The 72089-nt window shown below is 42.4% G+C and overlaps 2 protein-coding genes across 2 annotated transcripts in view; both read right to left on the bottom strand.

The window, feature by feature from the left end:
- Positions 1–19886: 19886 nt before the first annotated feature.
- On the bottom strand, positions 19887–47231 carry CCL28 (C-C motif chemokine ligand 28). The gene is made up of 3 exons (XM_049648112.1): positions 47122–47231; positions 26876–27002; positions 19887–20095 (listed from the first exon to the last, which is right to left on the bottom strand). Exons 1-3 carry the CDS (start codon positions 47183–47185, stop codon positions 19903–19905), a joined length of 384 nt encoding a protein of 127 aa, XP_049504069.1. The 5' UTR covers positions 47186–47231; the 3' UTR covers positions 19887–19902.
- Positions 47232–64789: 17558 nt separating this feature from the next.
- Positions 64790–72089, bottom strand: part of TMEM267 (transmembrane protein 267) — a 17450-nt gene continuing 10150 nt past the window's right edge. Inside the window, exons 2-3 of the mRNA XM_049648110.1 lie at positions 69784–70172; positions 64790–65275 (exon numbers count right to left, since the gene is read on the bottom strand). Of these exons, the coding sequence (XP_049504067.1) occupies positions 64940–65275; positions 69784–70095 (648 nt within the window). The 5' untranslated portion in view covers positions 70096–70172 and the 3' untranslated portion in view covers positions 64790–64939. The remainder of the gene's footprint in view (positions 65276–69783; positions 70173–72089) is intronic.

Genomic DNA, 72089 nt, shown 5'->3' with positions numbered 1-72089 from the left:
CCTTCCCTGAAGCTCTCCATGAGGCCCAACATCACTGCAATGAATCCCTTTTCTACTGAAACCAGCCAGAAATGGTGGCCAATACAATGGCCAGCTATCTATGGTTGTACTTTGCTGAATTTATTATACTTAATTTTATGCTAAAGAAAAATCCTCTGACGCTATTTCATTCTCTATTTTGTTACTGGGAGATTCTGAATGTGGGGTTTTAACTGATATGTGTTATAATCCAACTGTGCCTGTGCCTTTTTAAAATCAGTCCTTGTGAAACCCAGAAAAAACATAAAAGTGGCATAGACCTTAGGGCACCTAGTGGCTCAGTCGGTTAAGCATCCAACTCTTGACTTTGGCTCAGGTCATGATCTCATGGTTCGTGAGTTTGAGCCCTGCGTGGGGCTCTCTGCTGCCAGTGCAGAGTCTGCTTTGGATTCTCTCTCTCTCTCTCTCTCTCTCTCTCTCTCTCAAAAATAAACACTTTTAAAAAATGGCATAGACCTTATTGGGGGGAAGGGGGTGGCATGTGGAGGACATGACTGTATAATTCTACTGGCCTCTCCATACCTACTTTCTCTCCCTTCCCCTGGCAGGAAGGAGAAATTTACTTAACTAGAGGCTTTGGAAGAAGACACGAGGGATAAATTCTCCGTTCCTGTAGGCAGTCAGCCTGCAGAAACAGCATGCCCCCCGTTCTCCACCATGCAGTAACTTGCAATATCAGCCTGGCCCTTCAGAGAAAGACCTTCCCTGGTCCACCACAGGATCTGCTGGGATTTTTACCACAGCTTTATCCCCTTGCTGCCAAGATGTTGTTCCTGTTGTTGTCCCTTTTTCTTTTTTTTTTCTTTTTTTTTTAACGTTTATTTATTTTTGAGACACAGAGAGACAGAGCATGAACGGGGGAGGGTCAGAGAGAGAGAGAGAGGGAGACACAGAATCCGAAACAGGCTCCAGGCTCCGAACTGTCAGCACAAAGCCCGATGCGGGGCTTGAACTCACGAACCGCGAGATCATGACCTGAGCCGAAGTCGGACGCCCAACCGACTGAGCCACCCAGGCGCCCCCTGTTGTCCCTTTTTCTACGCTTCCTGTCTTTATGGATTTATGGCTTTTTGTTTTTCATTTATTTATTTTTTTTTACGTTTATTTCTTTTTGAGAGAGACAGAGACAGCATGAGTGGGGGAGGGGCTGAGAGAGAGAGAGAGAGAGAGAGACAGAGAGACAGAGAGAAACAATCCCAAGCAGTCTCCATGCTGTCAGCACAGAGCTCGACTCAGGGCTCAAACTCATGAAACTGAGATCATGACCTGAGCTGAAACCAAGAGTCAGAAGCTTAACCGACTGAGCCACCCAGGCGCCGCTGGATTTATGGCTTTCTGGAAAATCCATGTATGATCATTTTAGTAAGCTTTCACTAGGAAGCACATGTCAGTATATCTTTCATTCATACCTTTACCTGGAAGCTTCTGTCCTGGGTTCAGGGGCTCCTCTGCTAAAGGAGAAAGCCCACCACTCAGCCTCTGAGGTTGCCATCAGTCCAGGCTGCCCCCACTTCAGGGAACGCAGGTCAAAATCTCTGTCCAAAGATGTTATCCTCAGTAAATTGTCTCTCGAGCATCCCTCTTTCAACTCATTCGGTCAGTCAGGGTTCAGCCAGAGAAACAACCAATAGGAGATATATATATTAAGAAATGTATTGCGGGGCGCCTGGGTGGCACAGTCGGTTAAGCGTCCGACTTCAGCCAGGTCACGATCTCGCGGTCCGTGAGTTCGAGCCCCGCGTCAGGCTCTGGGCTGATGGCTCGGAGCCTGGAGCCTGTTTCCGATTCTGTGTCTCCCTCTCTCTCTCTGCCCCTCCCCCATTCATGCTCTCTCTCTCTCTCTCTGTCCCAAAAATAAATAAAAAACGTTGACAAAAAAAAAAAATTAAAAGAAATGTATTGCAAAGCATTGACTTACATGATTGTGGAGGCAAATCCATAGGGCAGGCCATCAGGAAGGGCAGCCTAGAACTCTCTGGCAGTAGTCAAAGCTGCGTCCCACAGGTGACGCTTCTTTTCTTCAGGGAAACCTCAGCTCTGCTCTTAATGCTTCTCAACTTCAGTTGAACCAGGCCCACCTAGATTATCTAGAGAATCACACGAAAAATAACTGACTTTGGATTTTGATTACACCCGCCAAATACTCTCACAGCAACACCTAGGTTTGTGTTTGATTGAGTGGCTGGGGACTGTCGTCTGGCTAAACTGATATATGCGACCGTCCATGACACCCTTATTTCGGGGTGAGTATTTTTAGGATTATGAAACCAGTGGTTGAGCATTTCCTTTGAAAATCTGCAACTTATTCCAGCACTCACTTTGGAATTTTGTTTCTATTGTGTCCATTTCATTTCCTTAAGTACCCTCTTGATGCTCAGCTTGAGAGAATATTCCAGAAAAATGAGCCCCTTATTTGTAGTGTCCTGAGCCTCCCAGCCTCACCCTCATCGTGTTGCATAACTCACTGCTCACACATTTAACTGGCTATGCTTGTGTTGTTCCACTTAAGCCTCATGTCTTCATAGAACACTCTGGGTTCCCCAGTTGTTCCCACCTCATTCAAAGGACATGCCTTCCTCCAGTTACTCTTACGCTGTGTCTCCGCATTGGAGGTAAAGTGTGGCTCTGACCTTATTACTCTGTAGTGATAAACACCACATCTTCATTACCAGTGGCACAAACTGGGCATCCCTTATTAGTTACAGAATTACCAAAGCCACAGTCACCGACAGCCCTCTAGAATACTATTTTAATCTATTGAAGATTCTTCTTACCAAACCAGGTGGTTTGTTTTTCCTCGAATGCAGTCTACCCTTTCTCACATTTCTGACTTGGCTTGTGATCTGTTTCCAATGTCTTGCCCACTCCCCGCCTCTGCCCCCAACACTACCCATCAAGATCTCACCCATCCTTCAAAGTCCACCACAAATGAAACCTCTTCCATGAATCCTTTTCTGATATCCTCAGTTGGATGTCATGCCTCCCTCCTCACAACCTTATAGAACTTACGGCACATGTATTATTCTTGCTTATATTATGTTTATTCCACATATTGGTGTTCTTTCCCACCCATCCCTACACTGAAAGCTCCCTGGGGCAGAGACAGTTCTGGATCATGGTTCTATTACCTCTAGCATCTAGTACAATGCTTTGCCCAAAGTAGATCTTTCGTTTCTGATATGAATGTAATTGATCTGGGTCATTATTTCTCTTAAAATGTTGTGCAACTAACTGCACATATGATCTCTGAATTAGGAAACCTGGTTTTGAACTTAATCCTGTTCACTTTATTTTTCTCCCGGCCCTCATCTTTAAAATGAGAGTGTAGGCCAAATGATTTTCAGAGTTCCTGCCATGATGTTCTTAACTTCTAAGGTTTTTTTAGCGCCTGAGATGAGAATGCTATGTTGTCAGTTCCTCAAAGAAATAATCTCTGCTCAAAGGAGACAAGATATGCTCTTTCAGGTGACAAAGTTGGAGTTGCTGAGATGATAGTAGGTTGGCCGCCCAGACCTGCTCTGTCTTGCCCTGCCCAGGGCAGCACGCTACCGACACTCACAAATCAAGGAGCAGGAAAACTGGCCAGATGTACTAGGATAAGAACAGGTGACATGGGAGCAAATGAAGGGCAAGAAGAGAAATTGAACACACTCTCAAAGAGAGGTGAGTGAGCTAGAATTTCCAAGCCTTGAGGAAAGAGAAGGAAGAGATGTCAATGAGTGAAATCAAAGCAAAAAAAAGAAGGTCTTTGAGGCAGAAACTGAGAATTTGGTTAAGAAAATCTACTGTTCTAATTGTTTAAAAAATATCCTGTTAATTTAGATGAGTTTTAGATTTCCAGAAAAGTGCAGATATTGTGCAAAGAGTTCTCCTATACCCCACATCCAGATTCCCCTATTGCTAATGTCCTACATATGGTACATTTGTCATGATTAATAAATCCATATTGATACATTATCATGAACTAATTTAGATTTCCTCAGCTTTTACCTAATGCTCTTTTTTCTCTTCAGCATCCCGTCCACGATACCACATTACATCATCATGTTGCCTTAACTATGGCAGTTTCTCAGAATTTCCCTGTATCATTTTGCTTTGCTTTTAAATATTTTTTCCAGTTTAATTGAGATATAATTGACATACAGCACTGTATAAGTTTAAGGTATTCAACATGATGTTCGCATGACTTCCATATGTTATGAAATGATCACAATAAGTTCAGTTAATATCATTATATCATATAGATCCAGAAAGAAAGAAAGAAAGAAAGAAAGAAAGAAAGAAAATGTTTTTTTCCTTTTGATGAGATTACTCTCTCAGCAACTTTATAAAATTTTTTTATGTGTATTTATTTATTTTGAGACAGAGACCGCAGGGGGAAGGGCAGAGAGAGAAGGAGAGAGAGAATCCTAAGCAGCTCCGTGCCGCCAGTGCAGGACTCGATCCCACGAATGGTGAGATCATGACCTGAGCTGAAATCCAGAGTCAGCGGCTCAACCAGATGAGCCACCCAGGTGCCCCTTTAATGTTTTATTTTATTTTTGAGAGAAAGAGAGAGAGCACGCGTGTGCACGCAAACAGGGGAGGGGCAGAGAGAGAGGGAGACAGAGGATCCGAAGCAGGCTCTGTGCTGACAGCAGAGAGCCTGACGTGGGGCTCGAATTCATGAACCGCGAGATCATGACAAGAGCCGAAGTTGGACGCTTGACCTACTGAGCCACCCGGGTGCCCCTCTCTCTGTAACTTTCAAACCACAGAGCCGTGTTAACTAGAGTCACCATGTTGTGTACTCCAGCCCCAGGACTTCTTTATCCTATGACTGGAAGTTTGCATCTTTGGACCATCGTCATCCAATTCTCCTCCTCTCAGACTTTCTCTGTTTTTGATGACCTTGGCAGTTTTGAGAAGTGCTGGTCAGCTGTTTTACAGAATGTCCCTCAATTGGAGTTTGGTGTTTTTGCCATGGTTAGACGGGGTTGTGGGTTTTTGGAAGAAGACCAGAGGCTAAGACATCATTGTCATCCCATCATGCCCAGGTTGTACACGATCAGCCTGACTTACCAGTGGTAACGTTGACCGGTCACCTGGCTGAGGTAGTGTTTGTCAGGTTTCTCCACTTGCAAGTTACTCTTTTCTCCCTCCCTATACTATACTTTTTGAAAGGAAGTCACTTTGCACAACCCAATCTTAGGGGTGACACTTATTTTATTTTCTCTCATCCTCCAGATTTATCTTGTTCTGCCTTAAGAAAAATTTTTTCAATCAAAAAAAATTTTTTTAGCATTTATTTATTTCTCAGAGACAGAGCACAAGCAGGGGAGGGGCAGAGAGAGAGAGAGAGGGAGACCCAGAATCCGAAGCAGGCTCCAGGCTCCGAGCTGGCAGCCCAGAGCCCGACGCGGGGCTCGAACTCACGGACCATGAGATCGTGACCTGAGCTGAAGTTGACGCTTAACCGCCTGAGCCACCCAGGTGCCCCTATCTTGTTTTTCTTATAGTCTCCTTGTCACCCTGGCCCAATTACATATTTTCTTCTCCTCCAGCCTTTGATGGAGCAGCATTTCCCCTGTGAATCCATGAATCCATATGAATCTGTGAAGCCATATGAAAAAGTATTCCTTTCTCTCTACTTCTCTTCCACCAGAAATGTGGTGTGTTAGCTACCACTGTATAACAAATCACTCCAAAACTCAGTGATTTAAAACAGCAATCGTTTATTTGTTCACACGTCCACAGGTTAGCCAACTGATTTGGGCAAGGTTCAGCAAGAGCTTCCGTTCAAGCTGTGGGTCTGGCCAGCTCAGATCTCTTCTCCGTGTGTTTTCATTCTGGGACCCAGACTTGAGGGAGCAGCTGCACAGAGGGGAGGATTCTTCTCCAGTGACAGTGCAGGAGGCTCGGCCTCGCCACATAAGGACTTTTGGAGTTTCTATTTACCTCACATCTGCTAACTTGCCAAAGCAAATCATGGGGTCAAGTGAAAAGTCGAGAGGAGGGGAAATACACTCTGCTTTGGCGGCAGGAACTGCAAAGTGACTTGTAGAGGTAGGGAAAGACAAAGCACGGGGGCCCATAATTGAGTATACCACGGATGATCATCCTACACTTCAATTTCAGTGATTTGACGCGCTCCAAGAACACAGGAGAGCCCGAAACAGTTACTGCTGTCGATCTTCCGCAGTGGCTTTGGTGAAAAGCAAAGGGAAGCAGAGGGAAAATAAACAACAAAAACATTACAAACTCCCTTATCACGAAGAGCTGTTGCTGTACTTTACCCTTTATTGTGTTCTCTTTCTCTCCAGCTCTTCCCATCCAGGTCTCTTGATAAAGAAAGGGCAAGGGGTCGGGTAGGCTGTGACACATTCTCAAACTTCTTCCCTGCCCAGTGCAAATCAACGAAACAGAAGCTGTTTTCCTGCTGGGGAACAAATAGCACGTGTGACTAAAAGATAGGGACACATTATTTTGATGCTCAATTCAGATACCGTGTAACTCCACCGACCTCATGGTCAGTTGTTGCTTTTTTTCAGTGTGGATGCCCCCCTACCCCCCACCCCAGGCCCCAAGGGTATTATCCCAACTGCGCTCAGGAACAGGCGATTTGTCTACTTTTGCTCTGGCCTTATTCCCGCTGCCCTTTGCTGCCTCTGCTACCAATGACCCACATGAAGGTGCTGCTCTGAGGGGCACAGAGGTCCTCCGTTCTATTGGTGATGGCCCCCGGGTCACCACTCAGGCCTTGTGAGGACACGGCTCTCCCTTCAGTTATTCTCTCTGAGGCACAAGGCAGACCCTTCCCAGCTCTCCACAGCAGAAATGAGGCCGGGTTGTAAGGTCTAACGGGTGTTCAAGTGTTAGGAATCAGAGGGAGTCGAGTTGGGGAGAACATCTTCATCTCAGAGGTTTTTCTCACGTTAAACAAACCAGAATACAGTTTTCCTCAAGACAGAACTAATAGTTACTGGCCGCCTCTTAGATATCAAGCACTGTGTTTTACAGTAAACCTTCACAACGATTCTTTTAATGACTTAAAACACAAATTTATTACCTTAAAGTTCTAGAGGACAGGAGGTCTGAAATGAGTCTCACTGGGCTAAAAGCAAGGTATTTGGGGGGCTGCATTCCTTCTGGAGACCCTCGGGAAGGATCCCTCTCCTTGCCTTTTCCGGCTGCTAGAGCCGGCATCCATGGGCTTGCACCCCTCTTCCCTCCAGCCTCTAAGCCAGCAAGAGTCGGTCAGATTTTTCTCACAGCGCATCACCGTTCTTCTCAGAGACAGGCTATTCTTTAGGTGTTGTATCTCCTTCTCTAACTGCACAATCTTTTGAGCTAGGTTTTCTTATTGCCATTTGCAGATCAACAATCCAACATTCTCTACAAGGCTGTAAGTGAGGTCTGATCAAAACAATCCAGTACTCTTTTCCTACCACGTTATGCTGAGCAAACGAAAAATCAAATATCGACATTAGCTCTTAAAAAAAATAATACTCATTTTTACCAAATGATATATTTGGAAACATTTCTTTAAGAGACTCTCTTACCTCATTTAAAATTTAATTCAGCTTACAATAATAAATTCAACACTGACATAGTTTCTAAGTATTTCAGAGTACTTCAGGGCCTTTTAGTTTATAAAAACAGATTCACATACAGTTTTTAAGTTGCATGTGTGGGTTTTAAGTAGCAGTTTTTAACTCCCTAAAAACTCAAGCAAGGCTACTAAAGTTAATATTTTATTGGAATTATTTACATAATGATTACTGAGAGTATAGTAGTTAGTGCCAGATAGTATTTTTGCTGTCGTCTTTACTGCCTCTGATTTTGCATCCTGAAATAAGGGAAAGCTGACCTGATTTGGGGATTTGGTTTGGGGAACTAAAAATGCTGAGTTTTTCCTTTTACCCCTGAAAAGTAACTTGAGCCCACTGAGGAATCTGGAGCTATTTCTAACGTAAAAAAAAATTAATGTGGGTGTGTTAAGGACAAACCCAGTTGAAATAAGCCTTGTTCGGGCACGTCCCCTCCAGGAATCCGTCTTGGAATCATCACTTGTGATCTACAGGGTTCAAATATTTGAAACAATACCTTATGTAACCAGTAAGACTTGCTCCACTGGCTTGGGGGTGTAAACACAGTTAGATTTCTTTATTTTTCCAATCAACTGATTGCAAATTAATTTACCTTTATTCACATTTAGAGTATTTCCTTCTCAAGGCCTCTCTCTCTCTTCCACCTGAATCGTCTAAGAATCCAGTGCAAAGTAGAACACTCCTCCTTTGCAAACACCAGGTAAAGAGAGAGATTGGAGTCTCCCAGCACAGCCGCTGTGCTTGCTACCACAAATGTGCTGCTGCTGTATTCTGAATCCTGTATCCTTCATCATGCTCAACTTTGTGCTCAAATATTCACGGAGCACCATCTGTGTGCCAGACACCGGGCTAAGCACCAAGAATGCAGCTGGGAACACAGGACACATGGCTTCTGTCCTCATGAGTCTTTCCCAGTACTATGGAGCCCAGAGGATCACCGGCCCGGAGGCACAGACCAGCGTATGGAAATGCTCCGCGCTTTGGCTCCCGCAGCATGGCTCTCTGGGGTCACACACAGGCTCAGACACTAACACTTAAGAGGCAGGGTCTTGAGGGCTTTGCCTCTCAACCACACACTGAGGTAGAAAGAATCCACTTCCATACTCGGACACGGAGCCTGTGTTTACCAAGCCTAAGTCACCAGCTGAGAAGAATCCTGCCCTTCAGGTTAGTTTCTCTTAGTAGCGGTTGGTGCCTTGCCTGCCAGTGGGTTTTGGCAGGTTACCCTGAACTCCCATTTCGGCCGTTCCGGTTAGAGTGCTGATCCCCTTTCCCAGACGTATACTTCTTTCCCAGAACATTGCATAGATCTGTGGAAGAAACGGCTGCTAAGCCAGAAAGGGGGAGAGGGAGATCTTGCCGTGACCTTTGCCTTCGCCACTGACCTTTCAGTTTTGTGGTAAATGGAAGCCACTCAAGAAACCTTTCACAGAACAACTGAGACTAGTGAATCACCATTGCAAGGTGACTGCCCCTTTCTGCCTAGAAACAAAGAGGCTGAGATCATTGAAACAATAACAGCACTGCATTCTCCAGAGAATTCTTATGTATAGTCTTTATTTGCTAACAAACATTGAGACTTTTTTTTACTGAGATATAAGTGACATATAGCATTGTATTAGTGTTAGGTGTACAACAGAATAATTAGATGCATATACCGCAAAATGATTACCACAATACATTTCATTAACCACCACATAGTTACAATTTTGTTTCCTGTGATGAGAACGTTTAAGGTCTACTTTCTTAGCAACTTTCAAATGTACAATATAGTGTCCACCACAGTCACCATGCTGTACATTATATCACCATGACTTACTTATCTTATAACTGGAATTTCGTACCTTTTGAACCCCTTCACCCATTTCACTCACCCTCCTGCCCCCTGCCTCTGGCAACCACCAGCCTATTCTCTGGATCTATGAGTTCGGGGATTCTTAAATTCTACATACAAGTTAAGATCATAGGTGATTTTTTTTTCCAAAAGTTTATTTATTTATTTTGAGAGAGAGAGAGAGAGAGAGAGTGAGCAGCAGAGAGGGAGAAAGAATGCCAAGCAAGCTCCATGCTGTCAGCACAGAGCCCAACACAGGGCTCAATTCCAAGAACCATCAGATCGTGACCTGAGCCAAAACCAAGAGTCAGTTGCTTAACTGACTGAAAGACCCAGGCGCCCCATAGGTGATTCATGTTTAATTAGAGCAACACAGAACAAAGTGATGCCTTGGGGGTGGGCTTAGGAGGGGAGAAAGAAAGGACAGTAATTTTTCACAAAAGCAAAATGTGTGTGTGTGTGTGTGTGTGTGTGTGTGTGTCGCATAGGGTGTTATACATAAATACAAAATATTTTATATATGTATGCCATTGCATGTTTTATTTATGAAACTTTATTTGCCTATCTGCTAACCCATGAAGTCTAGAAATGGACATTTTTGATGTCTCCCATACAAATCTTCAAATCCCTAACCAGAGCTGACAATAAAGTGAACTGAACTTAAGCAAAAAGCTAAGCCTGACAGATTGCTCCTTACTGGCGTTTGTGATACTGATTCTTTTGCAGTGAATCTTGTTCCCTCGTCAGTACACCCATATTGTTGCATGAATTATAAATTGCCCTTCCTCGTTGTCAGATAGTATTTCATTTTATGAATGTAACATTCTAAATCTATCCATCCTGCCGTTGATGGGCACTAGGTAGTTTCCCATTTTGGGGCTGCCGTGAACTTGTACATGTGTCTTGGTGAGTATATTCACTTAACTGGATATTACTTAAGAGTAGGATTTGGGGGCCATAGCATAGGTATGTAGCCTTAGTAGATACTTCTAGACAGTTTTCCAAAGTGATTTTATTACTTTACAGTCCCTTCAGTAAACAGATGGGTTCCAGGTGCTCCACATCCTTGTCAACACTTGGTATTTTCATCTTTTTAATTTAATTCATTCTGGTAGGTCCAAGGGCAACTCTAAAAGTGGAGAATCAAACAGGGAATCATCTGTTTTCTTCACTCTTTATAATTCCCTAAGCCTCCATGATCCCATTTTCTTCCCAAACCTAGATTTTCTTGCAGATGGTACAATTTGCCCGCACTGTGATCTAGGTTTAGCAAAATCAACCCAACAGAAACCACCTCTCTTGCTTTACCTCCTCTGCAAAGGAGTTTCTTTAACTCACTGATACAGATTACTATGCCCTTGGAGAAAGATGAACAAAAATGGAGATAAGGTACATTTTATGGACAGGCTTGTATCAGAGCTGTAGGGAAGAGATAAAGAACATAAAAATTCTGAGATTAAGAAAAGCTTGAGAACACTGGAGCCCAGTCCCACTGGTTGATTAAATATACTCTCCCAGCCCAGGTCTTGGCAGAATTTAACCCTTAGTACCTTTCTCACCCTTCAGTAGTGGGTGGTTGTTATTAGGAGGGCATGACTGTTCTGTGGTTTCATTGTAACTGGCCAGATGAGAGGTCTCTTGCCTACATAAGTTTTATCAGTAAATATTTACTGACTGCATACTAAGTGCCAAACCCTGGACGAAGGAAGGAGATATTTACTCTTTCAGTGGTTTATGCAGAGGTAGAACAGGCAACAAGATGGAAAAGCTACAATATGCCATGTAAGCAAATTATTTTTCAGTGATTTTTGAGAGAGTATAATCACAGCATTTGGGGTAGGATGGGATGAACTTGGAGTTCTCTTAAATTTACCAGAGGGAAAACCTTATTTTATAACTGTTGTTTTTTTTTTTTTTTAATGTGCTATAATGGGGCACCTGGCTGGCTCAGTCGGTAGAACATGCAACTCTTGATCTCAGGGTTGTAAGTTCAAGCTCCACGTTGGGTGTAGAGATTACTTAAAATAAAAGAAAATATTTTTAAGAAGTGCTACAATTGTCAAAAGAGCATCAAATTGGTTATATAAATTGTGAAGCACACGCCATAGTTCTATTTGTTCTGTGATCATATAAAAATCCAGATCTTATAAGACAATAAGCCTTAGGTCATCCTTGCCCACCTTCCCACACTTGCTAGTCAAGCTTCCTCGTGATGAGTGGAAGTATTCTAGATTGTCTTCTAGCAAACCCAATTTGGACTGGAATAGTTAGTGGACATTTAATGGTGCTACATAGAGTCCATATTTACAAAATGGAAGATCCTTTTCAACTTAGATTAGACTGAAAGCTTCAGTAGTCTTCCCCCCTCAAAAGGGGCAAATATAAAACTCATCCACTACCTCAGGGTGACCAGAACACAGAGGCAGCTTTTTATCTCACAAAGGGAAAGCTGGGGGCTATGCTGTTAGAAGGCCATTGCCAGATTTTATGTATTTGGAGGCAGACCTATTGCAGACAGTTTGCATTATTGAAGAGCACAGCTCTCTCCAGCAAAAGAGATAAGAACACTATTACTTGAAAATCTTAGAATTTTGAACAGCTTCTAGTGCACAAATGCAGATTTCTCTGTAATTAGTAGGGGGAGCCTTGATACCTCAAATGAGTGACTGACAAAAACAAGAAGCAGATATACAAAATCTGCATGCCTGGCCATACCGGAGAAAGAAGCAAAATGTCTACGCCACATGAATAACCCAGAAAGACTCCATCAGACTCCGGTTGCCTGAATAGTGAATCACATATGGTTCATTGTTAGAGAAGGGTAGTAAATGAACACACTTCTTGGCTCAGCAGGAAACAAAACTTATATAGTCAGGACGGTTCAAGTGCCATTTTTTGACTGTGTTAATTTTCCATTGCTGCATAATAATGTACCACACACTTAGCCCCTTTAAATGACACCCATTTATTAGCTCACAGTCTGTAAGTCTGAAGTCCAGACATGGCATGACAGTTCTCGGCTTAGGGTCTCACAAAGTTGAAATCAAGACATTGGCTGGGCTACATTCCCTCTGGAGGCTCCATGAAAGAATCTGCTCCAAGTTCATTCCTGATCCTGGCTAAATTCAGTTTCTTGTGGTGGTAGGACTGAGGTCCTTGTTTCCTTGCTAACTGCCAGCTAAAGGCTGCTCTCAGCTGACTTGTTTCAGGGAGGAAGAATTCCTGTCCCCTCAAAGATCCTTCTAGCTGGACTGAGAATCAAATTGACATGAAAGAGATTAGCAGGAGAAAATCAAATTTAGTAAGTGTACATAAGGGAAATCCACATAGACATGGAAATTCCAAAGACAATCAAGCAAAAGGAAGTACATATGTCATTCTGAACTAAGGAGAAGCGGGGAGGGGTCTGGGATTTCAGAAGACGGGAATGTATTTCACAGGGTGATAAGAAGAGCAAATGTTTGGGAATTAGATATTCCCCTACTATACAGGTGGGTCTCTCAGATAAAATTTATCTCTGTTAATGACACTTATTCTGGGAAAGACTCCCAATTTAGATTTTTCTCTGTAGGTAAGGGAGGGGCAAAAATTTCTCTGGAGGCCGCAGGGTCTCAAGTGCCTTGAGCTCAAAATAATCCACATGTCAAAGTGTCACTTGGGTGGGGGAAGTGTGGGGAGCTGCCCTGAACCTCTTCATTTGGCCCCCTCCATCTCCAAAGTCAGCAGTAGCATGTTGAGTCCTTATGTTTTGAGTCTGACAACCTTGTCTCTGACCTCCAGATTCAGACTTAAAGAGCTCCTGTGATTAAGTCATGCCCATGCTGATAATCTCCCTGTCTTAAGGTCAACTGATTTGTGACCTTAATTACATCTGCAGAAATACCTTCACTGCAACGCCTACATTAGTGTTTGGGAGAAGGCACGTATGGGAAATTAGTTTCTGGGGGCAGGGGGTACTTTAGAATTTTTCCAGCTATTCTGGTTTTCAATTTTTGAATATACCATAGATTCTACTAGACCAGTGATTCTCAACTGAGGGTAGGGAGTGATTTTGCTCCCCTCCCCTAGGGAACATTTGGTAACATCTGGAGTCATTCTTGGATATGATCTACTGAGTAGAGGCCAGAGATATACTGATAATCAATCTACAATGCATAGGAGAGTCCCCAAAATAATTATCCAGCCCGGTTTGAGAAAGCCCACCTTGAAGAGAGCATGAAAGAAAATTCTTCTTCTTCTTCTTCTTCTTCTTTTTTTTTTTTTGAGCTTTAAAATTTTCTTTTAATGTTTATTTATTTTTGAGAGAGGGAGAGAGACAGAGTGCAAGCAGGGGAGGGGCAGAGAGGGAGACACAGAATCCTTAGCAGGCTCCAGGCTCCGAGCAGTCAGCATAGAGCCCGACGCGGGGCTTGAACTCATGAACTGCGAGATCATGACCTGAGTCGAAGTTAGACACTCAACCGAATGAGCCACCCAAGTGCCCCTCTCCTCCTCCTCCCCTTCCTCCTCCTCCTTCTTCTCCTTCTTCTTCTTCCCCTCCTCCTCCTCCTCCTCTTGCTTCTTCTCCTTAGCCTTAATGTTATTCTACAGAATTATCATTATCACTCTCAGTCATGTAAATATAAAAGTGTAGCTGATGTGACACAGATAGAGGATAAAAAGGAAAGGGGTCTGGAATACTGTCTATATCTTACATACAGAGGAGACTTAAATTCTAGAATGCATAGGCTAATGGATAGGAAAGTGGATATATTATTCAAAATTACAAAGATAGAGGCGCCTGGGTGACTCTGTTGAGCGACCAACTCTTGATTTCAGCTCAGGTGGTGATCTCACAGATTCATGAGTTGGAGCCCCACATTGGGCTCTGTGCTGACAGTGCAGAGCCTGCTTAGGATTCTCTCTCCCTCTCTCTCTGCCCCTCCCCTGCTCTCTCTCCCTCAAAATAAATAGATGAACTTTTTTTTTTTTTTTTAAGTTACAAAGATGGGGCGCCTGGGTGGCTCAGCTGGTTAATCGTCTAACTCTCCGTCTCGGCTCAGGTCATGATCTCAGTTTACGAGCTTGGGCCCGAATCATGCTCTGTGCTGAAAGTGCAGAGCCTGCTCGGGTTGTCTCTCATCTTCTCTCTCTGCCCCTCCCCTGCTCATGCTGTCTCTGTCTCTCTCAAAGTAAAAAAAAAATTTTAAAAATTAAATTAAATTAAATTAAATTAAAAAATAAAAAGTTATTGGGGCGCCTGGGTGGCTCAGTCGGTTAAGCGTCCGACTTCAGCTCAGGTCACAATCTCGCGGTCCGTGAGTTCGAGCCCCGCGTTGGGCTCTGGGCTGATGGCTCAGAGCCTGGAGCCTGCTTCCGATTCTGTGTCTCCCTCTCTCTCTGCCCCTCTCCCGTTCATGCTCTGTCTCTCTCTGTCTCAAAAATAAATAAACGTTAAAAAAAATTAAAAAAAATAAAATAAAAAGTTACAAAGATAAAGAAAAGTAATAGTGATAAAACTCAAGATGGGGAGGGAGAAAGGAAGGGAAATTGAGAGTAGTAAAGAGACAATAGATATTGCCGAAAACTGATAAACAACCAAATCACACTTTCAGCATTCACCTGAAATTGTGGAGGTAACCACCAATGGGTTACCCCAAAATATGGCATGTTAACATGTAGAGTGTTTTAGGCTGAAGGAGTTTGAGAAAATGCCATAAGCGAGATCACTCTGCTCTTCTCCCCATTTTTCTCCTTGTAACGGGTCACAAAACCCTCAGATAGAAGATGAAAACTTTTATTAAATAAATGTGTATGTTTTTCTGTTAATGCCTTTGTCAGCTTATTTTTCAGACCCATCTGGGGACCTTAAAAAGATCGAGGAAATCTTTTCCTCCCCTATAACACCAGAACTAAAACTTTTAAAAAGGTTAAAAGCGGTTGCATCAAAGAAGTAGGTCTGGGGGCACCTGGGTGGCTCAGTTGGTTGAGCCTCCGACTTAGGCTCGGGTCATGATCTTGAGGTTCATGTGTTCAGGCCCCACACTGGGCTTTTTGCTGTCAGTGTCAAAGTTGTTAGCGGGGAGCCTACTTTGGATCCTCTGTCCTCTCCCTCTCTCTCTGCCCCTCCCCTGCTTGTTCCCCCCCTCTCAAAAATAAATAAACTTAAAAAAAAAAGGAAGTCTGGAAATAAGGAAGAGACAGTGAGAGAATGTTTTTAATTATAAATTCTGCTGAACTTTAGATTTTTTTTACTACACACTTGCAGTGCTTTATAAAAAGGTAAACTTAGAAAAAAAACTTAGGGGTTAACCTGGGTGATCTATTCATATAGGAAAGGTAACAGCAATGGTTATATAATAATGTTTTAGTAAAGTGTGATAGCGTATAAAACAGAATTTCTTTAAGAAGCTGCTCTCCAGGCACGCGGTCCTCATACAAAGTTTCGCTTACCCGCATTGCAACAAAATTGCATTTTATTTATTTTTATTTTTTTTAATGTTTATTTATTTTTGAGACAGAGAGAGACAGAGCATGAATGGGAGAGGGTCAGAGAGAGAGAGAGACACAGAATCCAAAACAGGCTCCAGGCTCTGAGCTGTCAGCACAGAGCCCGACAAGGGGCTTGAACTCACAGACCGCGAGATCATGACCCGAGCCGAAGTCCGCCGCTTAACCGACTGAGCCACCCAGGCTCCCCAGCATTTTAAAAATATAGCCTATCTGTGCTGACCCCTTGCTCGGAGCCTGGAGCCTGCTTCGGATTCTGTGTCTCCCTCTCTCTCTGCCCCTCCCCCGCTCATGCTTTGTCTCACTCTGTTTCTCAAAAATAAATAAATGTAAAAAAAAAAAAAATTTTTTTTTAATATAGCCTATAACCTGTCATTATAGCTGCCCTCAAACTGTGTAGAACTCTGGATCTGCACTGGTAAGAGAGATAAAATTTAAAATAATCCAAATTGTTAGCAGAGAGACTTAGAGACCGATTGTTTTTTTTTAAAAAAAAAAATGTATTGACTATATTCCCTATGCTGTAATTTTCATCTCCAAAACTTTTATATTTTATAACTGGAAATTTTACCATTTAACCAATGTTTGTATTTTATCCTGACTTTTCACCAATGTTGATTATTAGGACTAATTTAAAAACTTGTGATTTCTTTTTAAGTTAGCCTCATATTACTTTATCATTTTTTTCTTTAATGTGGCTTTCTTCAGCTTTTAAAACCTGTAATTTGAGGACCCTGGATGATAGTACTACACAGCTAAAAAGGAATATTTAGTGCTGTGGTTTGAATATTTGTGTCCCCGTTAGAGCCCATGTGTTGAAATCTAACCCCCAGAAGAGGATGGGAGTGGAAAGTGGGACCTTTGGGAGGTGCTGAGATCATGAGGCTGGAACTCTCATGAATGGGCTTTGTGCCTGATAAAAGTTCAGAGACACCACCCCCCCCCTTCCCCCGGTCTTTTCCACCTTGTAAGGACACAGGGAGAAGTCAGCCGTATGCAACCAGAAGAGGGCTTTCGCCAGATACCGAATCCAGGACTTGCCAGCCTCTAGAGAGGCCGAGAAATAAATGTTTGTTGTGTATAAGCCGCCTTGTCTCTGGAATTACAGCAGCCTGAACAGGCTAAGACGTTTAAGAACCATTTTCCTCATGATCGTATTAGCATATTAAAAAGCTTGATGGGGGGCGCCTGGGTGGCTCAGTGGGTTAAGCGCCCAACTTCCTTGCACTCAGGTCATGGTCTGGCGCTTCGTTGAGTTCCAACCCTGCATCGGGCTCTGTGCTGACAGCTCAGAGCCTGGAGCCTGGTTCGGGTTCTGTGTCTCCCTCTCTCTCTGCCCCTCCCCTGCTCACTCTAGGTCTCTCAAAAATAAATAAATGTTGAAAAAGAAATTTCAAAGCATGATGGATTTGAGTGGAAGAATGCTGTTTTTTTGTTTGTTTGTTTTTACAAAATCCATCTTTAAGTTGAAAAGAACAAGTTGCTGAGGGAGATTTTGCAACAGAGGCTACAGTGTGCCATCTCCTCCACTCTGCCTAGGAGTGTGAAACCCAGTAAAATCAGGTTGGGGCCTGTTTGAACCCACCAAGGGGGCTGTCGTCGGTATCTGCACCAGCAATGCCAGTAGCAGCATGTTTTAATACCAGGCTTCCAGGTGAAATTGTCAGCTGGCATCTCCGAGCCCTTCGTGAGGCACCAGATACACAGATCTTTATCTAAATTCCTCTCCCTCTGCCCCACCTCCTTGTCCACATCTTCTAGGGTCCACTGCTGGGGGTGATAGAACCGAGGAGGGTCTGGAGGCCCGGGCACAAGGCTTGTCTCTGCCACTTCCTGCATGATCTTGGGCAAATCATTTTATCTCCGTGAGCTCCAGATTTCTCCATCCACAAGGTAGAAATATCAATACAAAGCTCAAAGGATTGTTGGCGAGAATAAAGAAATCACGTGCTAAATTGGTGTCCATGAGGGGAATCAGACCACAGCCACTTGATATTTTAACCTACATCAGGCTCAGCACTTCGTGTGACCCATTATCACCTCCGAGTCAGCCTGGCAACACCACTGCTTGGAACTGGCCAGCAGGGAGGCACAGGACACCGGACACCTGGTAAAATGGACACTGTGTTCCTGCCATCTGATGGCTATTTATGAAAAGTAGGTCTTACTCTGCATCTGGAAGCCTCTGTGGACAAGGAGGCCAAGAGATGAGCGATACAGTGGGATCCACCCACAAGGTGTGGGGAAGATGGGCCAGGAGTTAAAAGATACAGGGCTCCTGGTTGAGGAGAGTGTAAAATCATTCCACATGGGTTCCAACTCTGGATCCCTCCCTAGTGATCCAAGAACTCAGTTTGGGAAGCAGATGGCTTCCTGAGCAAAGCAGGATCAGAATTTATCAATCCAAACAACAGTAGTTAAACTAGATGTGATATTAAAGTGATATTCAGTTAAAACGTTTCTATGTAGAAAATGAACGCCGATGTTCACAAACTCTAAGTAATGCAATAAGAAATATACAAATTCACATAGAAAGCATTCTTTCTTACCAAAAATGTTAAACCTGAATGTGGTCGTGAGGAAACAGGCTAACCCAGAATGTGGAACAGATTCTGCCCGAGACTCTCTTTTAAAAAGTCTGTGCCATGGGAAGAAAGAAAAGAAAAAAAGCAGAGGGACTTTCTTCTAATAAAAGATACTAAAAAAATGTCAACATTAGTTACAATATGTGAATCTTGATTGATTAAAAAACCTATACAGAATTTATGCTCTGAAGGGTGCCTGGATGGCTCAGTTGGTTAAGTGTCTGACTTCACCTCAGGTCATGATCACGTGGTTCATGAGTTGAGGCCCAGCTTTGGGCTCTGTGCTGACAGATTCTGTGTCTCCCTCTCTTCGCTCACGCTCTGTCTCTCAAAAATGAATAAACAGTAAAAAATTTTGGAGACAGAATTGGAAGCACGCTCCAGGGTCCAAGCTGTCAGCACAGAGCCCAAGACAGGGCTCGAACTAGCAGAAGGCAAGATCATGGCCTAAGCTGAAGTCGAATGCTCAACCCACTGAGCTACCCAGGTACCCCCCACCGCCGACCAAATTTTTAAAAAAAATTTATGCTCTGGAGGGGTGCCTGGATGGCTCAGTCAGTTGAGCTTCCGGCTTCAGCTCAGGTCACGATCTCACGGTCCAGGAGTTCAAGCCCCGCGTCAGGCTCTGTGCTGACAGCTCAGAGCCTGGAGCCTACTTCAAAGTCTGTGTCTCCCTCTCTCTCTGACCCTCCCCCATTCATGCTCTGTCTCTCTCTGTCTCAAAAATAAACATTAAAAAAATAAATTTAAAAAAATTATGCTCTGGAAATAGTTGGGGAAATTTAAAGGTGGAATACATCAAATGTTAATATTTTAGACATAAACCTGATAACATGATTATATACATACAAAATGTCTTTATTATTGAGGGATGTTAAGTTGTAACATAAAAAAAAATTAGAAGTGAAGTATCATGATGTTTGCAACTTGTTTTCAAATGGTTTAGCAAAAAAATTACATATTTATATATAAAATGTTTTATACACACAAGCAAAGAGAGAAGAGAGTAAATAAACGTGGCAAAATATTAGCAGTTATTAATCTAGGTGAAAGGTGTACGAGTGTTCATTGTGCTAATCTTTCAACTTCTCCGTATGTTTGCAAACCTTCCTAATACAAAAGTTGGAGAAATTCTATCTGTATGCTGCTCTTAAAACATTGTATGAAGAGAAGTATCTTTTCATTTTATTTTCAGATGAGTATAATATTGGTTACATTTGTATCCTGTATAATTGTTCCTTTAAAAAACATATTTTGTTTTGCCCTGCTGTCTCTCAATAAGGAATATTTGATGTGATACATTTATAAGCAACCAATGGCCAAGTTCACTTTAGGAACTGTCTGTGTGGATTCATTTGTAAACGCTTTAATAAGGAGTTTTATAGCCATGGGTTTCGGGTTTCCCCTGATGTGCCCCTTTGCTGTTCCTCTTGCCGTCCTGTTTCTTCTTGTGGCAAAGGTTGCCTTTAGCTTTTTTCTTGGCCTCTTGTTCTTTCATCCACTGCTTAATAACGTGACTGTGCGGGCTGACGCAGACCCTCCTGCGCCTGATGTGAAGGCTGCCGAGAAGGGAAGAAAAACAAAATCACTGATAGAAAGTGCAAGAAAGTAAAAATTTAGTGACTTCTAGGCAGTTCCCACTTTTAGACACAGTGTACTCTTAGAGACTGAGTACCACCAGGATGAATCTTTACTATACCTCTGCCTGCAGTTCCTCAAACATCAGTATTAAAAAGAGAAGAAGGAATCTGAGGAGGGGAGAGGAGGTGGAGGGGGAGGTGGGGGGAGAGGAGAGGAGAGGAGAGGGGAGGAGAGGAGAGGAGAGGGGAGGAGGAGGAGGAGGAGGAGGAGCGGGAGGAGGAGGAGGGGGAGGAAAGAAGGAACGAGGGAAAGTAGTAAAAATGATTGTCTTTCCTGACCCCGAGCTTCACCCACCAAAACCAATTCATACCTCATGGCCCATCTCAAACATCTCGATAAAGTTTTCTAGATTCTCTCAGCTAAATGCCCTTTTTTCCCTCTGAGTCTCTCAGCATTACCTCTCTTCTGGCACTTAACTTATGCTTTTATTTGACTTTTTGTTTCAAAGCTTCTCCTTGTCCTGTGGTGTTATCTCCTTGAAGGAGGAATAGTCTGGAACTGTCTTGAAAAGGCCTTGTTCAGTAGGAATTCAGTAATTAATTATAGAGATGAAGTGAAATTGTTCCAAATAAGAACAGTCTGGTTTTGTTTCCAACAAAACAATCAACTAAAATATTCTAGGCATTTGTTAACATTTTAATAATAATTTTTTAAATGTGCAGATGCAGGAAGGAGGGAGTGCGTTTAGGGAATAGCACATGGCCTGGATAAAGCATGGCAGGTGATGAGAAAGAAGCCTGGAAAGATACATCACAGCAGGTTGATGGAGGCTTTTAAAGGGCATGTTAGAGAATTTAAACTTTATTTGGTAGGCAGTGAAAAGAGAGAGAAGATTTTCAAGAAAGGAAGGGACAGGACTGAACACAGATTTGTCTCATAACAGTATGTGGTAAAGGTCGAAGTAGGAAAAGAATAGAGAGAAACCATTTAAAAGGCTACTGCAGGGGCGCCTGGGTGGCTGTCAGTTAAGCGGCTAAGCGTCCAACTTCAGCTCAGGTCATATCTCGAAGTTTGTGGGTTCAAGCCCCACATCGGGCTCTGTGCCAACAGCTCAGGGCCTGGAGTCTGCTTCAGATCCTGTGCCTCCCTCTCTCTCTGCCCCTCCTCCACTTGCACTCTGTCTCTGTCTCTCAAAAATAAATAAACATTTTTAAAACATTAAAAAAGAAATAAAGAAAGGGCTACTGCAGAAGACAAATATGGCCTGAACTGGGTGGCGGCGGTAGAAATAGAACAAGAACACCAAACATGAGAAACTGGAAAATCAAATAAAAACGACTTATCAACTCATCAAACACTGGAGGATGAGGAAGAGGAAGGGTTTGAAGGTGAGTTTGAAATTCCATTTCCGGAAGCCTGGATTGATGTTGGGGTCAGAAGTTGAAGCTTCTGGGCAGGAGATGAAAAGTTCCCCTTTGGGATGTACTAGCATAAGGAGCTTGTAAGGTGTCTGATAGGCAAAAAAAAAAAAAAAAAAAAAAAAGTAAGTTTGCATTTAGGAGAGTAATCAGATATAAAGAGATGGTTATGGGGTAGTTGTCTTATAGAGAATATAGTTAAAGCCATGACAGCAGGTATGATAACTAAAGCACAAAGAGAAAACTTTTTGAAGAGAAGAACTTGGGACATATCTATATTTAGGGATGAAAAAGGGCAAGGGGAGGTAAGAACAACTAAGAAAGAGCATTTAGTAAAAGAGAGGAATCAGAAAAGTTTAGGGCAATGGAGGCCAAAGGAGAAGAGTTTCAGAAAGGAGATGAGCAGCGGTGTTAGGAGCTCCGAGAAATCATCCAGGCATCTGTTAACATTTTAATATACTATAGATCTACACCCCATCTGAGATGTTTTCGTTTTCATCTTGACCTTGGGGTGGGAGAACCCTAAAGCAGCATTCACAGTTTCTAATAACTGGAAGAATTTGTGACAAAACATTTTGTGACTTTTAACTTGCCATCAGGTGCCATTTAGTTCTTGTTAAATGTCACGGTTCCTGCCGGCTCTACATACACAACATGTCTGGATCAAGTGAACTCCTGTCGTGTTATTGGGAGAAGAAACAGGGGTTTGAGGGTAGGCTGCCATTTCCCCAGGTGACCCAAGAGGAATCATCCACTAATGTGGGGACTCGAAATGAAGGAGAGTTGGGACAATGTCTGAATGAGCTGAAGTATAATCAAGCCAGCATGTGGGAATATCAATTTGAAAGAAGTGAGGCTTCCCGATAGGAAGACAATACATTCTCTAAGTGTATTACATTGAGCGGTCTTCCAAAGGAAAGCGCCCTCTCCCTGTGGCCAGCTGTTTTCCCTTTGGCTGTGATAGAAGAGAACCTGGCTGTAGCATTCAGTGGAGGAACAAGAGTCGAAGCTCCCCTATCTTTCCCAAAGGACTAAAACTCTCTCCCTTCTGTGTGGTGTCAGCAAGGACCTGAGCAGACATCCAGTGGAGAAAGGCTCCACGGACAACCAGATAAGCCCACAGGTTATGCAGGAGGGAACTAGCACTCAATTCCCTTACTCCATGAGGAATGAGGCACTCCCATGAGGGGCACAGGCATCTGGCACCAGATGGGGGCAACACAGACAGAGGACCAGGGAAGTGGAGATCCCCAGGAAAACAGGCAGCAGCAGCTACCATGCAAGACTGTTTCCTTCCTTTCTTTCTCTTTAAATTTTTGCTAACATTTATTTTTGAGAGAGAGCAAGCAAGAGAGCGAGTGGGGGAGGAGCAGAGAGAGGGAGGCAGGGGATCCAAAGCAGGCTCCACTCTGTGAGCACAGAGCCTGATGCGGGGCTTGAACTCACAAACCGTGAGATCATGACCTGAGTCGAAATCAAGAGTTGGCCGCTTAACTGGTTAAGCCACCCAGGCACCCCAGGACCCTTTTCAAAGGCCTGCCCAGTTGGGCCTCAAACTCTCAATGTAATACAATGGGAAAAGATCAGCTACCGGAACACAGCTCCCAAATTTGAGATTCTACGATGTTTTCAAATCCCAAAGTTTGAAGACTGCTTACACTGCACTCTGTCCCCTGTGTATTCCATCTCAGGATAAAGAGACGAGGCAATCATGCTAGACAAGGAGATGGTCTATTCCACACTCCCTCAGCCACCCCCAACTCCACGGTATTCTGATGGGCACTGCCCCACCCCATTGTGTACTCTCTGGTGGAGAGTTTGGGCTCTAAGAAACCATAAAGCTGATCCCCTGGTTCTTTTGCCCAAAAGAGAGTAGCTAGGGACTGGCCAATGGACCGATGGGGTTGGCCCCGCCATAGAGATTAAACCTGTAATTGTTCCCTAAACCTTTTTTCTTTCCCCTTTCCCCCAAGCAGAATAGCCCCTCAACAATCACTTCTGAAAAAATACTCAAGTCTCCCAGACAACTTTAATAACCCCAAGTTTTCCTCCCAACAGATAGTATCTGTGAGCTTCAAAACCTCAGCCCTCTGCCCAAGATAAACAACTTTGCACTGTGTTTATGTTTAGAAACTGCCAGAAGCTCTTTAATGAAGTCACTGTAGAAGGATTTAAACAAACTCCTCTCTCAGAGAACAAAAATTACAATGATCACTTATAGGGTATGAAATAAAGGACCTATTCTAGGCAGAAAAGGAAAAGGGAAGAAATCTAGTGAGTTCACCATAAGCTAATTTATATTAGTTAGTTGTGGTTAATAATAAATGCTTTTTGGGAGTTGTATTGCCAACACTTGCCATGTTTTCTGCATCTAAAATACTATTCTCGAACCTATATATTCAAAGTTAAGGGACTACATTTTAGATAAGTAAAGACATGCTCTGTAGTAAAACAATTTGAAAACAAGAGAACTTTATTTATGTTGAATGTCAGAAAAAAACAACAAAGAAGATCTGTAATTTATGATTTAAAAATACCACCTAGTCAAATTCATCTTATGTGAGATGAGGTCATAACTAATCTATTTTTCAGTTGTCTTATAGCACAGAGAGACCAATTTACAAACCTGTACTTTAATAAAGTTTTTTTTTTTTTTATGGTTTATTTTTGAGAGACAGAGAGAGCACAAGCGGGGAAGGGGCAGAGAGAGAGAGGGAGAGACAGAATCTGAAGCAGGCTCCAGGCTCTGAGCTGTCAGCACAGAGCCCGACCTGGCCCTTGAACCCACAAACCATGAGATCATGACCTGAGCTGAAGTCTGATGCTTAACTGACTGAGCCACCCAGGCATCCCAACAGTAAGCATTTTTAGATCCAAGACATTGGCTTCATAGTTTCCCTTTAATTAAAATCAAGTGCTTTCTAAAAATTTTTTTTTTTTTTTTTTGAGGGTGGGAGAGGGGCAGAGAGAGAGGCAATCCTAGAATCTGTGCTCACAGTATAGAGCCTGACACAGGACCCTTTCCCACAAACCGTGAGATCATGACCTAGCCAAAAGCAAGAGTGGGATACTTAACCCACTGAGCCACCCAGGCACCCCTCTTCCTTTGACTAAGAATCCTGTCTTGGAGCAGTGTTTTTCAAAGTTGGGTAATGGATGGATTCCTCTGAAAGGGAAATAAAAATGTATCTTAAATCTCAGAGAATGGTCTGTAGGACCCAGCTGAATAGAATCTCTGGGGACTGCAGGAGGGCATAGTCTGTTTTGTGTCACTGGTGCATCCCCAGCGCAAGCTGAGGATAGAATGGTGCTTGGTACATAAATGTTAATCAATAACTATTTGTTGAATTCATTGAATAAATAAAGAAGCTTCTCAGTGACTCAGGAACTCAGGCATAAGCAATGGCCTTATTTGGAGCTAAAAGAAGGGGTTACCAAATGGCTCATTAGCACCCCCTGCAGCCATAAGTGGAATTTAAACTAGAATTTAAACAGAATCCATGAAGTTTGGAGAGAGCATTTTATGGTCGGTTGCATCATCACTTTTGAGAGATCTTTGAGGCATGTGGTGTTCCTAATGGAAAGACCTGATTCACAACCCGTCTCTGCCATTCTCTAGCTGTACGTCACCCAGGTTAACCATGTAATCTCCTCAGCCACAGCTCTATCCTGTGTGACATGGAGATAATGCACGCCTTCCTCACGGCATTGTTGTCAGAATCCAGATTTGGTTTTAAAGTTTCTATGGAGACATGAAGAACACAGAAATCTAAAATTTTTAATAACTGAGCCAGAGGTAAGGGTGAAAGGGTTCGCCATGAGCCAACAGCCCAGAATCAAGAGCAAAGATGAGCATTCATGCTTGATTGCATGTGACAGGTACAGACATCTCTATACTTCTGTTTGTTTTTTCAAGTTAAAAAAACACTTTTAATCTTTATTTATTTTGGAGAGAGAGAGACAGAGACAGAGTTGAGTGGTGGAGGAACAGAGAGAGGGAGACAGAATCTGAAGCAGGCTCTAGGTTCTGAACTCTCAGCACAGAGCCCAATGCGGGGCTCAAACCCACAAACCATGAGTTCGTGACCTGAGCCGAAGCCGGATGCTTTGACTGAGCCACCCAGCCGCCCCCATTTTTTCAAGTTTTGTTTAATTTCTAGTTAGTCAGCATACAGTGTAGTATTGGTTTCAGGAGTAGAATTTAGTGATTTATCACCCAGTGTTACATGTAAGTGCTCATCACAACAGGTGCCCTCCTTAATACCCATCACCCATTTAGCCCATCCCCTACCCAACTCCCTCCACAAACCCTCAGTTTGTTCTCTACAGTTAAGAGTCTCTTATGGTTTGCTTCCCTCTCTCTTTTTTTTTCCTTCCCCTATATTCACCTGTTTTGTTTCTAAAATTCCACCTATGTGTGAAATCATATGGTACTTGTCTTTCTCTGACTGACTTACTTCACTTAGCATACTACATTCTAGCTCCATCCACATTGTTGCAAATGGCAAGATTTCATTCCTTTTGATAGCCAAATATATCCCATTGTATATACGCCACATCTTTATTCATTAGTCGATGGACATAGGGGCTCTTTCCATACTTTGGCAATTGTTCACAGCGCTGCTGTAAACACTGAGGTGCATGTGCCCCTTTGAAGCAGCGCGTGTGCATTCTCTGGATAAATACCTAGTAGTGCAATTGCTGGGTCGTAGGGTACTTCTATTTTTAACTTTCCGAGGAACCTCCACACTGTTTTCCAGAGTGGCTGCACCACTTTGCATTCCCACCAGCAGTGCAAGAGGGTTCCCCTTTCTCCACATCCTCGCCAACACCTGTTGTTTCCTGTGTTGTTAATTTTAGCCATTCTGACAGGTGTGAGGTGCTACCTCTTTGAACCTTGTATATACCCCTGATGAATTCAGAGAGTAAAAAAGACAGCAACCTGTATACTTGCCTGGAAAAAGCTACAGTTAAAGTCACAAAATAAAACAGAGTCACCTTCTGGTTTTCTTTTTGTTTTGTTCTTTTACTCAGAGTGTGCCTAGTTTTGTTTAGAAAAGTCACGCACATTGTCCAGTGACTGAAGATATTTATCCTGAATCACAGCACTGCAGTAGGGGCAGCGGAGGCCAGTGTGGGGCTCCGAACATGCAGGTACTCAGAGACTGTGTGCTCACTCCAGGGAGCCTGGTGCCGGAAAGGTGGAGTATTTACTCTTCCCCCCCTCGTTTGAATGATCGCTTGTATGTTGCACTCAGGCAAAGCCTTCCCAACCTACTGCTTACTGGCTGAGAAATGATCACTGGACAGTTTTAGACCTCCCTGAGGCAGGGCACTCACATGACAGCAGCCAAGTCACAATCCCCATCAGCTCTCTGAATGCGACATATATTCACTCTCTCCAGAAGCCTTCTGGAAATATGACGTGAAACCTCAGTGCAACAGCTGGAGGCAATGGGAAGTATGGCTAAAAGAAGAAAAGAAAGAAAATGTTACATCTTACAATTCATAGAACAACGGCCTGGATGCCAAAAAACAAATAATCCAATTTAAAAATGGGCAGAAGATAGAAACAGACATTTCTCCAAAGAAGATATCCAGATGGCCAACAGACACATGAGAAGAGGCTCAACATCAGTCATCAGGGACACGCACATCAAAAATACAATGAGATATCACCTCACACCGATCAGAATGGCTAATATCAACAACACAAGAAACAACAAGTGTTGGCAAGGATATGGAGAAAAAGGAGCTCTCATGCACTGTGGTGGGAAGACAAACTGGTGCAACCACTATGGAAAACAATATGGAGGTTCCTCAAAAAGTTAAAAATAGAAATATCTTATGATCCAGTAATCAATCACGCTACTGGGTATTCACCTGAAAAATACAAAAACACTAATTCAAAGGGATACATGCACCTCTATGTTTCTAGCAGCCTTATTTACAATAGCAAAATTATAGAAGCAGCCCAGGGGTCCATCAATAGATGAGTGGATAAAGAAGAAGCAGTATATGTATATACAATGGAATATTATTTGGCCATAAAAAGGAACGAAATCTTGCCATTTGCAATGACATGGGTAGAGCTATAGAGTATAATGTGAAGTGAAATGAGTCAGTCAGAGAAAGACAGATACCATATGATTTCACTCATATGTGGAATTTAAGAAACAAAACAAATGAGCAAAGGTAAAGAGAGAGAGACAGAGACAGAGAGAGAGAAAGAGACAAGCCAAGAAACAGACTCTTGACTATAGAGAACAAACTGATGGTTACCAGAGGGAAGGGAGTGGGGAGACGATGAAATAAGTGATGGGGATTAAGGAGTGCACTTGTTGTGAGGAGAAACTGGGTGATGTATGGAATGGCTGGATCACGATATTATACACCTGAAACTAATACAACACTGCATGTTAACTCTGCTGGAATTTAAAAACAAAAAGTAAAAACAACAAACAACAAATAGACAACCACCTGGTCCTGGCTCTCTTTGTAGATTCCAGAGAAACAGAATGCTAATCCACTCAAGCAAGGCGCAAACACTCACTGATGGCTCTGTGAATACAGACCTGGGACAGGACATGTCTCTCCCTTCTAGAACTTACACTGTATTTGGGAAAGATAAAACATTAAGTTCACACAAAGACACAAAACAAGTGAAGAGATGAAAAATAGCTCCAGACAACGATGCTAGCAGGGTTGAAGACTGACCTGATTAGAGTTGAAAGAAGTGAGGTTGACAGAGTATCCCACACAGTTTAGAAGAGAGGGACCACACGGGTCCCTGGATCAGGTTTGAAGTTCCTACCAGGGAAGGACTTGGATGAATCTTTAAGAATTTGGATGGGTGGAGAAAATGAAGACTTGTCAAGACTAAATAAAGTGCATGGTCAAGAATTCCGAGATAGGAAAGACCAAGATGTATTTAGGGAATGGAGAAAAATAGACCACACTGTTTGAAATGAGTAGCTAGGAAGGTAAGCTATTGGGGATATGGTTCAAAAGATAGACTGGTCACACCAGTGAGGCCCTGACTGTCAGTCTAAGGAGGTTTATCTTTTATGAAATGGGGATCATTAAAGATTTGGGAAAGGAGAAGAGTTTTAGGGAAATCCATCTTGCAGTGATAATAAGCAAGATGCATTAAGGTGCAGAGTGAATGGAGAAGGAGGTCAAGGTAGGAGGAGCTTACGTTACCCAGATGTAAGGAAGGCAACACAAATATGAAAGGGAATCCGATCCCCGACTAAAACGTGTATCTGGGGGCGCCTGGGTGGCTCAGTAGGTTAAGCGTCTGACTTCGGCTCAGGTCATGATCTCACGGTTTGTGAGTTCGAGCCCTGCGTCGGGCTCTGTGCTGACAGCTCAGAGCCTGGAGCCTGTTTCAGATTCTGTGTCTCCCTCTCTCTCTGCCCCTCCCCCACTTGCACTCTGTCTCTCTCTGTCCCAAAAATAAATAAACATTAAAAAAAAAAAAGTTAAAATGTGTATCTGCAAACTCCTACATGCCACATGCACGCGGTATTCTCCTATGCTTCCCAGTCCACCAAGTGGGCAGTGAATTTTAAAAATATTTTTTAGAAATTACAGCCCACAGTGGGTGCAGGTGGCAGCCTCATGATAACAGAAATTAGCTCCTGAATTAGGTGCTAAAAGAAATGTTTTGACCTCTTCATAGTGTCAGCTCTAAACAATAGAGGCACCTACCCTTAGGATAGGGGAAAATCTCAATATCCATGCTTTGTCCACATGGAAACATCAGGTCACTCACAACTATGGAGTAGAGGAGCTGAATATGAAGTTAAGAATGTTTATGTGACTCACTTTTTGAGCATCAAAACTTTCCATTATTATTCATTTATTCACCTATTCATTAATTACTCAACAATATTTATTGTGCAGGTAAAATGTTCTAGGCACAATGCCAGTAAGTGGGGGATACAAGAATAAATATAACAGTATGTCCGTGTCCTCAAGAGGCTATAGTAGTGGAGGCACATTTAGAATTAAATGTTTAGGATACAACCCTCTTAGCCCACTATAATTGAACTTATAGAATTCTGTTCTTCCAAAAGGCTCCCACAAGTCATAAAGACAGATGCACAGCTGTTCACTATAGCAAAAAATTAGAGACCATCTGAATGTCTACCAACAAATAAGTAATAGTACATCCAAATGGAATAAAGGATGAGGGGTGTGTGTGTGTGTGTGCACTAAGATATATGAATATCCACAATTTATTGTTTTATTGTTACGGGAGAAAAGCTAGTTTCAGTATAAGAACTATAAATGACCCCATTTTTATAAAAAGAATGTGACACATACACAGAGGAAAAATCACGGAATTACATATGCCCGAATTTATAAGCAAAGACCACTTCCAGAGGGGGGGCAACTTTTTAACTGGCATGCAATATTTGTATTTTTTTAAACCTCCAACGCTATGGAAATCTGAACCAAGTCCTATAGAAACACAGAAAGAGAAATTAACTCTGAATAGGAAAGACAAGGTAGGCATCAGTTTGGACTCAATTCTAAAAGTGGAGTAAAAATTCACCTGATTGAGAAAGGGAGTGGAGCAGTCCAAGTGGAAGGAACTATGTGTCCAGAGCACTGGGGTAGGAGAGAAAAGAATGTTTTTATTGCTTGTATAACTCACAGAGTCCAAGTCCAACACATAGAAGCTGGTGTCTTAGACCAGGGCAAGGATACTCTGGCAAGACTCTTATCAACTATGGTACAAGAACCTCTGTGCTGCCTTCAGATCCTCTCCAGAGCCTTAGGGAAATGTCTTGACCCTAGTCTCATAGCCTTAAGGAGGAGAGCCTCTTTGCTCTGCATCTAGATGCAGTAAAGGGCTTTTCATTTTGTTACGCATATAAGGAGTGTGCATGGAGGCACATCCAAACACCAATAAACCAGACTGACTGGAATAGGAAGATCAAGCATTTATTGAGTGTCCATTCTGTGCCGGGTCCTGAACATTAGAAATGTTGAAATAAACAAGGCAAACTTTCTGCCCTTGCAATGTTTAATAGTCCAGTGGGAGGTAGGGAGGTAAGCAAATAATCACAACATAGCAAAACAAACGTTAGCAGATTAATGTGTAAAGTGGAATGGGGTTACAAGTGAAAGAAACCAGATTCAAAAGGCCACATATTGTGTGATTCCATTTATATGAAATGTCCAGGATAGGCAAATCCATAGAGACGGGATGTTGTTGCCAGGATTTGGGGGTTAGAGGGAGTGGGGAGGGACTGTTAACAGGTACATGGTCTCTTTTGGGGGAGACATGAACATGTTGGAATTGGATAGTAGCGATGGTTGTACAATTCTGTGACGATACTAAAAAACCACTGAATTGTAGGCTTTAAAATGGTAAATTTTATGGTATGTGAATTGTTTCCATTTTTAAGCGCTATAGGAGCACAAGACATTGGTTGTCCTTTCATTTATTAATGTATTTATCTCCTAAAATGAATTGTTTCTTCAGCTACACTATGGTGCCTATTCTCTAAGTCAAACTATTTTAAAATCCCAAAGTTTTGGGTTTATTCGTGTATCCGTCCATTCATTCACCGTCTTACTACGTAAGAATCACTCTGTGAATTCTTATAGAGTAATATCCAAATACATATACTTGTAAATTCTTATAGACTGAGTTGCTAGCTAGACCCTGGGAGTAGACAGATGAAGAGTTACTAGCTTCAGAGAGCTAACACTCAGACCACTGCTATTAGTTGTGATCCAAGCAACTATAATATATGAAATGGACTTTCAGAAGCATTGTGGGAACTAAGAAATACTGGCACATCTGTGTGATTAGGAATTTGAGTTATCTGAGTGCTGACATCAATTCAAGGAATAGTTTTAAGCCAGAAAAGCACGCAGGACCTATATGCACTTAGTAAATTGGATTACATTTCTCATAAATGAAGGTAGGACAGGCTCACCTGGAGATCATTTAACCTAAATCGGATTAACTATCAAAAGGCAAGAGGCAGGCCAGATTTATTTCATGTTGGCAGATGTGACTGGTGCCCTCCTGAGGCAGCTGGAAATATAAAAAGTCAGGAGAGATGGAATCCTCTGAAGAATGCTCAAAAAGTTAGGCAGCGTAGACTGTTAACAGGGTAGTTTGGGCGAGGGCAATGCCAAGATTCTTTTGGAGAACCGCACCCTCTTCAGGTTTTCTCGATCAGCGTCCTGTCAGTATTTCCATTTCAAAGAATGGTCAGCAACTTCCTCTGATTGCAGTGATGATCCAGAATTTCCAGACAGGATTTAGAGGTGGCAATAAGGTTGAAAAGAGGGATTAGGTGGTGTTTCTTCTGCATTTACAGAGTTTTAATTCAATTTATACAGTTACTTGGTTGGGGAAGCAAGCTGATCAGGGATTAGAAGACTACGCCTTCCCCAAAAGACCACCCTAGGGCCACCACTACACAAAGCACGGAATCCCACGGGAAAGAACCTATTTTTGTTTCAGAGCTGGAGTTTACACACAGACCTGTCTGATGGAGTAGTGGTTCCTTGAGGGAAATATGGGAAAATTTTTGCAAGTAAGAAAGAAGGCTTTGCAGAGGGGGCTTAATAAAGCTGCAGGGCCCAGAGGTATGAACGAGCAAAGATCTGAGGTTTATTGTGAGGCTTTTTCCGCTCCACCCTCACCCCCTTTCCTAACTGCCCCAGACATGCCCTTTTGCTTTGGAAAGGACACTCCGGAGTGTGTCATCCCAATTGCTCCACCTGGGAATCTCTTTGAAAAGGTGATTTATGAGAACAGTAGATGCATTTCCCTGCCCGTCTAAGTTCAGCCCTCTGGAGGAAGGAGGCAACCACCAATGAGTAGGCAGTGGGTCAACAGCAGCTGCCCAGTAGAGGCACCATAATACTGCAGGTAGGGGCACTGATCACGTGAGAAGCCAGCATCCCTACCCTATCAGACCACCTCTCCCAGATTCCTAGAGGGAAGAGCCCTTTTTCTACAACCCACAATTTGAGAATTATCAAGAATATTTGGACTGGAGAATCCTGGGAAAAACACGTGGGATGACTGACTAAGCAACAAGGTAGGGACTCAGAACATCATAATGGCTATTCACCAGCCAGTGGAGCCCGGACCATATAGTTTCCATGGGTAGCATCTGATGTGTGTATTCAGTAAATTGAACTCAATACTTGAATCATTCTCCAATTTTTTGTAGACTATACTAATCTTTGCCCCATTAAAAGACAATTTGCTACTGTATAAGAAGTGTGAGACAAAGTAGGGGGGAAACACTTCTAACATAAGGCAGAATGTGGCAAGGGCTATGTGAGAAATAGAATGAGTGTCCTGCATTCACAGGCAGAAAAGAAAATTATAACAGAGATACACGTACATCTTTATCAAGGAGGTAGCATTTGAGCTGGGGACTTGAAAGATGGAGAGTTTGAATAGAGCAGTAGATGTGGAGGAGACAATGAGTATAAAGGCACAAATGTGGGGAAAGACAGAATATATTCAAATTTGGTGAAATTATACATTGTGAGTGCAAATTGTAAGAGGAATATGCCAAAAACACAAGTTCAGTAATCTCGAGGACATTTTTTTTTTTAATGTTTAGTTATTTTTGAGAAAGAGAGAGTGAGAGCAAGCTGGGGAGGAGCAGAGAAAGGGACACAGAGGATCCAAAGCAGGCTATTCGCTGTCAGAGCAGAGCCCAATGTGGGGCTAGAATTCACAAATCGTGAGATCATGACCTCAGCCAGTCAGAGGCTTAACTGACTGAGCCACTCAGGCGCCCCTACGGAAATATTTTTAATGAAGACATCATGATTTACTTTAACAATCTTCTGTGGAAATCTAAGTGTGAAGAGAGAACTGATGACACCCTCTGCTCTCCTCCTTTGCTTCCAAAATACTCAACATATAGAGAGGTGCCTGGATGGCTCAGTCGGTTAAGCACCTGACTTCAGCTCAGGTGACAGTCTCATGGTTCATGAGTTTGAACCCCACAAGGGATTAGTGAGTTTAAGCCCTGTGTTGGGCTCTGCACTGGAGCCTGCTTTGGATTCTCTGTCTCCCTTTCTCTCTGCCCCTACTCTTCTCTCTCTCAAAAATAAATAAAAAACAAAATCAAAATATTCAACACAGAAAAGTACAAAGAATGATACAACTCCTATACACCCCATTCAAAATTTTACCAATTTCAATCCTTTTCCATGTTTGCTTTCAGCTTTATTTTTAAGAAATCTTTTTCCAATACTTTACTGATAACAAGCAAGGCTGCAATAAATATCCTAATGATAATAAGAGCCTACATTTGTTGAGTGCTTACTCTGTGTCAGCCACTGCCATATGTGAATTAATTCATGTACAGCAACTATATGCAGAAGGTACGAGATTTACCTCCATCTCATAGATGTGTTACTAACAGAAAAGCTACATCACTTTCTCCAGATTAAAGGGCCAAGAAATGGTGGGGCTGGAATTGGAATCCAGATAGCCTGACACTTTTTAAAACCACTAAGTTAAGCTTTGCTTGGTCTTCTATGTCTCCCTGGGCCTTCTATGAGAATTCCTCTAAGGCAGTGGTTCTCAAAATTAAATGTGCACCAGAATCATCTGGAAGGTTTTTTAGACCAGATTGCTGTCAATCCTTCCCCCACCTGAGGTTTCTGATTCAGTACAACCTGGATGAGGCCTAAAAATGTGCATGTCTAACAACTTCCCAGGTGATGCCGAGTTGGCTAATTCTGGAACGCACTTGGAGAACCACTGCTCTGAGGAGAATAGACCTACACATGGAATCATCTGAAAAATATTGTTTTCCCATCCATAAATATGGAATTATCACTCTAGTTATTCAGGTTTTCTTCAATGTCCTTCAAGACCTTTATGAAGAAAATAATAAAATATTGTTGTATATCTTATCCTACATCTATTCCTAGGTACTTTATAGGTTTTGTGCTACTGTGAATGGTCTTTTGAAGAACTGTGTTTTCTAATTAGTTATTTTTGATGTGTGGGAATGCTGTTGATTGTTTTATGTTGTTCTTGTATCCAGCAACTTTGCTGAACTTTTTTAGTTGTAAGAGTTTGGAGTGGATAGTCTTTGGTTTGCTAGGTAAAGAGATGTTTTTATCTCTTCTTTCTCAATTCCTGTATAGAAATAAAAGGCTTTTCTCCTTTAATCCATTACTTTGTTAAATGCCTAGACAGTGCTTAACCCATTGTAAACTCAAAACACAAATTAAAAAAAAATTTTTTTTTAATGTTTATTTATTTTTGAGAGAGACACAGAGGGTGAGTGAAGGAGGGACAGAGAGAGAGGGAGACACAGAATCTCAAGCAGGATACAGGCTTCGAGCTGTCAGCACAGAACCGGACACAGGGCTCAAACTCATGAATCGCAAGTCAGACACTTAACCGACTGAGCCACCCAGGCGCCCCTCAATAAACAAATTTTTTAATTAATATAATGGATTAATCTATTTTCTTCCTTGCCCTCCTAGGATAAACCATACTTGGTCATTATGTATTAATTTCTATATGATTCTGAGTTTGATCTGCTACTTATTTAAAATTTTGCATTTATTTTCATAGACAAGATTAGCTCATACTTTTATCCCCTGATATCAACCTTGAATGTTTTGGGTATTAAGGTTGTATTAATCTCAACAATGCATTGGGTAGCTGTCTCTATTATTCTATTATTTGAAGAGTTTGTGGATTGTCTGTGCCTCCAATGTTTGGTAAAACCTCTGAAACCATCTAGGCCTGATGTCTGTTTGAGGGCAACATGTTCAACTCTGATTTAAGTTATTTGCTTTTTTGGGGTTTCCTATATCTTCTCCAATCTTGATATCTTAGTCTTCTAAGAAACTGTCCATTTCATCGACAATTTCTAATTTAATTTCACTAAAGGCATTCGGAAAACTCCACCCCCAAAAGTGCCACTCTATCATATTAAGTTAAAACCACTTAAAATTAGCAATGCAAAAACGGCATTCTAACTTTCCTACAAGCAGGAGATAAAACTCCCAAGTAAAAGGTGCCCTCCCTGAACCAGGAGGAAGAGAGACATTTTTATCACTAGGGGGCGGCACTTTACCCCTCCCTGTGAGTGGGGAAGTTGAGGCCAAGAGAAATCTGTGCAAATCCTGTTAAACTAACTCTTCTCTTTCTGGTGCTAACCGTCCTGGCCCAAATACCTTCGTCTTATCACTTTGCCACAATTTACCACTCTGCCCCACTTAATTATGTCTTGACTCAAACTGCTTCTTTAGGTTTTCATTTCCTTATGAAGGCTCCCATGTCTTATATAGATGTGTATGCTTTCCCCCTTTTAATGCCTTTTGTTACAGGGACCCCAGTCAAGAACCTATTAAGGGTAGAATGAAGGGGTTTTTTTTCTCATCTACATCACAAAGTTGCATAGTATTATCTCCAGTCAGGGCTCCTTTTTCATTCTTAATAGTGTTTGAAGAGGAGGTTTAACCGCTTAAAAGCTTGAACCTAGGGACGCCTGGGTGGCTTAGTCGGTTAAGCTTCCGACTTCAGCTCAGATCACGATCTCGCAGTCTGTGAGTTCGAGCCCCCCCGACGGGCTCTGGGATGATGGCTCAGAGCCTGGAGCCTGCTTCGATTCTGTGTCTCCCTCTCTCTCTGCCCCTCCCCCGTTCATGCTCTGTCTCTCTCTGTCTCAAAAATAAATAAACGTTAAAAAATTAAAAAAAAAAAAGCTTGAACCTAAATAATATACCAAATAGTTATAAACTTACAAATATCATGTGTTTTGAAACTAAAAAAACGTATTCGATTCATAGGTCAAAGAAAAAAAATCACAAAATATTTTGAAAAGTGTAAGTGCTATTCATTATTATAACGGGTGGGTTATAAATTTAGCCTAAGTGCATTTATTTGCACACGCACGAAAAAAAAAAACAAACGTTCAACCAAGAACTTGGAAAAGAAACCTCGTAGGAAACTAAAACAAACAAAAACCAGAGATGGGGAAAAAAAAACAAAAGCACGACGTCGCGGCGCTTTACGGTCGTCACGCTCACGTGTCTGAGGTCGTGGCGGCCATGAAGCAGGAGAGGCCGAGAGCCAGAGCCTTGGTGCTGGAACCGGATCCCGAGCCCAAGGACGAGAAGGAGGAGGGAGAGCGGCTGCAGCAAGAAGCGGATGGTGCCTGTTGTGACATGCCGGAGCCACAACCCGCCGCTCCTCCTGCCTCTGCGCGTGCGCAGCGGACTTGGCGCCACTGGCGAGGCCCGGCGGCTTTTCTGTTAGCCCGTGGGTGGTGCGCGCCGCGCGGAGGAGGACGTTCGCGGAGAAGCGGCCCGAGGAGAATAAAGACCACGCCCAGGGGAGGGGCCACGGGCTCCCGAAAGCGCTAGCCTCTTATGGCGGCCGCCTGAGGGAACTGCAGGCACCTGCTCGGCGTCGCCTGGGACCTCCCCAGGCCGCTGGCGACTCCAGCCTCCGCCCCCAGCGTCCTGAGGCCGCGCTTGGGCGGCGCGGACTGAGGCCCGGAGTACCCAGCTCCGGCTTGGGCTACCGGCCGCTGCCCTTCATAGAGCTGCGGGAAATTTTTAGTTTTTTGATTGATCTGTCCGTTTCCGAGGTGGGTATGTTAAAAATCTCACACTGGTGTCGAGATTATGTCAGATTTTTTTTCTTCCGATTCTGTCCCCATTTGCAATATATCACTTGGAGTTATATGTTTCAGATGCACCCAAGTATCCTTCTGGACCACAACCGGGATCGGAGTGAAGTAGCCTCGGACAAAATTTAAATGGACGCCCAAAAAAGTCAGTAATTGAGATAAATAATATTTTCAGGCAATATTTTTAAAAACAAAAGTTTATACCAAAAAAATGATGAATAAAACACAGTTGACCCTTGGAAAACATAGGCTTGAACCGTGTGGGTCCACCTATACGGAGATTTCTTTTTGATACAGTGCTTTAAATAGACTTTCCTTAGGGTATTCTTAACATTTTCTTTAGCTTACTTTAAGAATACAGTATATAATACATGTCACATACAGAATATGTATCAGCTGTTTATGGTACTGGTAAGGCTTCTGGTCAAGGGTAGGCTATTAGTCAAGTTTGGGGAGAGTCAAAAGTTATGTGGGGATTTTCCTCCAGGGTAGGGTGAAGTAGGGCTCCTTACTCCTAGGGTGTTCAAAGGTCGGCCTTCCTACAATTTAAAAAAAAAAAACAAAATTTGACCCTGCACTTGCATGACAGGTCTAAATGTACCTTCTTGGTGAGCTGATACTTTTTATCCTTCTGTAAAATTCCTTTAGTCCTACTGCAAGTTTTTGCCTAAATTCTACTTTTCTACTATTAATATTGTGACACTAACCTTTTGGCTAAATTTACTTATTCGCCTTATTTTTTTGTTTTCTTTTTATCATCCTTCCCCCCCCCCCTTCCTTCATTGGATTGATAAGTTTTCTTTATTTATTTTGTTTTTTTACTGAAAATTTAGCTTGGGTTAGGTCAAGGAAAAACTCCCTTGGGAAAATATCGACACTATCTCAAACGTTTTTGAGTTTGAATGGTTTGAATAAACTCATCATTTTACTAATGAAAGTGATAGGTCAATAAAATTCCATGAGCATTTGTATAGTACCTACCTTGTGTCTTTTATTGTTCTAAGCACTAAATATACAAAAATTAGTAAGTCATGGTACCCGCCCTCAGGATACCTCCAATAGCAGATGTTTTTCTAACATTATCTTACAGGACCTCCTTTCTGCACGTGACATTGTTACCCATTCCTTCCTGGAAATTTTCCATATCCCAGATTAACAAAATACGCATCTCTCCTAATTCTCCTAATACTGAGAAATTGCATTCTCTGCTCTTGAACCCCTCCTCTCCTCAACAGTTATTCCTCAAAGTTCCATCCTTGACCTTCCACTCTTCTTTCCATTCACATCTCATGCTTTGAATTACTACCCATGTCGGTAACTTTTAAATATCTTTATCTACTTTACCCTGTATGCCAGTAATCCTGACGTATGTTCAACTGCTGTGTTTTGTCTTTTTTTTTTCTTTTTTTTTTTTTTGAGAGAGAGCATGAGTGGGGGAAAAGAGCAGAAGGAGAGAGGAAGAATCTTAACCAGGCTCCATGCTCTGCGCAGAGCCCAACGCAGGGCTTAATCCCGCCACCCTGGGATCATGACCTGAGCCAAAATCAAGTCGGATGCTCAACGGAGACACCCAGGTGTCCGTCCACTGCTGTTGAACATACATCCGAATAGTCCACAGGCTGTAGATAACTCAATAAATCCCGGACTGAAGACATTATTTCCTACCACTGAAACATCCTTTCCTTGTCTCACTGAAAGGTCATTTACTGCTACCCAAGCCAGAAACCCACGTGTCACGCCATCCTCCTTCGGCACTCCACAGCCAGTCACAAACTTCTGTATATTTTACTCTCTGTGACGTTTCTCAGATTTGTCCCCCACCTTCTCATCCCTGTTACCACTGCCCGAATTCAAGACCTCATCAAGTCTCCTTTCCCCCAGTCTTGCTGTTTCCTTATGTGAGTCCGTGGTGCCACAACATCCTGTGCTTTCCTGTCGTTACCGTGTATAAAATGAAGGGTTGATAGGACTGTTTTTTTTTTTAATTTTTTTTTAACGTTTATTTATTTTTGAGACAGAGAGAGACAGAGCATGAACAGGGGAGGGTCAGAGAGAGGGAGACACAGAATCTGAAACAGGCTCCAGGCTCTGAGCTGTCAGCACAGAGCCCGAAGCGGGGCTCGAACTCACAGACCGCGAAATCATGACCTGAGCCCAAGTCGGCTGCTTAACCGACTGAGCCACTCAGGCGCCCCGAGGACTATGTCTTTTGACTGTGAGCTCCCTCAATGTATCTGTGTGCCCACACCACACAGAACAGTGCCTGGTATTCGTGCTCAATAAATGTCTCTTGAGCTGAACTAAGCTCTCATGTCTTCTATTTCATTTTATCTTGTTTTAAGGCTTATAATGCTATTAAAATTATTTTCCTTTTTTTTTTTTTTTTAGGAAATAAGATTATCAGTGTTTGGTCAAGGTCTTATGTCCCAAATGTCCTTAAATTACACAATGCTTTTAGAAACATCATCCCTCCACCCTCAAGTAATTAGGGGTCAACTCATGATGATAAATCATTTGCCCCATTATATTTAATAATTTAAAGATATCAGTGTCTCATTAAAAGTCTTACTATTTGTCTTACTGTTAAAGTGTTATCGCTCTCAATTCTGTTGGTTTGGGGTTTTGTTGTTGTTGTAATGTTTCCAGTATTAAGTGTCAGAGAGTTGGGTGGGTGATTTGCCACGATTGTCTGTCCCTGATTTGGTTCTGCCTATGATCCAATTTTGGACCGAGGCTTTAAAGATTTCCTCCCCAAGATCTGTTCAGATGAACACTAAAACACTTCTCATCAAATCTGTGATGTGAAAGTTAGATTCTGGTTTTTAAGGAAATGATTCTGTTATTACAGAGAGATGAACCAGCCTCCTCTCTTACTTGGATGTATCGTATAGTCTCTTGCCACTCAAAATGTGGTTCCCAGAGCTGCAGGAATGGCATCACCGGGCGGCTTATTAGAAATGCAGTTTGCGGGGTGCCTGCGTGGGTCAGTCGGTTAAGAGTCCGACTTCGGCTCAGGTCGTGATCTCATGGTTTGTGAGTTCGAGCCCCGTGTTGGGTTCTGTGCTGACAGCTCAGAACCTGGAGCCTGCTTCGGATTCTGTGTCTCCCGCTCTCTCTGCCCCTCCCGTACTCACATTCTGTCTTTGTCTCTCTCAAAAATAAACATTAAAAAAAGAAAGAAAGCAGTTTGCAAAACACCAGTATAAAGAACACTTTATAGAACACAGTAAAGTGGAAACAAAGCAAATGTTATGCCACTGTTGGGGAAAGGATTCCTAGGATAAAGATAAAAACAATAAAATTCATTTGCCTGCTGTCAGTTTGTCTCAAGTTTGTGAGTGCAATTTAAGAAGAGCAATATGTAAATAAACATGTATGTGTTTGGTTAAGGATACGTTTCCCTATTCTAGTGGACTTCACGCCTTAATGGAGCCACATCACATTGTGGATATAACCACAAATGGAGGTGTCCACTGCCAACATCGAGGAGGTAGGAAGGACTCACCAAGCAATGAGGCATGAGATTGCTATGCCCAAATAATATCCTCCCAAATAAAATCCTCCCAGATATTTTTGGAACCCTGGGATAATGTAAAGAGTGAATGAGGCTTTTTCTTTACCTTCATATGAAGACATTTGGTCACTAATGCTTCCCACAGCATGGACACTGACCGGTCAGGGAATATTCCTGAAGGGGATCAGGATAATTTTGTGCCATAGGGACATGCCCTATGGCATTACTGCACAGTGGTTAAGCATACAGAGACAAACAACCAGGCTCGACTCCTGGCTTTATCACTTACAAGCTTATGTTGGATGAGTTACTTCATTCTCTCTGTTTCAGTTTCTTTATCTGTAATACGAGGATGGTAATAGCACCTTCTTCACAGGGGTGTTGTGACAACTGCTTGAGTTTATGCATTAAGTGCTTAGAACAAGCTGACAGGGGCACCTGGTGGTTCAGTTGGTTGAGTGTCCGACTTCAGTTCAGGTCGTGATCTCATGGTTCGTGAGTTCAAGCCCCTTGTCAGGCTCTGTGCTGGCAGCACGGAGCCTGCTTGGGATTCTGTCTCCCTCTCTCTTTCTCTCTCTCTGCTCCTCCCCCAATTGCTCTCTCTCTCTCTCTCAAAAATGAATAACCATTTATTAAAAAAAAAAAAACAGGCTGACAAATAGTAAACACTCAATAGTTAGAAACAAAATCACATCACCTGCCTCACAGTAGGCATCCAGGTGTCAATATTAAGTTTGTGGAATGCACCCACTGTCCATTTACTGCCCCTCAGCTTCAAATTCACCCTTAATTGCCAGTTCTAGGGAATTAAGATGGGCCCTTTAAATATTTTTCCTTCACGGGCTGGCACGATGTTAAACCTTTGTCAGTGGGGGACACTGGAAAGGCATTGCAGCAAGAGGGGTTTCCTTCCAGGCTTCAGGGTGCATGCCTATCATTTCTGCAGCACCAGGCTCTGGGAGCACATGACAGCTAACAGCACCCCAACTCGGGCAGTTTGGGGGCAGAGTGTCTCCAGTGAGACACCTCCCTGTGAAGAACTTGCTCCTGAAAACTGGAAGGCAGACCAGTGATTTTCCTGCCACTCGGTGAGCCATGGCTGTGCCCTCTCTAACAAGGTCTGAATCTCAGCTGGGCAGGGAAGGGGTAATGGGATCTCTTCCCTCAAAAACTCCACTTCAGCCCTACCAGTATCAGCCCTACCCAGCCCTGTATTCTTCAGGGTTCTGTGTGCCTCCTAGCCTATCTCTTGTTATAGCTAATAATTTGTTGTATTAAACTTTCCCTATTCAAATTCATGTCTTGTTTTTGTCTCTTAATTGGACTCTGACTGATAATGAATGAATAAATGAGACTTCAATGTCCTAAACTATTCCTGGAAGTTTGTATGTTATCTCTAAGATGAATGATCCAAACTTTTAAGAAATGCCTATGTGTGTGAAACAGCTATACTGTTATCTATGATTAAGTGAAAGAAAAATTAGGTAATGTGTAGATTGTTGTCCTTTTTATGTTTTTAAAAATCTGTGTGAATGTGTGTGAGTTCATATTTGTAAATGCATAGAGAAAGTTCTGGAAGGATACACAGAAGCCAGAGGGGTTATTTATTACCTCTGGGTGGGGGAGAGGGATGAAAGGAATAGAGAAAAGGGACCTTCATATATTTTATTCTGTATTTTAAAAATTTACACTGTTTTTTAAAAAAATTTAATGTTTATTTATTTTTGAGAGAGAAACAGAGACAGAGCATGAGCAGGGGAGGGGCAGAGAGAGGGAGACACAGGACAGGAAGCGGTCTCCAGGCTCCACGCTCAGTACAGAGCCCAATGCGGGGCTCAAACTCACTGTGAGATCATGACCTGAGCCAAAGTCAGAGGCTTAACTGACTGAGCCACCCAGGTACCCCAAGTATTTGTTATTTTATAATTTTTATAATTTTAGGAATTAAATTATTTGATTTTTGTGACTTTCCATAATTTTAATTAATTAATTAATTTTAGAAACTTTTTAATGTTTATTTTTGAGAGAGAGAGAGAGAGAGTGCAAGCAGGCGGGGTTGGGGAGGGGTGGAGAGGGGCTGTGAGACACAGAATCCGAAGCAGGCTTCTGGCTCTGAGCTATCAGCACAGAGCCCAACGTGGGGCTGGAACCCACAAAATGCAAGATCATGACCTGAGCCAAAGTTGGACGCTTAACTGACTAAGCCAACCAGGTGCCCCTCATAATTTTAATTTAAAAAGTTAGTGATAGCGATGCCTGGGTGGCTGGGTCGGTTAAGCATCTGACTTTTGGTTTTGGCTCAGGTCATGATCTCACAGTTAGCGGGTTCAAGCCCCCTCATTGGGCTCTGCGCTGATGGTGCGGAGCTTGCTTGGGATTCTCTCTGCCCCTTCACCACTTGTGCTCTCTCTCTCTCTCGCTCAAAATAAATATATAAACTTAAAAAAACAAGTTAGTGATAGAACCTGGCAAGAGGAAAGGAAAGGAAAGGAAACTAACAATTAATTATTGAGCACCTCTTCTATGCCCAACACTTTCCTTGTTATCTCATATAATCCTGAGAATAACTAGGTAAGAGAGGCATTGTTATTCCTTATTCCTGTTTTACTGTTAAGAAAACTGGGGTTCAGAACATTAGACAATTTCTCAAGTTCATGTAGTTAGAATTCTGACTTGACCTTTTGGAATCCAAAGAGACTCTTCCCAGGCTTGCCAGCATTTCTCAAACAAGGTTTCATAGCAGGGGGCTCATGAGCATGTTCTCAGGGTTTATGAGCTCTCCAGACAATTCCTAAATTTTAATATGTCATCTCGATCATGATATTTAAATAGACATGTTCTGGATCTTCTGGAAGACTATCTTAAAAGAGCACTTTCAGGACATTTGAATTTTGCTTATGTTTATGCCTAGTGCTATTATCGGGTCAGATCCTACCTTAATTGTCCTAGGCCAGTCAGAAAGGAACAGAGCAGAATTTTCTAATGCATTCATGCTAAGGGAGGGCTCAGTTATATCATCCTGGTTCAAACAAAAAAGTGGTGGGGAGAAAACACTTCTCATTCTGAACATGCTAGCAAATGCACATAAAAGTCAAAATCTGCATCTTAAGGATCAGTGCTATATTTGTGTTTGGAACGGTGATGGTAGTTTTGGCCAAATATTAACCATTACTTTAAATTAATATTGTTTGATTGAACTCTTCTTGGCTTTGCAGTTGTGTTTTTATTTAAATTTAAATTTTATTTTGGTTTTAAAATTGCAGAAAAGATATACACACAGGGGGTTTATAACTGGTTTCATGTTTATATACCAAGTAACATAGTAAAATAATTAAAGGTTACCACTGAGAGTAAAAAGAATGTTTTCCTGTAAAGGGGCCCATGTATGACTCAGATTTGAGAAGGCTGCTCTTAAATTATTCTGTTTCTCCAGACATAGAAAAAGGACATTTAAAGAAACCCCTGAACTACAGTATAAATACTATGACTGGGTTCCTTAACCAAAATCTAGACTCTTAGTCTAACAATGGTATTGAATTTAAGGAAAGCAGGATATGTTGTTTTAACAGAAGGGCATACCTGGAGAGAAATCGAAGAACAGGTTGGTGGCCCTCATGTCAGGCCCCTCATGGACCACTCCTGGGGAAGTGGAGGGTCCTGACTGTGCAGAACAACTTTCAAGCCCAAATGCATATTCTTTGTTTTTTTAATGCTTATTTATTTTTGAGAGAGAGAGAGAGAGAGAGAGCGAGAGAGCGAGAGAGTGGGGAGGCACAGAGAGAGAGGAAGACACAGAATCCGAAGCAGCTCCAGGCTCTGAGCTGTCAGCACGGAGCCCGACGTGGGGCTCAAACCCACGAGCCATGAGATCATGACCTGGGCTGAAGTGGGACGCTTAACTGACTGAGCCACCCAGGCGCCCCTCAAGCACAAATGTACATTCTTGGTAATCCTCCCTAGCGAGTGTCCTATAATTAAAACAAACAGAAAATAAAATGTCTTTTTAGGATGCAGACGACAAGTCCCCAGCAAGTGCCTGTGTGAGGAGGAACCATCCTGCTGTGAGAAAACAGATTGTCAGAACCAAGTCGGTTTGGGACTGTGAGGCAAAATGCCTCACCCTGCATCTGCCAGAGACAAGTGGAACCTTAGTCTGAAAATATCTATAGTAACAACAGCCAGCCCACAAAGCCCTAGATTGTGGCTTTAAATAATCTGGCTTAGGGCCACCGGAGTGGATGATAGACACTTTTATGGACTCGGTTTTGAGTTCTGGGAGCCAGCAGCCACGTCAGCAGGTGTATATACCCTCCTACCTTTGGGTAGAACCCAAGGCTTTTAATTACAGGTAAGTCAACTGCTTCCTGATTCATGCAAAATGCTTTGAGAATGCCAATTACTGAGCCATAACATTAAAATGGCCATTTAAGGCACCATTAAGGCAGTGGAACCATTGGTGCCTGGAAGAACAAAATGTATTTCTCAAAGTTACCAACTGGCACAGACCACTTCCCGATCCCCTCCCGGAGCCTGTGACAATTGTCAAAGCCACCTATACCTCCTTCCCTGCACTTCCCAGTATTCCCCACCTTCCTGCCTCCTTCCTCTCCTGCTCCTCCCCCAGGTCCGAGTCCCTTAGAGCCTCCCACAGGGCACGTGGGACACACAGATACTCCATGGAAGGCTTTTATGGAAAGCAGTGGGTTACCCCTCTAGGTTCCACAACTGCTCTCAGGCCTACCCTCTCGTATTTTAACCCAACATCACTTATTTTTAGACGGCAGAGGGTTGGGCGCTTCCCAGATCGTGTGATTTTCCTGTGGCCCGAACTGCCTTAGGAAAAGCCCTGGGAATCACCCAAAAGGCCACTGCGGGGTCTCCTCAGTTCTCTTTCTTTCTTTCATCACCAACTGGACCTTTTTCAAACACCTCTGTGTTTTGCTGTCCCACCTTCTCTGCCAGGACTCGGTCCCATGGGAAGTCTGGCCTTGGGTCTGGCAGGGGCATCCCTCATCACCCCTGCCCCTCTGCCTGCCTGTCTCTCCCTCCTCTCCCATAGGACAGCTGCTGTGATTGCTGAGGAGCAGCTGGAAACACATCAGGAAGCTGAAGGGAGATACATTTCAAAGCTTTATTTCAAAGCTTTATGTGAAAAAAAAAAAAAAAAAGTGCATTGCCAAAACTAGAAATAAAGCCTGAGCAGGTAAGCCTTTGAGAAACAGTGAAAGTGAATCCTAAAATTTCAATGGTGAGTTCTTCTGAAAAATTTTTACAGAAACATAGAAAATGATACACTTGTGTCTTTGTCTTGATAAGATAGATAGATTGATAGAAATGAAGAAGAGATTATCCAGATAGAAATGAAGAAGAAATTATCTAGATCTTTCCATGCTCGGTAATACAAGACCAGTACATTGGTGCACTATATCGGGTCCCCTAAACAAATGCCTACAGGAACCAGGCAGTTAATAGGACGATAGCCAACCTCAGAGAAGGACAGGGGCTACTGCACTCTAGCCAATTCCTGCCAGAGGACATGGGACCGTTGTTGCCAGATGTGATTTTTCAAGAGAAGCTTTAAAATACAATTTGGGTGTATATGTGAGAATGTATATACGAAATCTGTCAGTTTTTAAGGGTTGGCAAATGCTTTCAAAAGCAGATCAGACATGACTTATATTTCACCTCTCTTCTGGATTTAGAGAATCTATTCAAGGTCAAGTTTCAGAAAAGACGACAGTGGGAAAGAGTCAAGTCATTCAAGTATTTAGTACTTCTGTTTAGGTTTTCCTAAGTACTGTAGAAAAGATTGCCTCCGGTTCAAATGCAGTTACAATCTCCATATATATGCTAGCAATTCACAATTTGAGTTCTCTTTGATATAATTTGTATGGTTCAGTCTCCTTTATCCTGCATCCCTTCTTAAAGGTCAGATTGCAGTTTTGCTTTTCAGTATCCACAGGGCTGACTTTGTTGCTTCCCAAACCCCTAACCCAGAAGGTGACGTCTGCCTTTCCTGCAGGAACATGCACATTTGTCTCCAGTGTAGCAGGTTGGGGGAAGGAGGAGACGGATGAATAATAGGGATTTTCCTCCAACCTCTACCTGGGGATTTTCTAAGAGACTGTCATCAGCAAAGGAAACACAGCTCAAAGTTGTTGTGTGGAAAGATCTCATCCTCCATGAGACAAATTACTAATACCTGTTCAAATGAGGTTCCATCCTTCTTGAAGATCAGCAATGTAAATCTATGCCAGTCTCTCGTAGATAACTGGAAATTCCTACCTGAAGAGATCGAACTTCCTGCCCCAAATTGCCGCCAGGACTTCACTCCTTCCTGCTCCATCTTGGGGAGGCAGCACCCCCTCTTTCCACGGGAGGCTTGCATAGCCAACACCCCCACTCACCTTCTGAGGAGGGAAAAGCCACACAGGCAGCCAAGGCCACCAGAGCGAGTCCTGTCTGCTGCATTCCTGCCTGCCCCACCAGCCCCGGGCTGTACCACAGGTGAGGCTGTAGGATCAGGAAATGAGGTTGAAGGTGTCCTTGGGTGCAGAGAGTGTGGAGGAAAAGTAAGCCGGGCAGCCCCGCCCTGGGAGGTGCTGGGGTACCTATCTCTCATATTTCTTTCCTTGAGACCAGGCTCTTTCTTACGACCAGAACTGTGTACAGCCACCTGGGGGTCTAGCAACGTCAGCAGTGATCTGGCAGTTGGCGAGGTCATTGCGAGTTGGGGGTGTGCATCAGAATCACCTGGGAACCATTAAAAAATAGCTGTCTACTCGAATCCGTCCACACACCTAGAATTCAGGATCTGGAGTAGGGGACTAGTGATTTGAATTCTTTTGAAGCTCCATAGGTGATTCTGATGGACCCCTCCATTGAGAACTGTTGCGTAAAGGAATCTGTTTTTAAGTAGCTTGGTGAAACTAAGAGTTTCTGGGGACAAGGGTGACAAGTCATAAAAAAACAGTATTATCTGGTGGAAGGATATGGAAAAATTCGACCCCCCGCTGGCCTTGGTTTGCAGCCAAATTGTTTTCAGTGAAGCTGTTAGTTTATTTAGGAGAAAAGACAGGTAGAAAGGCCGCTTCCCTCTAGGCTATGCCTGGTAGAAAAGAGAGGCCCAGAGCAGACGTAAGCAGGAATGAGGAGGTTCGAGTTCTAGTCTGGCTTTGTTGCTAATCAGCTTTGAAAATAAGAGCATACGGTAGGGTAAGAATAATTGGATTCTAATCCTGCCTCTTTTACTAACTGGTTGTATAACCTCAGAATATGTACTTAACTTTTCTGCAAATACAAGTCAGGCTGGACGCTCTCCAAAATTTTGCCATGCTTTCTTTATAATTGCTCTGTCTCATGCAGTAACTTCTTGTCCTTATGTAGCCCTTGACCATATGAAATGTGCTCACCCAAATTCAGAGGCACTATGAGCATAAAATACACAACAGATTTCAAAGACTTAGTACAAAAAATATAAAATATCTCCTTAATAATTTTCATATTGATTACATGCTGAAATGCTGAAATGAAAAATATTTAGGTATTTGAGTTGAATGACATTATTACCATTAAAATCTCCTGTTTCTTTTTACTTTTTTCATATGACTACTCAGAAAATTTTAAGTTACATATGTAGCTTACATTATATTTGCATTGGACAGTTACTTTGTAAGGTCAAGAGCTCGAGACCAGAATTGTCCCCCCTCTGTCAAGTCATGGTACTTAACCAAACTCCAATCTCACTATCAAGAACAGCTATAGGGGCGCCAGGGTGGCTCGGTCAGTTGAGCGTGGACTTCGGCTCAGGTCATGATCTCGAGGTTCGTGAGTTCCAGCCCTGCATCAGGCTCACTGCCGTCAGCGCAGAGCCTGCTTCACATCCTCTGTCTCCCTCTCTCTCTTCCCCTATAGTATTCGCACTCTCTCTGTCTCTCAAAAACAAATAAAACATGAAAAAAACAAAAAACAGGCATAAAAGAGAACAAAATCTTGCTATTTTGTAACAACATGTGTGGAATAAGTCAGTTCAGAGAAAGACAGAGATTTCACTCATATGTGGAATTTAAGAAACAAAACAAAGAAAAAAAGAGACAAGCAAAAAACGCCCAAACTCTTAAATATAGAGAACAAACTGATAGTTGCCAGAAGGAAGGTGAGTGGGGGGATGGGTGAAATACGGGAAGGGCATTAAGAGGGCACTTACCAAGATGAGTGCTGAGTAATGTATAGAATTGTTGAATCACTATTCTGTACACCTGAAACTAATATAATACTGTAGGTTAATTATACTCCAATTTAAAAAATAAATTAAAAAAAATTTTAAAGAGAAGCAAATTAAAAAGGACCAGAGTGATAATAAACTAGGAAACTGGAGCTTTGGAGTACCTGGGTATAGACAAAGACTGGGGCCCGAACGAAGACCCAGTCACGCAGAGTAGTGGTTCCAACAAGCAAGGGGACCCTGTCTTGATTATGGAGCACAAAGGAGCTGCGGAGGTGACCTGCTTCTCTGCAGTAGAATAAAGCCTCTGTTCAGATGAAATGAAGGGTGACTGTTGGAGAACCCAGAGGGATTTTTAATCCAACAGGAAGGCTGAGCTCAATTTTGATGAGCCTGGGGTTAGAAAGAGCCTGTGTTCTTACTCTTGTACCCTTATTTACTTCTCTATTTAATGGGACAGCTTCCCTTTCACTGTGTGCTGTTCTGCTAGGGAATGTCACCAGGAGCCTTCCAGGAAGAAGGCATGGGGACAGAATCCAAACACTTGGAAAACACAGGGGCTCTTCCTTGAGTGGTCTCAGGTTGTTAGCATTTTCCCTCTCCTTCCCACTTCTTCCTGGGGCCACTGCAATGAGGTGGTGGGTTGGGTAGCAGCTCCTGGAAGACAACTGGTGTTACACATGGGACTCATGAGATTACCACCATTAGAACGACAGCCCTGGGACAAGGCGTTATGTCAGCCTGGTGTTTAAAGGCAAACATGACACAGACCCGCAGGAGCCCATAAACCACTGGAAATCCCTGTGCCGTGTTGTTATGTAATGAGCATGAGAGCAATGCCGGGCAGGTCAGTTTGATTGGGGGGAGGGCAAACTGAATGGTGGAATTTTTGCCTGTGGGGAACACGGTGCGAGCTAGTTATGGGGTATGTGTGTCTGTGTGTGATGGGATGTTCACCGGGCATCATTCTACCCAGAATTAACTGGGAAGGAGCCTTGAAAGACTGAGATGAGAACAACTTTGATTATTCAAATGTTTTTATCTGGGCTTGGAGCTTCTACAAAACCAAATGAGGAGGAGACTGGGAAATGTGTGCCCTAAGGACCTAGGGAATAGTTGGAGGGTAGAGCCATGGACTCAGTTTGAAGACAACCTAAAAGTACATTTGGTTTCGTGTTTCCCACTGTGAAATGTCCCTGGCTAAGAATACCAGGAGGCAAACTTTACAACATTTTTTTTGCAGAAGGGTGGGCGCGTGGGTGGCTTTCTCGGTCTAAGTATCCAACTCTTGATTTTGGCTCAGGTCATGATCTCCCACTTGGTGGGATCAAGCCCCAAGTTGGGCTCTGTCACAGAGCCTGCTTGGGATTATCTCTCTCCGTCTCTCTCTCTCTCTGCCCCTCCCCGGCTTGAGCATGCACTCTCTCTCTCTCTCTCTTAAAATAAATAAATAAACATTTTTTTTAAGTTGTTTATTTTACCAGGAAAAAGCAAATCATTTTCACCTTAAAGAGAATTAAGTATAAACTCAGACATTCATAAAAATACTTTATACCATCCATGCTCTAGGTAAAATGACCCGTTTGGATTAGGAGGATGAAGAAGGTTTCTATTTTATTTTTTTAATTTTATTTTTTATTTCAGAGAGAGAGAGAACACAAGCAGGGGGGAGGGGCAGAGGGAGAGAGAGACAATCTTAAGCACGCTCCACACTCATCAGGGAGCCCAATGTGGGGCTCAATCCCATGACCCTGGGATCATGACCTGATTGAAATCAAGTCAGATGCCCAACCAACTGAGCCAACCAGGAGCCCTGGTAATAATATTTAAATGTTCATTTCATAGAAGGAATTGTTTTCTATATCATATAGCAAACAAAAAAATTATAGAGTTTTCCTTAGAGCATGGAGGATGATTAGTTATAAAAATATATATCACCAGGGGATTTATAGGATTGAAATTAGGACCAAGAGCAGTGTGTGTGTGTGTGTGTGTGTGTGTGTGTGTGTGATACTTCAGAAATCTGTACTCTTTCAAAATAAGATAGTACATTTTCCAGCCAAGATGGCTTTTAGCAAAACCAGGCCAGGCTGTGGTTTCATGATTTATATATACTCTGTAGTTAATTAAATGTGTGATGGGGTTGGGCATCAGATATGCTAAAGCAAACAGGGAAGAAAAAATGCAGGACTAATCAGTGGGAACAGAGTTTGAACCTAGAGCCAAAGTAGGGAATTTCCCTAGCACTGAATTTCTTATTCCTGGTTAACATTTTAGTTTCCTCTCCAGACTTAAATGTATAACTGTTTTCTTTTTTAGCATTCATGCCTTCCAGATATAGAAACAATCCAAATTCATCCCAATATCGTCATTATCAGTTTTATACTGAGTACGCTGAGGCACAAAAGTTAGGTGACTTGACTAAATTAGTCAATAAATTGGGAATTATAGAGCAGAATAGTATCACAATCTAATAAAAACAAACAGACTGCTCCCAGGAAAATCTTAAAAAGGAAAGCAATGGTGGACAACTAGCCTTTTTGGATGTTAAAATATATTGTAAATCTACTGTAACTAAAATAGTAGATTCTAGACACCAATGCATAAATCCAGAAGATACAATGCTTGGGAAAATTTAATATATATAATGAAGTTAGCATTTTACATCAGGGAAAACCGTGGTTTATTCAATGGTTTTGAAACAACTGGCTAACCATGTGAAAAAGATAAAGTTGAAGATTTAAATTTCAGACATATTAAATGTCTAACGTAAAGAATTAAAATATAGAAGTGTACAAAGGAAATGTGGATGATTTTTTTTTTAAGTTTGGAACAGGGGAGGTCTTTATTTTTTTTATTGTTTATTTATTTATTTGTGTGTGAGAAAGAGAGAGAGAATGAATGGGGGAGGGGCAGAGAGAGAGGGAGAGAGAGAATCCCAAGCAGGCTCTGCCCTGGGGAAGGATTTTATAAGCATAAAATAAGACTCAGAAGCCAAAAAGAAAAGAATGAAAAATTCGACCATACAAAAAAGTGAAATTCCATCATGGAAAAATAAAACTCAATTAAAGACAAATGGCAAAAACTTTGTGGGAGGGGTGCCTGGCTGGCTCAATTGGAAGAGCATGCGACTGTTGATCTCAGTGTAGTGAGTTTGGGCTCCACGTTGGGTGTAGAGATTATTTAAATGAATAAATAAGTCAAAACTTTTGTAAAAAGTTGTGTGTGGAAAAGAGGGCATTTGTAAGGCAATAGACAACAGACAAAGGGCTTGTATGTCAATAAGAAAGAGGCTAACGATTCCCTGAAAAATGGACTATGGATATGAACACATAGTTCACAGAAATAAAAAGGCTTATAAATACTTTTTTAATGCTTGGCATTCTTCAAAATTACTTAGACATCAATAAAAACAACAAAATGAGACACATTTCGTACCTGCCAGTCTGGCAAAGAGCAAAGTATTTCATATTACAGGGTGTTAGCAAGTATTTAGTAGTAGGTAGCAGGAGTGCAAGTTGGTGCAAAGTCTTAGGACATTAATCTGGCAATACCTGTCAATCTAAAATGAAGATATCGGGGCGCCTGGGTGGCTCAGTCGGTTAAGCGTCCGACTTCAGCTCGGGTCACGATCTCACGGTCTGTGAGTTCGAGCCCCGCGTCGGGCTCTGGGCTGATGGCTCAGAGCCTGGAGCCTGCTTCTGATTCTGTGTCTCCCTCTCTCTCTCTGCCCCTCCCCTGTTCATGCTCTGTCTCTCTCTGTCTCAAAAATAAATAAACGTTAAAAAAAAAAATTAAAAAAAAATAATAAAATGAAGATATCCTTTGACTTAAGAGTCCGGTGGTAATCCACATTCATTTCCTCACAATTGTTAAACTCATGGTGGCTTCTGTTTCAAGGTCAGCGGAAGAGTCTCTGATCCCTAGATCCTCTTTTAAAGAGCTCACCTGATTAGGTCAGCTCCACCCAGGAGACCTACATCTTCGACTGACTTAAAGTCAACTTTAGGGACTTTAACTACATCTGCAAAATTTCTTCATCGTTGCCACATTCTATCGGTTAGAAACAAATCACAGGTTCCACCTGCACTCAAGACAAGGGGATGGTACAATAGTGTGGATACCAGGAGGCACAAGTCACCAGGCTCTTAGACATCAGTATTACCAACTATAAAACCATCACAATAAAGAACATCTAATACTAAAGTAGAGCTCATTTCACAGTAGGCACTGTTTCAAACATTTTGCATACATTAAGTTACTTATTGGTCAGGACAATCCTATGGAGTAGGAATTCTTCCTCCTTTTTTACAGATAAGGAAACAGAGGCATAAGTTTACATAGTTTGCCCAAGGTCATAGAGCTGGTAAGTGTTGGAGCTAGCACTGGAACCCAGGCAGCCTACGTTCAAAGTCCCGTCTTCCTTGCTACACCATGTATGCATTTTGCAAATATGTACAGGGGTACAAAAAGAATTTAATGTTCCTTTGGCTTCAGCCCTTCTTTGTTTGGGAGATGCAGGAAGTATACGGATCCCCCTACTTCTCTGCCATGTTGGCCACCAATCTCAAGAATTTAATGTTCCAATAACTGAGGCTATATAACAAATATGCCAACACTTGTAGCTTCGGCCACCACAGTATTTGTTGTTTTGCTCATGAGTCTGCTTTTTAGGCAGGGGATGGCTCCACTCACGTCTACTCCACTCAGCATCACCTGGAGTGGTTTGAGGCTGGAAGCTGGAAACATCTGGGCGGGTTACTCACTCCCACACTGGCAGTTGAGGCTGGCTGTTGGCTGGGAACCTCAGTTGTTCTTTATGTGAATCTCTCCATGTGACTAGTTTGCCTTCCTCACAGCATGGTGGTTGGGTACGAAGGGCAAGTATCCCATTAGCGAGAGAGCAAGCCGGGTAGAAGCTGTATTGCCCTTGGGGCGCCTGGGTGGCTCAGTTCGTTAAGCATCTGACCCTTGATCTCAGCTCAGGTCTTGATCTCAGGGTTGTGAATTCAAGCCCTGCATTGGGCTCCACACTGGGACTGAAGCATACTTATAAACAAAGAAACAAAAACTTTGTGTGACTCAAGAAGCTGTATGACCTGTCTTGGAATTTACACAGTTTCATTTCTACTGCATTTGATTAATCAGGAGAGTCAAAAAGTCCTACTCAGGTTGAAAAGGAGGGGGAAAAAGACTTCACCTCTCAGTGGAGAGTGGCAAGGTTCAAGAAGAGCGTGAGGACCTGAAATATTGCTGTCAATCTTGCACAAAAGATTGATTAATTTATTTCTGTAGCTCAGAGCTAGCCTGTACTCAAACCATCCCAATAATTTAGCTATTCTTTTCTTCAAAAACGTCAAGAAAAGGGCTCCACAATCTTAAATAATAAAACATTAATGTCTTTCTTTTTCCTGTTTTTATACTCCTAGATCACCTTTTCCTCTTACATTTCCCTCAGGGTGGAGAACAAATGAAATTTTAAGCTCCTATCAGGACTTTGCTGTTGGCTTTGAACCCGAGTGATTATGTTTTCTTTCTTTTGGCTGACACTTCAGGGAAGGTTCCTGAGATAGGACTGTCTAAGACATGCCAGCTCTTATCTTCTAAAAAAATAGGGAAGGATGAAGGAAATAAGACCATTCAGTCATTCATCTGTTCAACAAAATATTTGAGTTTCCACCTTGCACCGAGCACAGCCCTAGGGAAAGAGTAAGAGATGAAGACAGGGGCTCTGCCCTCCAGAAACCCATGCTGCTAGAGGAGGAGAGAAAGGGAAACAACAGCCTCCATATTAATTCCCATGGTAGGGCCCATCCCCCCCTGTCGCTCAGGGTGACCCCTTTGTTACTCTCTCAAGTGTGAAAATCATGGTAACCACCCCTTACAGGTCTGCAGCTGGGTCTTTGTCTTGTCTGGGATTGATGCCTAGTAGCACCCAAGTCCTCGGAAAAAAGGCTGCCATTGCTTTAAAATTAGTAAGGCAGTTCCTAAACTGTGTGCCAAGGCACCCCAGGGTACCGAGATGAACTCTTAGGGGTGCAATAGGATATTCTAAATTACTGAGGGAGGGGTGCCTGGGAGGCTTAGTTGTTTAAGCATCCAACTCTTGATTTCGGCTCAGGTCATGATCTCATGGTCATGGGGTTGAGCCCCATGTCAGGCTCTGCACTCGGCATGGAGCCTGCCTGGGATTCTCTCTCTCTCTCTGTCTCTCTGCCCCTCCCCCACTTATTTCTCTTTCTCTCTCTCTCTCTCTCTCTCTCTCTCAAAATAAATAAAAAAACTTAAAGTTTAAATTATTGAGGGAACGATAGGGGCATCTGTTGGATACCATCCCACAACCACTATTAAGTCATTTGGATCTAACTAAATAACAGGAGCTATCTGATATTTCTTTTGGCCTTGTGGTGCGGTGAAAAAAATTATTGACATTAAGAACACCAACTGTAAGCGAAGGAAGTTTGGTAACCTTTAGAGTACCTCATCTATCAATTTTCCTGATACTTCCTTCCTCGCATTTTTCTTCAGAGTGAACACACACTGCTTGAGCCATTCTTCATCTGGGACAAGGCCTTATTGCCTGATTCACCCGCTAGGACTTCTCCCCGGGCCTTCGGAGGGATCCTCAGATGGGCATCATTTCCCATCTCTTTCTGCTTCTGCCTCCCTTTCTGTGGCCTTCTCCCCTTAGCGTTCACCTGCTCAGCGTCCCTTCACCCCATGCTCTGCTCTGGCAGGCACCTCCCTATGGAGATAATCAAGTCTCAATCCTCACTGGTGACATGCAGATTTTGTATCCCTGTCCTTTCCTCCTCTGCCCAGTTATCGCTACTCAGCAAAAGGTAAAGGTAAAAGAGAAAGGTAAGGGCCAAGATTCATTTCCGCTCGAGCTCCTGGTGAGACGAGAAAGTCCTATCCCTCTCATTAATGTATGTTTGCACTGGTCTCTTGTTAACTAATATCATGGGGCTACAATCTCAAGACCTCATTTGCCTCAAATGAGCATTCCATTTTGGAGATCAACAGTGGTAAATGCCCAAATGAGTCCTAACTCAAGGCTTCGCTGTGGAGGTTGAGGAAGCTGAATAAGATGGGACAGGGAAAGCATTTGGTCCTTTGCCACCACACCACAAAACAGAAGGATGCAGAGGACTAGACCGAAGCGGAGTCCTAGCTCTACCTTGGAGGCTGGATTGAGAGTTTTAAATTGATTTCCAGACAGGGGCGCCTGGGTGGCTCATTCTGTTAAGCTGTCTGACTTCAACTCAGGTCAAGATTTCAGAGTTCATGAGTGCAAGCTGTTAGCACAGAGCCTGCTTCAGATACTCTGTGCCCCTCTCTCTGTGCCCCTCCCACCCCCCCCATCTCTCTTTCTCTCAAAAATAAATAAAAACATTAAAAATAAATAAAAATTAAATAAAGTGATTTACAGACAGGATGCACTTGAGGTGATCTTGAAGGAGTAAGAGCTACACAGACGCCAAAGTGGGGAAGGAAACGCCTTCCAGCCAGAGGGAATAGCACGTACCCAAAGCCAAGCGTGAGCACTTTCCATTCTGGGCACTCCCGATCGGCCAGAGCTCCATGCAGAGGCAGAACCCGATCTGAAAAGGCTACACGCAAGGGGAGCGGGGCCACATCCCCGGTTTGCTTAGATATTATTTCTAGTATTTTCTTCTTAGATTGTAAGTAGCCTAAATTCAGAAGTCATCGGCACTGAGCCACATAGGCCTGTGCCTCTAGTCTTCATCATTCCTGATGGGAAGAGGACACGGCTGCGTGACATCAGTTCCAACACAGGGGCTCTTGGCCTCAACTCCCAGTTACAGCCTCCAGGAAGAAAGGCAAACCTGCTCCTCCTACCCCTTACCCCTCTCTAGTCTTCCACATTGCCTTCAGGGTATTCCCAGCTCCTCAACTAGCAGAGGAGGATCCAGGCCCCGGCGCTGTCAGCTGACTGCCTTCAGCCTTCACCTCTCCCACTCCAGACACCCTAATCCAGCAAAGCTGAATTACCTGTTGTCCCACCTACATGCTGTCACTGGGGGCTTCTGAGCCTTCGTAATTGTGGTTCCCTCAGTGTTGGGGGTCTTCCCACCCTTTCCATCACCTCCCTCTGGCCTTCACTGGAGCCCCCTGCTTTTCTGTTAGTTTTCAGGGAACTCCCCTTTCTTTCCTAATGGGACTTCAGAGGCCCTGTGTTTGCTCTTGTTGCCCTACTTGCTATACGGAAATGGCCTGTCTTCTGTATGTCTCTGCCATTAGCCTACGGGTTCAAGATGCAGACTATGTGTTTTTCACCCTTAGAACATTATTATTATTATTATTATTATTATTATTTTAAGTAAGCTCCATGCCCAATGTGGGGCTTGAACTCACAACCCTGAGATCAAGTTGCACGCTGCACCAACTGAGCCAGCCAGGCATCCCCAGATCATTAATGTTTCATACGAGGCCCGCTACAGAGTAGGAACACATTAAACATTTGCTCGGTGGCCAAGTGAACCGGTGTTGTGTGAGGGCAAGTACTGGCTCCATTTTCATTCAGATGAACTATGGATGTTTAACTGGCCAAAGCTTTTATGAATTTAAATCTTTTTTTTTTTTTGCATGGAGAATGGAGAAAGACTTTGTATTAAGATTCAGTGGTTCCACACAGAGAAAATAGAGGACAAATAGAACCATAGTGTCAATAGCAAAGGAAAAAAGGTCATTTTTTCCCCCAAAAACAAACTTAACTCTGGCAAGACAAGTTGGAGGTTATCTCCCCAGAATTTGAGGAGACCCCATTCCTGGGACAAGGAGCTGGGATTATAGAAAGCTAGAGCAGGAAGAGAGTCTTGGAAAGCATTTGGCCTATTCCTCACTGGCTCAAAAAGGACATGTGACTTGTGCAAAGACACCAGGGCTAAATTCTGGTCCAGTGCACAGGATTCAAGAGACCAGTCTTTGTTATGTGGGAAGTGTCTTGCCAGCTCGTATTAAACAAACAAAACCACCACCAACAAAACAATTAAAAATATCTAAGGGTAAGCAGAAGAGTGACCCCCGTATCTTAATCCCTGGAACCTGTGAATATGTTACCCTACATGGCAAGAGAAGCTTTGCAAATGTGATAAAGAACCTTGAGCTGAGGAACTTGGCCTGGATTATCCAGCAGGGCCCAATCTAATCACGTGGGTCCTTAAATAAGAGAATCTTCCCAGCTGTGGTCTGAGGGAGACGCGACTATCCAAAGAGGATCAGAAAGATGCATGTGAAGAAGGAAACCAACCTGCCGTTGCTAGCTTTGAAGACAGACTACGGGGGCCACTGGCCAAGGGACGCAGGTGGCATCTAGAAGCTGCAGGAGGCAAGGAAACATTCTTCCCTAGAAACTCAGATGGAACACGTCCCAGCTGATGCCTTGATTTTAACCAGTGAGACCTGTTTTGGATTTCTGACGTCCATAACTGGAAGATAATGCATTTATCTTGTCTTAAACCAATAAATGTATGCTAATTTGTTATAGCAGCAAAAGAAGAGTAATAGGGGACACACACAGGCATATACCCTACAACCTCTAAGCAGGCCAAGGAGACAGGCTTCCCATCTCTCTTCTTTCTTCTCACTCTTTTTCTTTTTCTTAAGTTTATTTATTTATTTTGAGGGAGAGCGAGCAAGTGAGTGAGCAGGGGAGGGGCAGAGACAGAGGGTGAGAGAGAATCCCATGCAGTCTCCACGCTCAGCACGAACCTGAGCCAAAATCAAGAGTCGGATGCTTAACTGACTGAGCCACCCAGGAACCCCTCTTCTCACTGTTTTGTAGTATTTTCCCCCTTTCAAAGATCCTCTGAGGTTTAATTTAATCCCATCTCACTTGGATTGACATGTGGATATGGGAGCAGAGAACTTGCCAAGTGACTGGCTGTGGGTCTCACATCTGAGGAATGACAGAGCCCTTTGCGGAAGGAATGGCCTGGAGTCCGTGCCACCCTTCGTGAAGCCAGTCCTGTGTCAATCTGTTCAGAATCTAAAGAAACACTGGAGCCTCTACTGGCCAGGAGACCAGGGCTAACACTGAGAGACTATTGTTACAGACTCTGGGCAAACAGCTGTGGCAGTCCAGGAAGAGGGAAGGGTAGTATTTACACACGGCTCTCCAAGGAGAGGAAGGCCTCTACAGCACACAATGACGTCCTTATAGCAGGGTCTTTCATGAAGACTTTAAAAAGCTCCAATCATTTCCCTGTGACCGTGTGAAATAGCTGCTGGTAATGAAGTCTGACCGCTGTCACTGAGCTATGTTTTACACCTGCACGCGGTCTGTTACGTAACCACTATCCCGTGTTTTATACTTTATTGAGGATCACCCAGATATCTAGGGAAAATTTTCTCTCTGCCTTCCACTTTATGTGCATGGCACCAATGATGCTGACCTGGGAACCTGGGTGTTGCTTCAATTAAGTCCAATGAATACTGAATGAGAAAGGGTGTGTGAATCCGGATAGGTGCTTTCTTTGAAATCTCACACAGCGTGCTGAAGAGGATCAAAATGAGTGTTAGAACTTGACGAAGACTTTCCCCTCCCCGTTGCCAGACATCAAAGCAACTTTACTTAGTGCTGCTGGGTACATAAGCCAAATAACTCCTTGCCAGGTCAGGCAAAGGGTACGATGCTTCAGAAATGTTTTTATTTGTATCTTTATTCCTGGGAAGTAAAGAAAGGCCAAGGGGACACACGTGGCAATGCCTTGGGTTTATGCAAAGTGCAAGGTCATTGTGGAGATTGAGTATTAATATAAATTTCTCAGATCAGTGGAATGCTGTGAGCCTCTTGACTTTGGGCTGGATCTAATACGGGCCAAAATTCTGAGGCTTCTCTTTTCGGGTACAGTATTTGGAAAAAAATTGTTTAGTAGTGGGCAAAGTATTATTAAGATACCCAGTTGAAGTTAGATAGCAGGCCAAGTCAGTAGGGTTTCACAAGTAAAACTGGGGAAAGCCGACTATGCATATTATTCTAGGTCAGCTGATTGGATAGTACACAGGGTGTCTGGGCACTGAGTGCTGAAATAGTAAACAGTAACCCAGAGCACTGCCTGGGTAGAAGGACAGAGTCAAATGTGCCTAGCAGAGGACTGATGGACCTAGCAACAAAGGAAGGCTGAGAAAAATTAAAGATATCGACAAGGCAAGAGTTGGCTCAAGGAAGAGGAGTGAAGGGAATAAAGTTAAAGAAACAGGATGAGTCTAGAGTCGTGGTTCTTAAAGTGTGGTTCCTGAATAACAGCATCAATATTGTCAACCTAAAATCGTCAGGAGGCAATAATTAAGAATGTTTTTTTTGGGATCAAAGAATTGCAGTTCAGATTTGGGTAGTAATCCAAATAGGGTCCCAATAGGGAGCAAAGTCAGAGGTTTTTAAAGCAAAAAAGGAAAGTTTGTATAGGTTGTTCAAAAGAATTTTTTTATTGGTGCTCAGGGCAGAAAGTTACTCTTGAGGGAGTATAAATTGGTTGCTAAGGCTGTTGCTAAGCAAAGTCTCTTAGTGTAGCAAGTTGCAGGTGTTTGCGTGCTTGTAATAGTTGAGGTTGGCTCAGTTCAAGAGTTCATGGTTCCACCAGTGAGGGCGTGCAGGAGGCCCATCTCCTTAATGGCCTCCCAGCTCCATTTTCAAGGTACCTGACATAAGTGAGCCCATTTCATTTCACCTTTCACAGTATCAACCGGGAACTTGTTGGAAATGCAAATTCTTGGGATCTACCCAATCAAAACTCTGGAGGTGGGTCTCAAGCAATCCCTGTTCTAACAAGTCTTACAAGGTGATTCTGATGTATGCTAGAGTTTGAGAACCACGGGTCTAGAAAGTTAAACAACGTTTGAGATCTCAGCAGTGAGCAGTGTCATTTAAAAAGCAGGCCTGCTGTACTTGTGCATGGCTGGTGTGATGTAGTGATGAGTCATTGGTATAGAAGAAAAAGGGGAATATTCAGGTGGCTCATCTGATGACTGAGGGTAAAATCAAGCATTGGAATAAAAGGAAAAAAGAGATCATCAAAGAAGGTGAAAGTGAGCCTTAGAGAGAGTAGCATGTGGGGATGAGGAGGATTAAGAATGAGTAATATATTGAGATATCAAAGGAAAAACTGGGAACTAGGGTGGATAATAGGTTTAGCCATGACAGTAGTGAGCAAGGACCAGAATATGGCCTATTTCCTCTCCTCTTCAGTTGGGAAAATGGGAAAAACTAAGTAATTGTCCCACTAGCCAAAACAAAATGGAACCAGGGCGTGTCCGCCTGATTGGAGGTAGTAGTGATGGTGGCTGCCTAAGTTGAAGAAAGGAAGTGCGGACACAGAGGTGTTTTAACTTAGCCTATCACTTAAAGGGAATTAGACTTGAGGAAGAGTAGAGTTCAATGGCAGGTCAATGGCGGAAGTTTTTCTGAGAAGCTACAACTAACATGCCTCTAGAAAACAGCAGATTGGAAGGTTAGATCAGTGGACCAGCCTCCACTAAGTGAGTGGAGGACTTTAGTGGATGAAGAAAACACATATATGCAAACAAGATACAATCCGATTTGTCGGAAGCCAAGCTATCCAACCAGCCTGATGGCAGGGCCCGGGCGGTGGACGGATCGGGACTGCAGGCGGTCCACCGACAGTGAAGCTTCTCGTACTCCCGCTTTTATGTAATTTGGCCTTAATAAAAGTACCTGGGGAATTGTCTGTTGGGGAATTGCCCTCGGCAGGCCCCCTGGGAAAAGAACCATTGGGGAAAGAAATAAGGTTCCGCGAGGAAATTGTGCGGCCCAACATTTAGCCCTTCCCACCCCCTATAAAGACTCCTCTACCTAAAGGAAGGATAGCCTCATACATTTGCCAGCAAAGGAGGAATAAATGGATTTAAAAGCCCCACTCCAGCAACAGAGGAGTGTATCTCTGGGCACAAGTTACTCCAACCCCTAGGCCCACTTGGCCCCCAGGAGGCATTCCAGATGATGATTGAACCTAGTCGGTTAAGGTACAGAATGGGTCATTAGTTCCCAGGTGCATTGTCTCTCTGAGAATGTATAAGGCGTGGGTTCCTAAGGCCCTCTTGGCCCCCTCCTGGAACCTCAGACTGAGGTGAACACTTTTGCTCCTCAAGCCACAAATGGTTCAGAGAAACAACTAAGAGGTCACGTCCCTGCAACTGTTCCACTTGAGGTGTTGAAAGAGAGATGACTTTTCATGAAAACAGCAAAGCAAATGCTTTATAGATTATAGATAAACGTAGATACATAATGAAAATAATGTAAGAAATTAATCAATAAGCAAAGGGCAGGAGGGAACGTTATGAGAAAATAACCATGTTATACCTTAAAGGGTGATTACACATAGGAACATTTTTAGAATTAGGTAATGCTAGAAAACATAGATGACGCACGCTACAAGGAAATTGCTAACAAATATAATACCACGTTTGCCACAATAAAGCAGCCAGTTCAACACACTGCTGTTGTCTGTATCCATTTTTATTTTTGTTTTTTGCTTTTATTTTTCACTTTTTCGCCGACGCCGTTCATCCTTCGTAAACCCCTGGACCTGCTGGAGCTGGACTCCGGCACCAATTTTCAATATAAATGTCGTATCGACACAAACTCTTTCAATGAGGTGAAAAACAAAATGGTGGCATGGGAAGTTGGCTGCTATATTTCTAGAGGTTACAACCACAGCTGTCACAGACCATTTAGAAGATAAGGATCATTTCTGATGGTAGAGGTAGGAAAGAAGATAAACCCACATTTAAAATGTGCAGTTACTGGGGCACCTGGGTGGCTCGGTCGGTTGAGCGTCCGACTTTGGCTCAGGTCATCATCTCACAGTCCGTGAGTTCGAGCCCCGCGTCAGGCTCTGTACTGACAGCTCAGAGCCTGGAGCCTGCTTCACATTCTGTGTCTCCCTCTCTCTCTGCCCCTGTTCATGCTCTGTCTCTCTCTGTCTCAAAAATAAATAAACGTTAAAAAAAAATGTTTTTTAAATGTGCAGTTACTGGTTAAGCAATGAGTCATGGTCAAAGTCAATTCCCATTCTAATACAAAAACAACCCCTAAAATGCCAGTGTGACATTCCTAAATAAGGCCCTATATTTTAATAGCAGTCCTTCGTTTTATATGGAGAAAGAAAAAGTAGTTTTATAATTTAGTCAGAAAAAGCGATAGAAGATATATGCTTTATTTCCATGGATTTCTGACATCATATACTTAAAAAAAAATCCCTACCTTATTCAAATTTCCCTCCACTATATAATATTTATTATACCAACCAAAGTGACACAATCATTGCTCTCAAAAGATAATAGATTGTAAAATCTAATAGATTCTGAGATATAACAGATTGCAACCAATTGGTTAACAACAAAAAGAAAAACCAAAGTAAAATGAACATTTGCGACAATTTACAGAGCTCTGTTTAACTTAATAAATAAGAAGAATATGCTTTGGATAAGGCGTTGCTTCAGCACTTCTCAGAGAATAAGGCACACAATCACTAGCATTACAAATCACAAATGTGTGAGAAAATCTAAAGACAGCAGATGGCACATAGGATACAAAAAAACAAAGCAAGTGTCTTTAGGGCACTGATGTTTATATCAAAGTGACATTAAACTGTGAAAATGTAAAATTTTATAGCAACCAAATTTTCCTTCTCTAATAATAAAGGTTAATCATTTTTGACAGGTTAACCTGAAAGGACAAAGGAAAAGGCAAATTTCCTAAAACTCCTTCATTTTGAAAAACGTATGTTTTGTCTCTCTGCATCAGGCATATGTTTTAAAAATTATTAACTGGTATAATATTTTTAAATAGTGTGTAAACAAACTGATAGCAACTAAAACAATTTTAATGACACCTCAGGAGTTTACATCTGAAATAACATTACTGGTAAGTCCTTTTTTTGTGTGAATTCAAATTCCATGGTTATAAGCCATGTATTAATATTTTGTTAATTTAATTATGTTTTTTCAGAACAGTTAAAACCTTAACACATGGGATTCAGGGGCAAAGATACTAAAAAAATAATACTGGGGCGCCTGGGTGGCTCAGTCGGTTGAGAGTCTGACTTTTGATTTCGGCTCAGGTCATGATCTCTCGATTTGTGAGTTCAAGCCCCACATGAGGCTCTGTGCAACAGAGCAGAGCCTGCTTGGGACTCTCTCTCTCCCTCCCCCTCCCCCATTCATGAACACACTCTCTCTCAAAATAAATAGATGAACTTTAAAAAAAATAATACTTGAGTAATGTTACTACAGGCAACATATTACAATAATTATTTCCTAAAGTGATTCCTGAAACAATAATCTAGATCTAATATTAGTTACTATCTTTTATGAATATGATGATTTCTTACAAGTGTACTGGCACAGATTCCACCAGTAATCACAACTCACTAAAGTACCTGGCAAATCAAACTTCACTCAGGTTCAACATAGAGGAAAATGAAGAAATCTTAGTGGTCACCATACGTCTTATTCAGGATCTCATTTATTCTGGCTCTTTCACTGTTTCAGTATCTCAGGAAAATGTGGACACAAATGCCTTCAAATTAAGCACCCTACAATTTGATCTGTTTTTCATCCTGAAGTGGACTGCCTTAAATGTATACCTCCAGAAAATGTAACTGGATGTTAGTCTACTAGAGCTATTGGTAAAGCCAGATAAACAGAAGACACAATAAAAATATGTCATGGAATAAATGAAACTCTAATATTGTACTAGTGTATTATAGAAGAGAGAAGTAAAATTACAACAAATATATATATATATAAATATATATATATGTATATATATATATATTTATATATATATATATATATATATATATATATATATATATATATAAAAGGGTACATGCCTCCTAAGCAAGAGGATTCAGGAATTATAATAATAATTAATATATATTTTTTAGTTTATAATGTCAGCTACCCTTAATTATCGTCTGAACCATTTCCTTCTCTCAGAGTGGCATACAGTTACTTCAGACGTCAATCTGAATTCCATGTTTTGCAGACATCATTTGTCTGGTCCCTGTTAAATACATAACAAATGAACAGATATGAGGTAAAGAGGATGTGATTATGACATAAAGCCAGAATGGCAAAGGAGAAGTTTTTCCAAATGGGCATATCCACAAGCCGTGACGAATTCCATCTCGGATATGATGTGAGGTCCAGGATATAAATAACATCCAGGGGAGAAAGCACCATGAGTCTTTGAGCTTGAAAAGGTGCATAGTAAACTTCAAGGTCAGAGCCACGACAGGTATCACAGTAGAACAGTGAAGAAAAGGTCTTCGTGGAAGAGTCAAAGCAGCCTGCAGGGGAAAGTAGCTGGTATCATTTCCCTCTTGGCAAACAAAATTTTGTAGATGCTTCTTAAGACTCTAAAATATTTTCCAGGAGTCTATTAGAAATGCAATGGAAACATTTTCTATGTCATCTGTGAATACACATATTAAATCTGGTATGTGTAAAGCAAAGAAGATATAGGTGTGAGTAGGATATTTCTTTGCATTAAAAATGGAATCAAGATCTCAAGAACCTGGCCATCAATTTTTTAAAGTTTTCTATTATTTGCTTAGAAAAGTCACAATATGAACATAATTTATATATCAAATGTATGGTTTGTGTAAATTTGGAGTTTTAGAGAATTATCTGGGGCCTCTAACAGCATTGAAAAAAAATCTCACAACCAAATAAAATATTCTTCTATCAATAAAGGCAAGAAAGACATATTTTGTTGTAACCGGTTTATATTGGCCTTGAATATTTTCAGAATGCACTTACAACAACATTTAGAAAGACTGTATTATTTTATTTTATTTTTTTAAGTTTATTTATTTTGAGAGAGAGAGAGAGAGAGAGAGAGAGGCCATGAGTGCATGTGCTAGCTGGGGAAGGGCAGAGAGATCATGACCTGAGCTGAAATCAAGAGTCAGATGCTTCACCGCCTGAGCCATCCAGGCTCCTCTCAATTAGATAACTTCGAATGAAAAGGAAGCCGAGGATAGTGAAAATTGCCTAAATCTGAATCTCCCCACACATCCTCAAAAACACTACAGACAAGGACAAATAAAACTATACCAAATCCCACTCGGCATTAGACAGACGTCAGAGAGCACCTAAAACTTCAAATACTCTGAAGCATTAAGATAAACACCACATCAGCGTGCTCTCTTGCACACCTCCACCGCAAGCCAAGAGAGACGAGGAGACCTAAGATTGATCTAAAATTACTAGAAAGAGAAACACTGAAAAGGGCCCTCATAGATCAGAGCACCGGCTACAAAGCAAAGACTTCAAAGTGTGCATGATTCAAGGCATTACAAGGCACTGGTTCTGAGGGAGAAGATGATAAAGAGGAAGGGAGAGGAACCCTTTGGGGACGGTCAAGAGGAAAAGGAGTAGTGAAAAAAACAACTTAGGTACCTATAAAAAAAAAATTAGGAGGCATAACCTTCCCACCACACTAAAATACAAGACATCTGTTAAAAAAAACTGTACCTTGGGGGTGCCTGCGTGGCTCAGTCGGTTAAGCATCTGACTCTTGATTTCGGCTCGGGTCATGGTCTCCCAGTTCTGTGGCTTCGAATCCCACATTAGGCTCTGTGCTGACAGTGTGGAGCCTACTTGGGATTCTGTCTCCCTCTCTCTCTGCCCCTCCCCTGCTCTCTCTCTCTCTCTCTCTCTCTCAAAATAAATAAATAAACTTAAAAAAGAGAGAGACAGACACTATACCTTGCCACCCTGTGAAGTCACACGGCTGGGGGGGTCTCTTAAATGCACTACTTAAACCAGGGTTCTCTACTCCCACCAACTGACTAAACATCAATCAGGGAGTTTATGCTACATTCCCCTTCCTTCTCCCTTCTCTACATTTTTAGCTGTTTTATTTCTACTTTGCCGGCACATGTGACATTTCTGTATTGTTACTCAATTCTTGTCTCTACCTTTGTTTTTTGGTTCCATACCCACGCTGTATCGTGCTCCTTAACAGCAGGGTGGGACAAGGGGGCCTGTGGTAGTCCCTACTTGGAAGAAAGCAATAGCCTGAAGTTGATGTGATTAGCAGTTATGCTCTGGATATGTCTGACTCTTTACGCATTCATTTGTGAAGTCTATTTATATTAATAGATGCTAAAGAAATTTCTGTTGCTTGGCTTACTTCTAAAACTTCAATCGAGACTTTTCCTTCATAGAAAAATAATGAATAATGGGGGCGCCTGGGTGGCTCAGTTGATTAAGCGTCTGACTTTGGCTCAGGTCATGATCTCGTGGTCTGTGGGTTTGAGCATCACATTGGACTCCATGCTGACAGCTCAGAGCCTGGAGCCTGCTTCGGATTCTGTGTCTCCTTCTCTCTCTGCCCCTCCCCTGCTCACGCTCTCTTTCTCTCTCAAAAATAAATAAACATTAAAAAAAAGAAAAATAATAAAGAATAAAAGGACATTATCATAAAATTACAGAAGTAAAAATAGATCACTTAAAAAAAGAAGTAACAACAGACATTTAAAAAATAGTATCATAATGGGGTGCCTGGTGGCTCAGTGGGTTAAGCGTTGGACTTCAGCTCAGGTCATGATCTCACAGTTCATGAGTCTGAGCCCCGTGTCAGACTCTGTGCTGACAGCCAGGAGCCTGGGGCCTGCTTCAGATTCTGTGTCTTGCTCTCTCTCTCTTTGCCCCTCCCCTGCTTGCACTCTGTCACTCTGTTTCTAAAAAAATGAATAAACGTTAAAAAATTTTTTTAAATAGTATCATAAGTACTTAGTTTTGGTACTTATTACTGACGATCACAAACAATTTTATGGTTAAAAACGTTCATATTTCATTTTAAAAAAAGGATCAGTACCAGCACTATGCTATACTTTCTATGCACTACCTCCTTTAATCCTTACAACAACTGGATGAGTTAGAGATGATTTTACAGAGCGGGGAGCCAAGGCTTACAGACAACAGGTAGCTTCCCCACGTTGTACAAACACTGAGTCTGTCTGACTCTTTGGCTCATATTCTTTTTTTTTTTTTTAATTTTTTTTTAACGTTTATTTATTTTTGAGACAGAGAGAGACAGAGCATGAATGGGGGAGGGTCAGAGAGAGAGGGAGACACAGAATCTGAAACAGGCTCCAGGCTCTGAGCCATCAGCCCAGAGCCTGACGCGGGGCTCGAACTCACGGACTGCGAGATCATGACCTGAGCCGAAGTCGGACGCTTAACCGACTGAGCCACCCAGGCGCCCCGTTTGGCTCATATTCTTAACACTACCACTTCTAAGTGAGTCGAAGAATAGTAGGTAGCCTAAATATAGTAGGTAGCCTAAATGTTTTTAAAAATTACCATAGTTAAATTCTAGGTGAACACACTTATGAACCACACTTTCTGTGGTTTAGCTTATCCAAAGCTCTACTAACATTTATTGTGAACTATTTACCACGGTGCATCCTGTAACATGCTCTCTTAACACTCAAGACAACCCAACGAGAACAGTAAAGACAGAATCCACATTTTACAGATGAGGGCACTGAGGCTTAAAGAAGGAAGGGGCTCTGCTAACACCACCACATACCGGGATTCAAACTCAGGTCTTCTGATGCCAATCTCAAACGCAATGTTATTCTGCCTCCCCTTATAGCCAAAAAGTTACAATGTGTCTTTAATCAGGAATTAGTGATTCCTAACTGATTAAGTGTTTTCATAAGTGAGACAATCTCTGAGAAGTACCTGGTGTGTGACACATAAAGGAAAAAGTGATCATTTCTCGTTTCATTCAACAAATATCTACCGAACACCTACTAGGTGAGCCAGGCTGCGTTCCAGGCAGTGGTGAGCAAGAAAAGTCCTTGCTCTGTGGGTCTGTGTTTCTTTCCTGAAATATTTACAGGTCATAAACACGTAAAAGGTGGGCAAATCTGTTGACACTTAGAAAATATTATCTGAACAGGGGTGCCTGGGTGCCTCTTGATTTTGGCTTAGGTCATGACCCCAGGGTCATGGGATCAAGCCCTGGGTGGGTTCCATGGTGAGTGTGGAGCCTGCTTGAGATTCTCACTCACTCATTCTCTCTCTCTCTCTCTCTCTCCTTCTCCTCTGACCCTCTCTCCCGCTCGTGTGCACGCTCTCTCTCTCTAAAATGAAAAAAAAAAAGCAAAAAGAAAATATTGTCTGAACTGTCATTTTAAGCATAGCTCATTTGCAAAGCTAGCAGGTCACTGTATAGCTAAACATCTGAAGCCTCAATGAAATTCCTCAAATTTCGCCACCAGCGACGGTGTCCTAAGGAGTCCCTTGAAATGCACACCTTTGGTTCCAAGAGGGGCTGGGGAATGAATCTACTGAAGTCATTCCCCGGGACTCGGAATCATCTTAAAGCTGCTTCACTGTTACAGAGCACGTAGGAGCTGCATACTAACTGTGAAACATGAAGCGTAAGGGGGAAAATCCTAACTGTGGCCCTGAAGAAAGAACACAGAAAAAAGAACCAGGTTAGCTCCGAGAATGACCCCCATTATTTTAAACCAGTTGGCTGATGCTTCCTTCAAGACTTGGCTAAGCACTGTCCTCGGTAAAGCCAGCACAGAACTCTTCAGGTACATTTAGTGAGTCCTTGCTCTGTATGCATCCTTGGCACTTTGTGAGGCCAAGTAACTTGATTAGCAACATGTCTGTATTCATCTTCAGGAAAGTACTGAGTGCTCAAAAAAATGGGATGAATGAGCTTTCTTACTTTAAAATAAAGATAACCCCTAGCTCTAAAATGATGCTGTGAAGGTCAATATAATGGTGTTAAAGACCAGAAAAATTAAACATGGATGCCTCTTACCTTTAAAGATAAAGATCCAGCTAGAAAAAAGTGGTCTACATCAATAACAGAGGCTAAAAATCCAGCTAAAATGATTTCTCCAAAGTCAGTTGTCTTCTTGACTCCAATGACAATTGCCCACAACCACATGCCAATCACGCAATGTACTGCATTATCTGAGAGGGCTCGAAGCCAGTCATTTTGCTGAATTATTGAAAACTGAAGAAGTCTGTCAGCTACTAGGCAAAATATTCCCAGACCGAGGCTGGAAAAAAGAGATTCAGTGCTACAAGACTGGAGTAAAGCATGGGTCTTCTCAGCCTCAGATGCCATCACAAATAATACGTCAGTATACAGCAAAAGCCATCAGGAGACAAACTGCTTATTCTTGTTTATATTCCCCAGTCGCCCTAAAATAGAAAGCAAAGAAAAATATTAATGCCATATAGCATTTAAACAAAACAAAATCAGCAATGATTTCACAAATACAAAATCAAATTGTAGAAACTGGTATTTAAAAAAAAATTTTTTTTAAATGTTTTGTTTATTTTTAAGAGACAGGATGTGAGAGGGGGAGGGGCAGAGAGAGAGGGAGACACAGAATCCGAAGCAGGCTCCAGGCTCTGAGCTGTCAGCACGGAGCCCAATGTGGGGCTCGAACCCATGAACCGTGAGATCATAACATGAGTTGAAGTCAGATGCTTAACTGACTACGCCACCCAGGCACCCCTGGTATTTCTTTTTTTTTTTTTAAACTGTTGTCAGTAATTTCATTTTATTTTTCCCAGCTTTACTGAGATACAACTGATATATAACACTGTATAAGGTTAAGGTGTATAATGTGATGATTTCATATACGCATATATTGTGAAATGATTACCACAGTGTGGTTAACATCTCCGTCACCTCGCATAGTTACCTTTTTGTGCGTGTGGCAAGAACATTTAAGACTACTCTGTTAGTAATTTTCAAGTGTAAGAAAATCGCATTTCTTACATGTTATATACAATATGCCATGTAGCACAAAGAGAATAGGAACACCAGTTTACATGTTAGTATGTATCAAGGTGAATTTAAGAAAGCCCACCAACTGTAATCTATTGCTTTGAGGTCATCCATCAGTTCTCTCTCTCAGCAATGTGTGCTACATGGCAGTGGGCATCCGTGTCTGTGTACCCAGCATCTATTTTCCATACTTCTGAAAACAGCATCTCCTTTTAGGAAAACTGCTCATCGCAAGACCCACTCTGGAGCTGACCAGTTAGAATTCCCTGTCTCTCTTAGTAGTAGTAATTTATTAGTAAGTAGTAATTAGTCATCATTTTCCAGTAGTGATTGGACTAGTGGTGAATACTCTAGTGATTAAGGTGACCCAGGCTGGGCCAATCAGACTCCCTTCTAGAATTTTCCTAAGTGGAGCTGGTAGGGGAAAGTTACTCTTCTTCTTACAGACCATGGGCTTCACTACACGGAGCACCCTAAAAACAAAGAACCATAAGGACATCAAGTCCACAGGTCCAGGCTTTTAAGTTTCTCAGAGCTGGCCTCATTCCTGCAGCTTACCTTTTACTTCTAGGAGCTACCCTAGCATTCTTCCAATAAATCCCTTTTTCCTTTCTGTTGCCTCTAACCGAGGAACTTTAATTGATATAAAAAGGCAATCATAATTCTGTGCTTAGTGCTTACCTGGCATAGGATACTGAAATCATTTATACAGTTAAAGTTATCAACATTATGTGATACCTGAAGTTTTTGTTTTATATTGTTCTGTTTTAATTCTGAGACTAAAGAATAACTAAATGACGTATTAAGAATGATTCAACTTCCATTCTGTCATAAAAACTATACATAGCTCATAATATATATTCCGGAATTTATAAGGAAACATTCCTTGAATCAGAAAACAACTTGGAAAAAGATGAACTAAGTTGAAGGCCTTACACCATCTGATTTCAAGTTTTATAAAACCGCAGTAATTAAGACAGTGTGGTACTGATATAAAGATAGACAAATAGATTGATGAAACAGAATAGAAAGTGGGATCAGAAATAGATCCACCCATATACGGTCAATTGATTTTTTTTTTAATTTTTTTTTTAACGTTTATTTATTTTTGAGACAGAGAGAGACAGAGCATGAACGGGGGAGGGTCAGAGAGAAGGAGACACAGAATCTGAAACAGGCTCCGGGCTCTGAGCACTCAGCACAGAGCCTGACGCGGGGCTCGAACTCACGGACCGCGAGATCGTGACCTGAGCCGAAGTCGGATGCTCAACCGACTGAGCCACCCAGGCGCCCCTACGGTCAATTGATTTTTAACAAACATG

The sequence above is a fragment of the Panthera uncia genome (assembly GCF_023721935.1).
Source record: "Panthera uncia isolate 11264 chromosome A1 unlocalized genomic scaffold, Puncia_PCG_1.0 HiC_scaffold_17, whole genome shotgun sequence".
Classification (NCBI taxonomy): domain Eukaryota; kingdom Metazoa; phylum Chordata; class Mammalia; order Carnivora; family Felidae; genus Panthera; species Panthera uncia.
This window is presented reverse-complemented; position numbering and strand designations above follow the sequence as displayed.

Bases quoted from the DNA above. Each gene is read 5' to 3' on its own strand.
- CCL28 (XM_049648112.1), bottom strand. From the start codon at position 47,185: ATGCAGCAGACAGGACTCGCTCTGGTGGCCTTGGCTGCCTGTGTGGCT. The intron at 27,003-47,121 runs GTGAGTGGGGGT...TTCTTCTTTTAG, and splicing joins GGCTTTTCCCTCCTCAGAAG to CCATACTTCCCATTGCCTCC. The intron at 20,096-26,875 runs GTGAGTGCCCTG...CCTTCTCGGCAG, and splicing joins TGTGACTTGGCTGCTGTCAT to CCTTCACATCAGGCGCAGGA.